Source organism: Diospyros lotus, chromosome 2 (genome assembly GCF_014633365.1).
Source record: "Diospyros lotus cultivar Yz01 chromosome 2, ASM1463336v1, whole genome shotgun sequence".
Lineage (NCBI taxonomy): Eukaryota > Viridiplantae > Streptophyta > Magnoliopsida > Ericales > Ebenaceae > Diospyros > Diospyros lotus.
Window position 1 is genome coordinate 33,309,193 of NC_068339.1, and position 72,089 is coordinate 33,381,281.

The window sequence follows — 72,089 nt, forward strand, 5'->3', positions numbered from 1 at the left end:
ATCAAGATTCCTCTGTTCTGGCACAACTAGGGTGGCCTGATGTGTGTTTGTCAATTCTCTACATATTATCTTGCCCGACAAAATTTACTATTATGAGATTACATGGCCTTGTCTTGATCTTTGCAAATAACTGTTCTTGGCCAAGAAATATTCATAATCTAGATTTTTTTCTCTAAAGTCTCCATTGTTTTTTATGCGACTTCATGTAGGTAAAGTTAAATTCAATGAGTCTCAATGTTTTAATTTTTAATAATTTTTGTCGTTAAAATATTTTTTTATTTTTTAATAAAATAATTATTTTAATTAATTATTTATTTTTTATATGTTTGAGCAACGAAAATTTTCGTCGCTAAATAATTTTTAATTTTTTTATTTTTTAATAAAATAATTATTTTAATTTTTTAATATGTTTTAGCAACGAAAATTTTTGCCGCTAAATTTAAAAAATAATTACAGTATCAGCGATAGAAATATTTCATCGTTAAATTTAAAAAAAAAATCATTTAGTGATGAGAATTTTTGCGTCACTACAAAAATTTAGTGACGAGCACTTCAGCGACGGATATGTTACGTCGCTAATCCATCGCTAAACTGATTTAATGACAGATTTTTGGGCTTTAGCAATGGAAATATTCCGTCGCTAAAACCTAAAATTCTTATAGTGAGATATCATCTATTCTTTCCATATTAAGGACAATTTTTAAATTATGAAACTAGTCAGGAAAATTAGGACCAATGAGCTTATTGGTTTCTAGAATACGTGATAACAAATTTAGTCCTGTTATTTTATCTGCAGAAAATAAATAAACATATTAGCTTGTATCTTGGTCAAACACCATTTATTAAGAACTTTAAGCAAATGGGTACACCCACTAAATATTTTGAATCCTGCACTTCCCAAGCAGAAAATGTGATCCCTATCCAGAATCCAATAGCGTGTGGTCAAATTCTCTTTCATAAAAATACCCCACATTATTGTTTTGTGGAATACTCTCATAATTGAGTAGGCAACACTTGTCACCATATCATATATGGAGCTCGACCTTTAACTTCTATGTAGTGCCTCGTTAGTATGTTATGGTTATATTATTATTCTAGGAATTTTCTATCATGTGAAATAACAATAACTTGGAGATTTAATTTGGTATGTGTAAGATGGTTAAAAGGCTAAGGAAGAATAAGAAGTCAAAGTAGAATTGTTGATAAGCCAAAGAGGGAGCAAACAAGAGGGTTGAATATTCAAAGTCAAGTGAGAAGAAAGCAAGTCAGCATAAGGGGCAAGTTTGGAATGTTGAAAGTAAGATAAAAGGCCACTAATAAAAGGGTAATTAAAGGATAAGGAGAGGGGATTACAGGGATTATGTGGGCTGGAAATAAAGGAATAAAACTAAATCAAAAGGTGGGAAACTATAAATAGGGCCAAAGTTGGAAAATGGAGCAAGATTGGAGGCGGTGGAGTTCTAGAGAAGCTTCTTCCAGCAGGTAGGGCTCTTCTCCTCTTCATTTCTCTTCTTCTTGAGGCAACTAGGGATTGCTTGGAAGGGTTACGAGGTAGGAAATCCATCTTTTATCTATTCTTTAGGCTAGAACTTTGTTTATCCTCTGTTTTGTGGATAAAAAGAGATGAAAATCTCTATGTATGGTAGCCTATTAGTGGTGTTGAGGGTAGAGAAAGACTAGGGATTGTCAAAGAAGGAAGATAAGGCAAGTTCTAATCCTTTTTCATGGTTATAAAACAAAGATTTCAACTTTTGAATTGGGTTTTGGTTAAATTCTCTGTTTTGAGAACCAAACCTCTATATGATTGTAAGATACTTACCTCTCTATGTCTAATCCTTTCTTTGATGCTTCCAAAGGGCTTTGTTCTCCCTATTCTTTCTTGGGAATGATGTTGTTTTTGATTGCCCATCAGGTGTTTTTGGGCTCTACTAGTCGACAAATTGGGAGCAATCTATCGATAGATTTCCATCTAAAGGGCAGTCTATCGACATATTGCCTTCTAATGGGCAATCTGTCGACTGATTATCCCCTGTTTGGCTCTAAAGCCTTTTGCAAGCTTAAATTACCCTTTTCTCCATCTTGGTTCATGTTTTCCTATTCTTAAATGTACTCCATGCATATTAACCACAATTATATGAGCATGTGTAGCCTTATGCATGTAAATTACAAGGGGTTGTGTGCATGGCTTTTGTATGAACATGATGTCCTTCTTATGAATGGCATGGTTGTAAAACTCAATGCATGCTATGGACGGGATCCGCTGGGATATTCGTATGGTAATAAACTGAAGCTCATGTGGGCCAAAAGGGTCGAACTCGTGTGGCACCTAGGTTCCCCTCTAAATGACTATGTAGGTGGTTATGTAGGAACATACATCCTGAGCTCTATGCATGATTATTGTGATTTGATGTCAGCTTAGCATGTATGCATGTGTTTTATGTTCACAACACTCATGGCTTGATTCCACCTCTTTCTTTGTTCATGAGAGGGGATATTTATTGTCATCTATGGTTGGGATTCATTACTCCATTGTCTTTATTTCTATATTACTTACTAAGCTTTGTAGCTCACTTATGCTTGCATTATTCCAGGTAGGGGCAAGACTAAAGTTGATAAGAAGCCTAACAATGTGGGATCCAGTTTTTAGATGTGTACAGAGTTGTCCTAGACAAAAGATCTTTAGGGTTTTGTTTTAGTGCTCGAGTTTATAGTTGTATAGCCTTTAAGGGTCATTTTTTGTCTTCTTTATAAAGCTTTAGGTTTATGGCCCATTGTATGTGATAGCATTTGATGCTTCATGTTATATATATATAGTTTTGTTGTTGATGACTAAGTGCTAGACTTTATGTTCTTTTGACTCTAGCAGGTACCATATCTTATTGGTGCTCCTCCCTAGGTGCCTCAGCCGGGGTTTCTAAGGGTAGGGCCGTCATATTCTGACCCACCATAAACCTCACATTATAGTTTTTTTGCCTGGTGGACTAGCTAGATTCCACCTTCTATCTGGCTAAGTGCAATGAGTTGAACATCACCCTCCCTCGCATTTTAGTTTTTGGTTAGGTGAGACCCATTGAAAACCTCCCTATCTCATGGTTAATAGGAGAAATCAAACAATCTTTAATGAAATACACCCTTACATTTTAGTTATTAGATACACCCAATCAGACTAATGAACCCCTATGACAATGGAAAGCCATGATGAATTAGATTCACCGTTTAGATCTAATATTGACGGAATGAGAGGATTTTTAGGCTTATATCTTAAAGGTCTCATCATACATCATTTATTCCATCATATAACTATTGCATAATATAAAATGAACAATAAATAAACCAAAATGATCATGGGCTTGTGCATAGAATAAACTTGAGCCTTAAGAGTTTAAACCATGCCACACATCAACTCCTTGACGGACTGCTTGTTTCACTACTTCTTGTTGCCATCAACTTTTTGAATCCATCTTGAAATTACAACTTTTGTAAAATAAAGACAAAAAGAAGCTAATTGAGGCTTATGCCTCAGTGGATACACAAATGATTAAACCATTACAAATTTAACTACACCCTTACATTTTAGTTATTAGATACACCCAATCAAACTAATGAACCCCTACGACAATGGAAAGCCATGATGAATCAGATTCACTGTTTAGATCTAATATTGACGGAATGAGAGGATTTTTGGGCTTATATCTTAAAGGTCTCATCATACATCATTTATTCCATCATACAACTATTGCATAATATAAAATGAACAATAAATAAACCAAAATGACCATGGGCTTGTGCATAGAATAAACTTGAGCCTTAAGAGTTTAAACCATGCCACACATCAACTCCTTGACAGACTGCTTGTTTCACTGTTTCTTGCTGCCATCAACTTTTTGAATCCATATTGAAATTACAACTTTTGTAAAATAAAGACAAAAAGAAGCTAATTGAGGCTTATGCCTCAGTGGATACATGAATGATTAAACCATTACAAATTTAACTAAATCAATCGAAGCCCTATAACATTCATTCAAACCAAGCCCATGCTCATCCTGAACATACATTTGCTTCCATTGCTGTTTCAAAACAATTTTGAAAACATGTATACCGCATATGTCAAATAATACAACCGAGCATCCAAACCCGCATATCTAAATCCCCATGTCGATGTCCAATGCGAATTACCACATAACCATCAACAATGAAGTAAATAGAATAAACTATCTAACTAGTAGAACCAGCAATATTTGACTCTTGCAGCACTGGAAGTTGACTTCTGGGCAACCCGAGAATTAACTCTTCAAAAATGGAGAGTTGCCTCTTGGAACCTAGAATCGCCATTTATGAACCCAGCACTATAGAAGCCTTTCAATTGCCTATTTAAATGCTATATTTAACACATGCAACTGCGTATATGCATTAAATACCAAACTGAGGCTCGATACCACTGAAGGAAATCTCATATGGTGGTATGGGTAAAATTAAAAATTTTACATATATCAGATACACACAGTGAAATTAATCATACACAAACTATACGTAGCTTGGGTATTTAAGTAACATGAATATTCATCTCATGAATATAAATAAACATGCACTTACAGTTTGATCTAGGGATGGAGTACAGAATTGGTTTTTGTAATGAGATTGTATCCAACTTAAGCTGTGGTGGGCCTAGTCTATCCACACCTAGTATGTTGTCCGGTACCATTTTTGTCACCTCTTCCCATGTTAGACACAGAGGTTCCTTGTATCACCCATACTTGCATCTCAATTTTCTATGCGACTCTCACGTGTGTTAATTTCACAGTGGCAGTAGAATTTACAGAGGAAGCAAAAACAGAAGGAGACAGCAGCATGAAGTAGTAAACACTGCTTCTTTAATTTTAATCTGCAGGAAATTAGCCACGTGGTGTTCAATTGGGCTAGTTAAGTGGCGTTAAGAGTCAACTCTTGCCTTGGTAAGAGTCAACTCTCGCTGCCCCTGAGAGTCGACTTTATTGGGAAAGAGTCAACTCACATGGCCTGCTGGTCAACTTTTGATCAACCAATCCCTGAGACTCCTTGGGCACATGATGTCAATACCAAATGCGACACTATAGGGTGTGTGACTTTCTAAGTTCACTATCTGCTAGCAATCAGATAGCATCGAAATCCCTTTCGATACCGGCCAACACCTTGACCTATCACCAAAAATCTCTCCATATTTCGATGATGATTAGAGAGTTCCTAAAAAGCGCCTAGCAGCGACTCAGGGCAGTATAAGTGGCAGTGAAGTCTCACTTCAAGTGAAGCTATTACAGTTGACGATTACCGTGTGCTATAATCCTTCCATCACCGACGTCCCAATTGAGCGAGAGTTATAGAGTGATAAACTCACAAACTCAGTAACTATGTATCTGAGATCATCAATGTGACTAGATGACACCTTAAGAAACCCTTTCCTAATAATCAATCTGCCTTGGCCAGGAATTGTCTTGTCACACTAATAGTAGATCACATAGGACGTTCACCCCATCAAATACCGACGAGGGCGATGGATCCTATCCCCAACACATGTCTCCATATATCAACAATATAGAAGCACATAAATGAACATTCCCACCTCCGAATTGGATGGTTCAGCTCATTAGCCAATCCTGCACACCAATACACTAAACAACCATGCTAGTTCAAATCCAAGGATCAACACACTTGTAATACTTAGAAATTTTGAGTTATTTTGGGAATAAGTATTTTGATAGAAATATGAAATTTTGTGGAAATTGGTATCAAAATAGCCTAGAAAAATGACCGAATCAACTACAGGGAGTCCCTAGAACTTAGATACCTACAAAGAAGGGTACATGGTTGATAAACATCTTGAGGAATGATTTTTAGCGTTGAAATAAATCAGATTAGAAACAGTTTTTGGTACAACTATGGTTTAGGTTAAAAAACCAAATTATCGTAATGGACTTCCAAAATGTCAACAGAACCTTGAATGGATTCAAGTTTTGCATAAGGAACAACCCTTAAGTGGTTTTAGGATGAAACAAGAGGGTTTTGTAATCAAATCATACGTTCGGGCCTAAGTGTAAATTCTTAATTTTGCCTGATGGAGGTTGAAAATACATTATTTCTAAATTTTTGGGGAGGAAATGAAGAGTTTAGAACTTGTGGGCCTTAATTAAATTATTGAAAAACTCAGGGGCTTCATGGAAAGGGCCAAAATGTAATTTTGAAGCTTGAGGAGGGCAAAAGTGTAATTTTCAAAAGACTGGCAATGTGAACACTACCAACCACCGAGCTCCTGTCCCATTGCTGATTTCGGCCAGTGGGGGTTTAAAGGGTTCAGGGTTAGAGGTAGCTTCATTGGGAGCTGTCCACGGCCAAGGATCGGCCACGTCAACGATCGATGAGATCGAAATTTTGGCCGTGTCTTGGCTAGAAAATTGAAGCTTTGAAAGTTTAGTTTGAGGGATAATGATGATCATTTTGGGTTGATCTGAGGCATGCTAGGGTATTAAAGACCTCGGATGGGATGGCCAAGGGCATTTCAGGGCTCGATTTCGAGTATAAATAAGGGTCGAAAGGCCGAGGGTGAATCGAGGGCTAAAGATAAAGGGCTTTTGTTCCTTGAATTTGGTAGAGTGTTTCTGGAGAGTTTGGTGAGCATTTGTATAGGTTTGAGTGGGTTTCGAGTGATCGCCAAAACCTAGACGGAAGCCTAGGTCGAGTTTTTAAATGGCTGGTTGGGCCACCTCCGGTGTTTGTTTCAAGCCAAAGTTGGTATCTTTGTGATTGACTAAGGGTGTAGAGTAAGGTGGGAGCAAAATCCAGCAATCACCGGTGGCCGAAGCTGGAGAAGACAATCACCGCATAAGGTGCATGCACCAATCCTCACTCGTAGTACATGCGTAAAGCGCGTAAGGGTGCATGGCCAATAGGTAATTTTTGGAATTTTTTTAAATATTTTTGAGAAATTATTTTATGAAATATGGTGTTGAAAAATTTAGAAAAATGTTTGAGGAGATATTTATTTTGGAATTATCGAGGTAAAAATTGGAAGAAAATAAGTGGAAATTATGGAGAAATTGGGAAAAATAGATATTTATATTTCCTTTGAATAAATATAATAGCTAGTGTATGTTGAGGCTCAAGGTTGAGAGATTGTGCAATTTTTTTGGGGCTGGGCACGAAAACTAAGGTCGGACACGATATTCAAGGCATTTTGTTTTTTTATTTAAGGTGAATGATTTTTCCCCAAAAACTTATACGTGTTATGTTTTGCCTATATTATGCATGATATTCACAAAGGTTGCTAAATCATATGTAATTTATGAACATTTTGTCATATCTATACATGTATTGTTGCATCGACAGTCGTGATTTTTTACATGACATGATATTGTTGGCATATTGATACTTATGAGTGGGATGGGATGTTGCCCTAATAGTGTAGCCATAATTCCCCAAGGGTATTGCTAGAACAACGTATAGGAGCATCCTATTGGCTTGTGTGCATGCCAGGAGGACTGCCTAAGATTCTATGTCAGGCTGGATTGCCAAGGAAGTTATACTAGGGTATCTGTTTATACATGTCCATGCATCATACATTCATGTTATTTTAACCCTCTCTTAGAAGATTCATCTTCTAATGTTGGACATTTGTCCTTGGAATATTCTACGTTTCAGGCGAGACGAGCGGACAGAAGGGAAAGGGGGTGATTAAGGCATGAACAAGGTGGAGGTTGTGATGGGTCCTAAGCCAAGGCTAGGACAAGATATCTAGTTAGATTGGTTTATTTTCATTTGTTATTGTAATGTTATGATGGATGAGCAATATGTGTGAACTTATTTATGTAATGATTTACGAGATTTCATAAGATTCTGATTCTACTTCTGCTTATGAATAAGGTTACTATTCCTTAGTTCTGTTTTGGGCAGATTATCCTTATATGAGTATGTTGAGGATTTTTGTATGAACTATGAATGTATGTGAAAAAAAAATCCTAGCATAATTAATTCCCTGAAAGGGTGGGGTGTTATTGAAACCTAACAACCTAACCATTATCCACCATGCCATGTGGTCAGTCATCGGCATCACATTCGGCTGGTTGTTCTCCAACAACCGCCCACAACATAGGTCTACTAGCAATATCCCCATGTCATATGGCGTGTGACACACCACCCTCCTACCAGTAACTCATATTGAACGAGGTAGTAACCCCTATGCTAGTTCATACTCGACTAATCGAAGTCCCCATCCAAAGAATCTAAGGATTAGGAATAGTTTAAGACATCATGTTACTAAAGAATCATGTCACATAGTCTCAACACCTTGAGAATAAAATCCTCAAATAGAATATCTAGGGACTCATTCATGTAGTAAACTGGAGAGCTCATGAATGAAGAAAACTTGCCCTTTATTAAGATATACAAAGACACAATAAATGTGTTTAGTTATAAGCCCACTAGGCGTCATCCAAATCTAGCATTAGGGCACACAACACTAACACTATATGCATCTCATGCAATGTCGCATGTGATTCATCACCTCATTACCATGAACATCTCATGCTAATAAATGGTAGTAGCCTATGTGCCGCTCTATAATCGATAAACCATAATCCCCTTCTAATAAATTTGAGGACCAAAAATTCCTTTAAGAAATCCTAAACTAAAGATCCTCATCACATTTTCTAACTCTTAAGAATAGGATCTCTACCAAGAAATCTATGGACTCGTTCATAAAGAAGAGTTGGAGAGAATAAATAAAGGTATGACCTTTTATTAATTATCAAGAATACATCATAAGTGCCACTAACTTACATATGATGTAGTGTAAATCTAGCATTCAAGGCACTATCACTAACATTCTTGTGTACTGGTGTTGAGGTTCTGCCGTTAAGCTGAACCATCCAAAGTGAGGTGGGGATGCTCTCTATGTGGTCTTTGTACAGTGGTGTACAGAGGTAAATGCTCGCTAATGGAATCCATTGACCTCCGGCATGGGGGTGAACATCCTATATGGCCATAGTTGGTTATGGTTAGAAAACCCTTAGCTAGGGTGCCCACGATCAGAAAAGAGTTTTCAATGTTAGAAGGAGTTCTGATGTGTCATCTCGATCACACCATACTAGATCTAAAAGTTACTGACTCTTATGAGTTTAATCAATCCATGGCTCTCAATTGGTCGGGATATTAGTTAGTGAAAAGATTATAATGCATGGTGATTGAAAGCCTTAATATGTTTACCAGAAGTATAGACTTCATTACCATTAGAATTGTCTTAAGTCCTGACTAGAGGATACTCAAGATCTTTCAAGATGCTTTGAGGAGATGAAGAAATCCTTTTGGTAGATCAAAATGTTTTATTAGCGTCAAAGTGGAGTGTCTTGATTGCTACATTGCTGTGAACCTAGAAAGTCACATGCATACTGAGTAACGCATTGAATTAGTGATCTATTATTGTCATTATTAAGGAGTTAAAGATGTTGAATGTTGTTAAGTGTTAACAAATTGATCAACAAGATTGGGAGATCGTTAAGACTTAATAGGCATGCCATTAAGAGTTAGCGAAGGCCTTGGTTCCATTAAATGTTAAAGTAAAGGATATTAAGAGTTAATAAGGGGTCCTAGATGCAAAAAGTTGAAAATAACAATTGGAGGCACAAAGGAGTTGACAATTGCTTTATGGGAAATTGATAGTTTTTCTTGAAAGAGCTAAAACAGTTGACCAAGCATATAAGCGGTCAACAGTTTTGTGAGCGGATTAATCCCATGCGCTTCCATCTTCTGTCGCTTTTGGCAACAAAGCATTAAATGTTGTGTTTCCATGCCATGCCATGCAATTATGCTCTTTGCTGAGCATTTATTATGGGATTCAATGAGGAGAGTAGGAGTGATTTAAAAGGGAAGGAAGAAAAGAAGAACTGAGAGAGTCTCTCATGCTAAGCAAGCTTTCATCCAATTTTGCTTCTTCTTCTCCTTCTTGTGCTTGCTCTAGTTTACTTCTTCTTCTTACTCCAAGAAGCCAACCTTGGTTTCCTCTTTGTCTTTTTTTTTTTCCTTCCATTTTGAGTTGATCCTTAGTCATGAGGCTACCATTTCTCATCCTTCTTGTGCTTGCTCTAGTTTACTTCTTCTTCTTACTCCAAGAAGCCAACCTTGGTTTCCTCTTTGTCTTTTTTTTTTTCCTTCCATTTTGAGTTGATCCTTAGTCATGAGGCTACCATTTCTCATCCTTAAGAACCACCGACAGCTTTAGCTCACCTTTGTTGAGATACCCTAGCATGAGTCTGACGAAGTGTTACTGTGTGGCTCAGGCATGGATGGACTAGGTCCCCTACACATACGAGGGTTGATCGGTCATCCAAGCTAGAAGGTTAAGGAGTAATTTGTAGTAGTATGTGGCAACTTGGAAAGAGATCAAAATCTTGGAGCTTTGGGTGCATTAGACAACTAGCTATAACTTCATCCACTTGAGGTATACAATACTTAACCCCCTATGCATGAATGGCTCTATATATGCATATGGATGTCTAATACTGAGTCATCCAAGAGTTTTGTTTGCTTCCACTGCTATTTTTCTTACAATTTTGAAAAGTTTCAAAAACCCAGTTTCCCTTGCATAGATCCACCAAATGTTGGCATGTTTTTTCATATTTCACCCTTGACCCTTCACGTGAAACTGTGGTGGTTACTTTGGTCTATGATTCCCATGCCAAATCATTTCCTCTATAAGACGTGTCATTAAGTTTCTTATCGTTACATCATGAGATATAACTAGGTTTGTCTTTTGTCTCATCACTATCATTTACCCTTTGGAACCCATGATTTTCTTACCTAGAACTGATTTGTCCCCTCTCGAAACCCACATTTTGGTTCCCTTTCTTTACTCATCTTGCCAAGCCTTTAAGGGAAAATCAAATCTTTATCTTGTAACCTATCAAATCTGATCCATTAGATTGAGAGGAGATGGGGGAGCAAGACTTGAGGACGAGAACTTATATCTTGGCATCTATGTCCAATGAGCTCCAGCATTGGCATGAGCATATGACTGACACTGCCAGCATGATTCAGAATCTACAGGAGCTCTATAAGGAACATAGTCGAACAGACATATATGAGATATCTAAGCAGCTGTTCAGGGCTAAGATGGTAGAGGACACAAATGTAGGAGACTGTGTCCTCAAGATGATCAATTGATTAGTCAGCTAGACATTCTGGAATTCTACATAGATGTTGAGCTGTAGATTAGCCTCATACTTTAGTTTCTTTTGAAATCATTTTCCCCCTTCATTCTTAATTTTAATATGAACAAGCATGAGTGCACGCTCCTGATTAATGGTTAAATATGTTAAATATTATCATATTTTCATCCCTTTCCTATCAATTAAATATAATTAATTGGAATTTATATTTGTTTTACGATGAATTATCTGAATTAGACATGATGCAGTCAAAATTTAGTTAAAAGTAAAGACATGTCTGAATGCATGAAGGAGCATCTGAATACAGAGAAACCACATCCAGATGTCTCTCAGCACATTTGGATAGAAGATTGTAGACCAAAGAAGTAGATCTGCATATCTCTCAGCACATCCAGATCCAAGAATAAAATCCAAAGAAGCCTCATCCGGATGCATCACTATAGCATCAGGACATAAGACTCAAGACCCGAGCGCCACATCTAGATGCATCTTAACCTATCTGGATACAAAAGAGAAATTAAGAACAACTGATCCAGATATCAACGAAGCCAAATCTGAATATCGCTTTACACATACACAAGAAATTATTCTAAGTAGATCACGAGTTCGCATGCCTCATAAAGCCATTTCAAGACAGCAAGCGGAGTTTTGCAGAGTACGGGCAGAAGTAATATGCAGAATGTTTTACAGAATTGTCAGGAGATTTGAATTGAAAGTTTTCGTTACCAGTGGATTATAAATAGACTAGAGCATCAAGAAGAAGAGGGATGAGAAAGCCCCCATTGGCTATTTTTATTCTAGAATAAGGGGGAGAGCAATACAAAGAGGCTGGGGCGCTGGGAATAAACACACAGCAAGGAGAGGAGCTCTCTGCCATAGCACACAGCAGGAACTCTCATTTCTTTTTCTTTACTGTTGACACCTTGTTTTTTTATTTCACGCACAACACTTTTAATTTTTATCCTTCCATTTGATTTCTGTTAAATTTCTAGCACTGTTCTTCTTTTAATTTTTGTTATTGTGTTTTGTTCTATGTTTAATTTCTTCTTCCATTCCATGTTATTTCAATTTTGTTTAATTTTCAATATTTAGACTCAGTAGTTTATTCTGTTAATTTAATTTTTGTTTACTTTAATTCTGCAAAATTTTAATTCTGTCTTTTAATTTTTGCAAATTAGTTTCAACACTTTAATTTCTGCTATTTAATTTCAATAATTTACCCATTTAAATTATGTTATTTAATTTCTGTTAATTAGTTTTTAAAAGAAGATGTGTGGCTAATAAATTCTCGAGCTAAGGCAAGGACAGTGTCCGATACCAAAATTTCCTGAGTTAGCTGAACTTCGTTGAAAGTTGAGGCGTTTAAATTAATTTTTAGATATATGCCTAATCTGGAACCTTCATGCCAACTTGGAAATATCATCATTCATCCCCAAGCTTAAGTGTACTATATACATTTCGGTTTATGGTGGTAGCTTAAGTTAGAGTCAACATGCCATGTATGTCGGTTACTAGAATTTGAACCATCATCATCCCGAAATATAATCAATAGCAAAGATCCTAAAATTAACTTAACCTGATGATACCTTTTTTTATGAGTCTTGGGAAATATTTGGATTAGTACTGAAATTGTCTTGATTCGAGGCATTTTATTTTCAGTCACACATTCAATTTTTTTTTTCTTTTCTAAAATCAATTGAATTGGTCTAACAAACCCATTCAACACATACAAATTTTCATTGCTTTTATTTTCGTCTTAATGAAGATCTCCCAGTGAATCGACCTAGACTCCCATCCAGTAAATAAATTTGTGCTACAACACACACTCGTACACTGGCAAGTATAAATGCTCTGTGATTGCATGTTTGATTTCTTTCTTTATTTGTTTGTGTGTTTGTTTAATTAATTGCACAGAGTTAAGCGCATTCAAAATTTTGGCGCCATTGCCTGGAAGATCGGTGATGGAATTATTGCTGCAAAAAGAAATATATTGTAACTTAGTTTATGTTGTTTTTGTTGATTGTTATTAGTAATACATGAGACATAGGTTAAGTAAGATTCATTGTTAGAATTCTTATCTACCTTTCAATTATCACGTTCACATTCAATTATGTCTAAGTATTTTGATTACACGTTTGTGCTTAGAAATGCTTTTGGCTATCACGATCCCATTGAACAAAATGTTTCCAGACCCTTTAAGGATTACCCGAACCTTCCTAGGCAACCAACTCCATCCTACACCACACTTTCTGTTGTTCATCATGATTTTAATGACAACCCTAATGTGACATTGGATTATTTAACCCGGAAGGTGGAGTGGTTGGAGTTTCAAAATTTTCAAAATTTAAGTGAGGTTAGATGCTCAGTGTGAAAATCTTCAAATCATCAAACAGATGATTGTCCTACCATACCTGTTCTCAAGAAATTTTTGAATAGGTAACCATCTGATTTTCGAACACACCACAGTGAGGAGAGGTTTTCTTTTAACCATTTGAATCATCCATGGAACAATGACTCTGTGTTCCAATCTCATGAACCTTTTCCTCCATCACCTCACCAATTTGAATTAGAGCAAGGGTTTACATCTAGTGAGTATCACCCTCAAGATGAGCATTTTTTAGAGGATACCCTTCAGGAATTTATGCAAGGTCAAATGAGCTTTAATGAGCAAGTGACCAAATTTCAAGACCAAACCTCTAAGGCCATAGGTGATATTCTAGATCAGTTGACCTTGTTAACCCAGACCTTGAGCATAAGGGAGCCTGGCTAGTTTCCAACCCAACCTAATCAAAACTCCATAGGTCAATGCCTTGGGGAGGAACTTTTGTCCAGTGATACCATTTTAGAAGAAAAAGCTTAGGAGGGAGAAACATGTAAAGATATTATAGATCTATCTAAATTTGGGCCTAAACTTCTGTCATTTAGGCTAGTCTATATAGGGGATCAAATTAAACTAGACATGTGTGAGGTGTTTATGCAAATTAATATGCCACATTCTAATGTAATAGATCCAACACCTCTGAATGACACATTTTCAAAAGATGGTTGTGCTTTTATAAGAAAAATCCAATTGCATCATTTTGAAAATAATGTTACAAGTGGTTTAAAGCATGTAATGATTGTTGTGATTCTAAGTGCAACCACTTATTTGATCCTTAACTGGAAGAAGAGGAAAAAGCAATAAAAAAAAATAATAAGAAGAATAAAAGGCTATTATTTATGCCTTCATATAGTTGTTTTAATTTTGAATGTGTGTTTTTTATAAGAGTTCTTTTGTAAGTTTGGCATTTCTCTTTAACGTTCACCAGTTTATGCTTCCTTTTTAGTTCAATTTTCAAAATCCACAATGAGCATATGGATATTTTCTACATTGAAGACACCAGGTACTCCTAATCTCAACTTTTTATTGTGTCTAAGGATATTTCACCATCTAGGTATTCCTAATTTTTACGTGTTATTATGTTTAAGGACAATACACAATTCAAGTTGGGAGGTGAGGTATAATTGATTCATGCTTAATTGTGGTTGTTTGTTTGATTTGTTTTTGAAAAAAAAAATGATATTCGAATAACATATTCGAATGACCTATGCAACATTCGAATGATCTCAGGCACATTCGAATGACCCATAAGTCCTTAGTGCGCATAACGCCAAAAACCATTCGAATGCCCTCAAAGAAATTCGAATGTCTGTGAAATTCATTTGAATGACATTACTGTTGCATTCGAATGCCCTGTGGAAAACCTTCGCTAAGTGGGTTACTATTTGAAATTCATTCGAATGAAGTGTTCGCTTGTTTAAAAAACCCTCAGCACACATTCGAATAGCCTTACGTTCATTCAAATCACCCATTGCATGTCTTTCTAAAACTCGAGCAGTCATTCAAATCACTTGGCCTTCATTCGAATCCATCTCAAGCATTCGAATGTGGCTTTGTTTGTTTGATTTGTTTTTTATATATATAAAAGAAAATAATTACTGATGTTTGATGTGTTTATTTTGCTTAGTATTATGTGGCTTTGTTAATTAGGCTTCAACAGTTCTAATATTTCAAAAAATATATATAATTATATATATTTAGGTTGTGCAATTCTAATGTATTTCTAAGTTCTAGAGCAAGCAGGAGCCTAATTCATTCGAATGATGCACTGTAGCATCCGAATGTCTTCACAAAATTTCATAAACTGAACCCCAACATCAAATTCATTCAGATGAATTTCTTCTCATTCGGATGTGTTTTGATTTGTTGTCATAATTCGAATTAGTAAGCTTCCATTTGAATAGCCTAAGTTCCAGTGTGTCATTTTCGCCTTGCGACCCAATTTCGACCATGATTCAGTCCGAATCTCTCAAAAGTCAAAACATGAAAGTTGTAGATATTTCTCTTATCCTTCTGTATCATCTTGAATCACCTCAATCGAAGCCTGGAAGAGAGAGTTATGCCTGGAATTCGAAAGGGTGTCGAATATGTCCAGAATCTACGTTTTTCATTAATTCTCTCCTATCCGAATATCTACAACTTCTGTTATGCATTCAAGCCAAGATACTCTGTTTTAAGTTTGGATTTGGTGAGTTGGGAGGAAGAATAGATTGTAAGAAGAAGTAGAGTGGGCTTGTGGTAATTTATGGAGGATAAGTGAAGAATGAGAAAGAGCTTTCACTGTGCACACCAACTGTTTGACAGAATTCCTAGCTTAAGTCTCCATTTTAGTTACAACCATTTGGCCATGGCATCAAAGACCAGATTTTAAAAATACCTAGGGGAAAGGTCTAAGAGACCAAGACCTCAACAAGAATCTCTTTTTTGTAATGAATTAACTCTGGTTTATTTACAGCTCCTTTTATTCATTCTCTTTTAATTATTGTAGAAATCTTGTTCTTATCCTTGCGTTCTAATGTTGTTCACAACCTGGAAAATGATTATATTAATTTTTTATTTATGCGTGAGTTGTGGAAATTAGTATTGTGCATGAAGATAGAAATTATGCTGGGTAAAAGTAGGATTCCATTATATGTTTAAACTTGCATGTTATCAGTCACACACTTGCATTTCACATCTAAAATTTCATTTCCAATGTTAAAGTTTGTGGACGAGCATATCCCAGGGATAGTTCTAATTGCTAAGGGACTAGCAATATTCAAGTTGGGGGGTGTGATTAATGGTAAAATATGTCAAATATTATCATATTTTCATCCCTTTCCTATCAATTAAATATGATTAATTGGCATTTATATTTGTTTTGCGAGGAATTATCTGAATTGGACGTGATGTAGTCAAAATTTAGTTAAAAGTGAAGACATATCCGAATGCATGAAGGAGCATCCGAATACAAAGAAGCCACATCTAGATGTCTCTCAACACATTTGGATAGAAGATTGAAGACCAAAGAAGCAAATCTGGATATCTCTCAGCACATCTACATCCAAGAATAAAATCCAAAGAAGCCTTATCCGAATGCATCACTGTAGCATCCGGATATAAGACTCAAGACCTGCGCGCCACATCTAGATGCGTCTCAGCCTATTCGGATACAAAAGAGAAATTAAGAACAACAGATTTAGATATCAATGAAGCCAAATTTGAATATTGCTTTACACATACATACGAAATTATTCTAAGTAGATCACGTGTTCACATGCCTCATAAAGCCATTTCAAGATAGCATACAGAGTTTTGCAGAGTACGGGCAGAAGTAATATGCAGAATTTTTCAGAGAATTATTGGGAGATTTGAATTGAAAGTTTTCGTTACCAGTGGATTATAAATAGACCATAGCATCAAGAAGAAGAGGGAGGAGAGAGTCCCCATCCGCCATTTAACTAGAATAAGGGTAAAATAACACTATTCATCGTCTTGTTCCTATGTTTTTTATTTTGTTTTGCTTCTTTTCTATTTTTTTCTTTAATTCTAGCAGTTTCATGTTCTTCATTTTGTTCCATCAATATAGTGTTCTTTATTTTTGTTATTTACATTCTACAATTTCCTTTCATGCTTGTTTACATTATGCAATTGTCATTAACTGTTCACCAACGTTTCTGTAATTTCAATTTCAGTATTTGCATTCCAGCACTTTAATTTCTATCTTTAAATTTTTTGTATGCGACAATGAAGATTTGTGGCTAATCTTGTATTTGGGCCAAGGCGAGGACAATGTCCAATGCCATAGATTTCTCAAGATAACCAAACTTCAAATGCATTACCAGAAATCTGATTTAATTTGAGTATTGTGTGCGTGCATTGAATCTTTGAATTTGGACTAGAGCATAAGTTTAACTTAAAGTCTCCATGCCATGTATGGAGGTTACTTAAACTGGAGATGTTATCATACCCAAATCCAAATGAGTTATCCGATTACTGCATATTAACTATGTTTTAATTTATGGTAGTTGCTTAACTTAGAATTTCTCATGCCATGTATAGACCAAGAACTATCATCATCTTGGGATGCATTTTAATAGAAAAACCTCAAATTAATTCAGATATATGTTTCTAGTACCTATCTATCTATTGGGAAGTTATGGGATTGGCACTGAAACTCAAGACTTCTTACAGTTACAGTTTACTTCATTCTTTCTCACTTAAAATCAAATGAATTGGCCTGACAACCCAATTTATACTGCGGCTTTATTTTCATTTTATTAACAATCTCCTAGTGAATCGACCTGGACTTTCCCAGAAAATTAAATTGTGCTGCAACGCACACTCGTTAACTGGCGAGTATGAACGCCTTGTGCCTGCATGCTTGTTTCTTCTTTGTTTATTTTGTATGTGTTTGTTTGAAATAAATGCACAAGGTTAAGCGCAACCAGGTCCTTGAGTTGTTAAACATGTTAACAACAACCCAAGCCCAAATCAAAGGGAAGATGCAAGACGGAGTTCTTGCAATTGCTTTATCATCTAAGAGGAAGAAAAGTTTTTCCAACAGGAAGAAAAAGCTTGGGCCAAAGAGGGGCATTTCCAAGCAAAAACAGAAGGAGAAGGGATCAAGAGAAAAGTGTTTCCATTTCCAAGTAGATGTGCATTAGAAAAGGAATTGTCCCGTGTATCTCGCCATCTTAAAAGTCAAGCATTCTGAGAACTAGGGTTCAAGTATATCTTATTTCTTTGTTATTGAGATGATCAGTGTGATTAGTCATTCTCCCATCTCATGGATACTTGATTCAAGTGCAACTTCTCATATATGTGTTTGCATACAGGACCTAGAGGGGAGTAGGCCACTTCATAAGTGAGAAGTTATCCTCAGAGTGGGAAATGGAGCCCTTGTTGAGCCATTAGCTATAAGGATAACTCATGTAACTCTCCATTCTAGGTATGTAATGACTTTAAAAGACTATTTGTATTATTCGAATGCTTTTAGGAATGTAAATGGATTGTGGATATCCATAACAGCCATCTTGGACAATAAATGGGACAATTGAGGTGCGGGCAATGGCTTGGTGAATAGATCTGCTAATTAATGAGGAGAACGTATAGGCAACAATTTGAAGACACCTACAGCCATCTTATCACGAACAAAATAGCAGTCCAACTCAATGTGTTTTGTCCGCTCATGGAAGACCGGGTTCGAGGCAATGTGAACAGCAACCTGGTTATCACAAAATAAAAGAGCAAGAGTGAGAGGAGGAACCTGAAAATCAACAAGAAGCTGATACAACCAAACGATCTCACTGGCTATAGCAGCAAGTGCCTGGTACTCAAGTAGTGTCTATTCTTAGACTTGTGAGGGATGGTTATGAACTATCTTTTGCTCATAATGCATGTCATATTCATTATCATAATGAGGTAGTTGGCATGGACATCATGGTGAATGGTCTTTACATATTAGAGTTGCACAAAAGTGTCAGATAAAGGGATGTAAAAGTTACATCTAGTAGTAGTGGGAAGGGTTCCTGTGGTGATGATGTTGACCTTAAATAGTGAAACCGGAAGGGTTCTCGTGGTGACAATATTGACCTTAAATAGTAATGGAATCATAGACTAGGCCATATAAATGAGAATAGGATTAACAAATTAACCAAAAGATGATTAATTGATACAGTAGGTTCTAAATCGAACCAACTTGTCAATCCTGCCTTCTCGATAAAATGACTAAGTTACCCTTTGTTGGACAAAGTGGGAGAGCCAATGAATTGTTAGGGTTAATCCACATAAATGTTTGTGGGTCATTCTCTATAATGGCAAGAGGTGGTTATAACTACTTCATAACCTTTACTAATGACTTGTCACGGTATGGTTATGTGTACTTAATGAAGCACAAGTCTGAAACCTTTGAAAAGTTCAAAGAGTTAAAGGCTAAAGTAGAGAATTAGACCAAAAAAGGTATTAAAATACTTCTATTGGATCGAGGTAGGGAATACTTGAGTACGGACTTTAATGATTACCTCAAGGCTAACGGCATTATATCCTAGTTATCTGCTCCTACTACTCCATAGTTGAATGGTGTTTCTGAGAGAAAAAACTATACCTTGTTAGACATGATATAATCAATGATCGCGTTCGCTGATCTACCATTATCATTGTAAGGCTATGCATTATGCACTGTGATTTATCTCCATAATAGGGCTCCAAGCAAATCTGTCGAGAAGACGCCATATGAGATATGGTATGGGAGCTCACCCAATCTTAAGCATGTTAAGGTCTAGGGTTATCCCTCTTTCATTAAAAAGCTAAAGACAAATAAGCTAGAGTTCAAGTTTGACAAAGGAAGATTTATAGGGTATCCTCTTCATTGCAAGGGATACTACTTCTACTTTCCTAGTGATCAAAAAGTGTTGGTCAACAAGGATGATATATCTTAGAGAAGAAGTTTCTTTAGGAATGAGGCATTAGAAAGAAAGTAAAGCTAGAAGAGGTGTCTTTTGAGCCCCAAATCATGCCTAGTTAGGGAGTTGATCCTGAGCTAGTAGGTCTGAGTAGTGTCATCCCACATGAGGCTTGTAGAACTAGTAGAGTATATCATCCTCCGAAATAGTATGGTTTTATCATGAAGGAGATACAGGAAGCGTTCCTATATGGAGATAGTGATCAAGATGTTGATCTTACTAATTACTAAAAGGCGATGCCAGATATCAACTTTAAGAAATGGAATCCATGTATTGCAACCATATATGGACTCTAGTGAATCCACATGAAGGAATAGCTCCTATTGGGTGTAAATGGATCTATAAGAGAAAGATTGGTCCTGATGGGAAGGTGCAGACCTTCAAAGCATGACTAGTGGCAAAATGATATTATCAGAAACATGGTATTGGCTATGAAAAGACATTTTTGCCGATCATTATGTTTAAATCCATCAGAATGATGCTAGCCATTGTCGCACACTATGATTATGAGACATTGCAAATGGATGTCAAGATAGCATTTTTGGATGGTTATTTTGAGGAAGATATATTCATGGAACAACCACATGGTTTTGAGTCTTCCAATGCCAATCAAGTGTGCAAACTTAAGAGATCCATTTATGGTCTTAAGCAAACCTCAAGATCTTGGAACATTTGTTTTGATAGTGAGATCAAAGAGTTTGATTTCATTAGAAATCTGAATGAACCTTGTATATACAGGAAAATTAGTGGGAGCGCACAAGCTTTCCTAATTGTTAGTCCCACAACCGATTTACCCAGCCAAAGACATAACCAAGAACCAAGCCAAGAAATCGGATCGAGAATGAATCAAACGCACCAAGAACACAACACAAACAGTACACACGATATACGTGTTCAGATCCGTAAATGGATCCTAATCACGGTAGAGGTTTTCGCCTCTAATCAATCCACTAAATCAATGATTACAAATCGATTACACCGATTCAATGAAAGAACAAACAGTTACAATATTGCATCAAGAAAACAAAATACAACTTGAGTACAAAACTTGCATCAAACCCTACAAAACCACCGTACTCACCCTATCCCTTACCGTTTCTCCCACGATGAAGTGATTTCAACCGGAGATCAAGCAATACAATGGAAGTTCTTATCGAACAAAGGATTCACAGGTTGTGTATCCTTCGAGTGCGCCGATTTAGGGTTTCTTGTTTACAGTAGGGAAAAAAGTGACGCTTGATGTTCTGATAGCAACCTTATATACCAAGGCAGACTGTTCGTAAACCACAAGATCAGTGTTTAAGATAAGATCAACAACTGATATAAGAGATGGCCAAATAATAGTGTAATGACATGTAAATGAAGATGAAATTAAAGCTGAATGACATTGACATAAAATGCAGATGAAATGCAGCAATTAACATGTAATTTTGAATCACATATTACAACAAATTCTACCTTGATTCAAGAATGGAATGATAATGGATTTGACTTTGAGATCTCTGTAACTCTCCCATAGCTACGTTGGGAGCACTTTGAGCTGGCCTAAAGCTTGCTCAAACTTGACTACAGGAACAGGCTTAGTTAGCATGTCTGCTGGGTTAATTTCAGTTGAGATTTTCTCTACCTTAATTTGTCCTTTAGATATAACATCCCTAAAAAATGAAGTCGCACATATATGTGCTTAATCCTCTCATGAAATGCACTACTTTTAGAGAGATGAATAGCACTTTGCAAATCTCAAAATACCCTAGGGACCTGCCTACCTAAACCTAATTCATTTGTTATTCCCTGTAACCAGATGGCTTCTTTCATAGCTTCTGTAAGAGCCACATATTTAGCCTCAATGGTTGATAAAGCCACTATGTGCTGAAGATTAGCTTTCCAACTAATTAAATTTTCACCTAAGGTGAAATCATATCCTGTTAAGGATCTTCTTTTATCCAAATCCACTGCAAAATCTGAATCACAATAACCTTCTATGCAGGCAGCTATCATTCATAGTGTTTGAACTAAATACTAAACCTTTATCTACAGTTCCTTTAAGATACCTAAGTATCCATTTAATAGATTTCCAATGTTCCTTAGATGGGTTACTCATAAACCTACTTACTAGGCTTACACCATAAGCAATATCAGGCCTAGTGCATATCATTGCATACATTAAACTTCCTACAGCATTGGAATATGGAATATTCTTCATGTACTCCTCTTCTACCTTAGGTAAACTACCTTTCATAGCACTTACCTTAAACTGAGGAGACACATGAATTGACACTGGTTTACATTCTTGCATTTGAAATAATTCTACCACTTTCTTTATATAACCAAACTGATTCAAGGTTAATATACCGTTCTCTCTATCCCTTTTAATGTCAATTCCAAGAATACGCTTTGCTGCACCTAGAGATTTCATTTCAAATTCAAATCTAAGGGATTGGGTCAGTTTACTTATTTCTTTCTTATCCTTACATGCTATTAGCATGTCATCCACATATATTAAGAGATATATATATATAGATTCCCCTTAAGTTGTTTAAAATAAATACAATAGTGAAAGTTACTCCTATTGTAATTTTCCCTGAGCATAAACTTATCAAACCTATTATACCATTGCCAAGGAGACTGCTTAAGGCCATATAATGACCTTTGCAGTAAACAGACCATATCTTTTTTCCCTTTTTCTACAAATCCTATAGGCAGATCCATATAAATCCTTAAGAGAGGGAAAAAGATGAGTGGTAGCAAAAGTCAAAAAGAAAGGAGAGATGAAACAAGTGAGTTTAAAATATGGGGTAGATTAGTCAATTCACCCAACATGTTAACAATGATGGGGTGTTTATCTTTTATATAAATGTCAAGATTGTCTTTCCTTTTTTGACACACTTTAAGAGTTGTGTGTTTAATTTAGGGAAATGATATACCCATAAATAAGGTTAATAAACAATTCTCACAAATTGATGTGACACATACAAATTCATGATAATCCTAGCCATGTCAATTTGTGAATTTGGATAGAATTATTTTTGTAAAATTTGTTATCAAATTTATTTCTGGGTATAGCATTTCCCTTTAGCTTACCAACAATTAGAATACTATGTAATAATTTTATTATAATAACCTAATCAAATTAAAAGGCAGTAAGAGGGTAATTCACACCAAAAGTGACAATTTTGGTGTCTTTTACAATGTGATCACTAAACTTCAATTGTTTGTAAAGTGATTACAAAATTTTGAAATATTTTTGTAATGTGATCACAGACTTTTTGGATGCCCTCATTGAAGTTATTGTCATTCCAATGATGTGGCGCTGATGTGTTGAAGACGTGGCAAACAGTCACAAGAGTGCTGACTGTACAAAAAAAATGTGCCACGTGTCAAAACCCCATAAAACCCATCTCATTTCCCCCCCCTCTCTCTCTCTCCTTATTTCTTCTCGCCCGAGACTGCTGCCCTCCCCTTCTAGTCTCCGATCACCGCCATTGCTCCCGCCGTCGATGCAACCGCTACCTCCATCGCCATTTTCCTCCTCCATTGAAGTCGTCGCCATCAACGCTTCTGTTTCTCCACCCGTTGCTTCGCTGCTGCCTCCTCCTCCGGTCAGTTGTTCCTTCGTTACTGCCTCCGGTTGCTTCAGTTAGTGCTACTTCACCTGTTGGCCACCCCATGCTTTGTTGTTGCCTCCGCCTCCGGTCACCATTGCTTCACTCGCCGTTGTTCAACAATAATATTTTAAGAAAATAATTTCACATACTAACAAAATTTTTATAATAGTGACAAAAAAAAAAAACATCATATTTGCATGAGAATGTGGCTTTAAAAAAATTAAACAAAATTATTTGTGTAAAAGATAAATTATTTTTCACGGAAAGAATTGGTTGTTCTTCAAATTTACTTATCCTGACAACTTTAACTTTTAGAGTAACTAATACTTAATTTTTTTTAAAATTTCATAAATAGATAAATACACATTTAATATTTAAAAATGATAAAAAAAATTTCTAATTTTACAACTCTCTCTCTCTCTTTTTACCTCATGAACTAATTAAAATTTGATTGTTTGTTAATAAAATAAAAGGATCGACAAATTGTCAAATTTTAACTAGTTTATTGGACAAGTAAGATAAAATATATATATATTTATAAAAAAAATTATATTAACAAGTTCAATTAAAATAAAAAATACAACTAGAATTATTAAAAAAATATTTCTTAAATATTAAACAGCCAAATAAAATTACTCTTTCTTGAATTCATATGCAAATGTACATTAGAACCAAAACCAGTAAAATTAGGTCTTCTTTCATCTAAGATTTAATTTTTTATTTAAATAAAACATTATAATTGTTGGCCTTATTAATAACCCCACCACCACTAGCGGGTGAAGCAGCAGTGATCGAAGTAGTCAGAGGCGACAATGAAGGAACGGGTGATTGGGGGCAGCAGCGAACCAACAGGTCATGGCATTGCACGACAATGGAGGCAGCGCATGATGATGGAGGCGGTGATAGGGTTAGAGGCGAACAACAACTGGAGCAATGGTAGCAATCAGCGACCAGAAGGGAATGTGAACAGTCTCAAGCGAGAAGAAAGAAACAGAGGGGCGAAAGGAGATGGGTTTTATGGGGATTTGGGGTTTTGACACATAGTGCATTTTTATTGATTATCTTTTTTGTACATTCAACATTCTTGTGACTGTTTATAACGTCATATACACATCAGCGCCACATCATTGGAATGACAGCAATTCTGACGAGGGCATGCCGAAAAGTCTCAAATATGATTATATTATAAAATATTTTAAAATTTTATGATCACTTTACAAGTAATTGAAGTTTAATGAACACATTATAAAAGGTACCAAAATTTTATGATTTTTGGTGTAAATCACCATTAAGATGTATTTCATATTAGGCAATTTTTTCTTGCTTGAAAAATTCAGTTAGGCCCACGCAGTGCAAGGATTTAACGCGCTTAGGAGAGTGAAAGATCGCTACGTGCGTGTCGCCGGCACTTAGCTTCCCTTGTGTGCGCCCTTTTTTTTTTATGATTATTTAATGAAGGTCACCGAGCGTATCTTCTTTCTACTTGGCTAAAAATTACAACTCAATGAATATAAATTTTTATTTAAATTACCGGTCATCTTCTCCGCTTCTCCATTTCCAGCTCTCTCTCTCTCTCTCTCTCTCTCTCTTCATTACAGCGCTCAAGTTTGGTCCTCGTTTCTTCTCGGAATGCTCGTCAATGGATGACGATGAAACGTACGGTCTCAGCTGCCCCGCCGCCGGTTACTCCGATCACAGCTCTCCATTACCTCTGCCGCCGGACCACCTCTTGTCACCGGCGAGTTACCTGCCGGCTCTCTGTGACGGTCCTCCATTGCTCGGATCGGAGCAAATGTTCGCCGCTACTGCGACGGAACCCGGTGATATTGGATGGGAAGAGGATGCTCCTGGTGCAATTCGAGCCAAAATCCAAGCTCATCCTCTATGCCCTAAGATGTTCCAAGCTTTCATCGATTGCCAGAAGGTCCTGAGCCGGAGGCCTTTCGCTCCCTCCTTGTTTCTTCGTCTAATTCTCTAATGAATCTGAGTCTGTCTTTCTCTCTTTCACTTGATGCGTGCATACATATATATATATATATAGACACACAATAATCATACACGTACGTGTGCCTGGATACGTCTCTGTCTGTGTCTGATATCTATATCCTGCGGTAGTAGTCGTTTTTCAGTCCTCACGCAAAAAAACTGGCCATCGATCTGCAGCAAAAACCAAAAGTAGAAGATATATCAGTCTTGTCGTCCTCTGAGCTCTGTTGAAAATATCCTACTCCGCTAGATAGAACGTATTAAATTTATTTTCTCTTCATTTCTCCTAAAAAGGTTGCAGGAAGCAAACTTAGTTTAGGGTTAACTGGCGTGGATCAACGTTTTAGCTTTTTATCTGCTTCGCTTATTCATATATTAGTTCGTATGCGATGCGCTTTGTGAATGATTTATGGTTTTTTCTTTTTTTCTTTTTTTTACGATACCCTCGAAGGTTCATAATATATGGACGATTGCTTTTTTAGGTGGGAGCCTCACCGGAGATTGCGAATCTGTTTGACGAATTGTACCGAGAAAACAATCCGTTTAGCGAATCAACCGCAGTTTCAACTTGTTTGGGTGATGATCCTGAACTTGACGAGTTCATGGTCTCTCTCTCTCTCTCTCGCTCGCTCGCTACGCTTCAGTTTTGAGTTTCTTCAAACGGCTTACTCTTTTCTTTGTCTTTTGTTGCTCCGAAGGGAACGTACTGCGACATACTGATGAAGTATAAGTCCGATCTGGAAAAGCATTTCAACGAAGCAACAACGTTCTTGAACAGTATCGAGTCGCAGCTGAGAAATCTCTCTGCGGGCGCTTCCAAAAGCTATGTTTCCGGTCTCTCTCTCTCTCTCTCTCCGACTTATATTTATTATGTACATATATCTGCAGATTTTTTTTTTTTTTTTTTGTAAGTATATCTGCATATACTTGAGCCAGACAAATTATATATATATGGTTTCATTTCTCAGTTTTTCTCGAGGTCTGTGCTCTCTGGGATTTTTTGTTTCCCCCAATCAATAGGCTGCCCTTATACTTTCCTGTTTCATTCTAATTACTTTCGTGCAAGATCTTCGTTACTCACGTGGAGGGATAGTGAACGCCCGTTCACACGCTAGGTCTTGACTCGATGCATTTTATCCTTGCAAACTCGCGCGTGTGTGTATATATATATAAACAAAAGTCGCTATTTCGTAGGCGTGACTCGTGAGTTGTTTTTTTCCTGTAGTTGGGCGAGTTCTATTAACATTCTATATAGAAGAACACTTGCGTCCACGGTCTTCAGAATTGGAATAACTGCACGAACCAGAAAAAGAACCCTAAATTTTGGGAAAACTCAATTGTTTGGAGTTTTTCTTTTATGTTTTTGTATTTTTTTTTTTGCCGGGGCGGGGGGGCGAACTTCTTTTTTATCTCCATACCCCCTGCCAATTTCCTATGCAAGATAGGGGTGTGCCAAAAAAAATTGATCTGTTGCAAAATTTGGTTAAACCAAATCACGCCAAATCAAATTGTGCGATTTTTAGGGATAAGTGGTTTAGAACAGTTTGAAAATTTCTAAAATTGTCGGTTTGCGATTTGAGGGTTGGACAGTTCGATTCAAAATCAAACTGCCCGACTAGTATTTTAATAATTAAAAATTAAAAATAAATTAAAATATAAAAGGGATAGGGTCAGGCAACTTGCAACTTCGTTTCTTTCTTGTTTTTCTCTCTATTTTGGCTCTTGACCTAGTGTCGACCTTCCTCTTCACCTTCGTCGTCAGTGAGTCACCTTCAATTTCAATAACTTTATATTTCGTTTATCTTTCATTTTGTGTTAATCGCTGAACATGTAAGATTTGGTCTGAAGTATCATTCGTTTCTTTCTTGTTCTTCGGTTATTCTTTTTTGTTTTGGCTCTCGACCCAACGTCGACCTTCCCCTTCACCTTTGCTTGGTTAATTCGTCGATTTTGTCCAAGATCTAGTCTATTGATCGTCACCGATGAGTCGCTTTTGAGTTCGATAACTTAATATTTTGTTTGTTTTTCATTTCGTGTTAATCGTCGAACAACTAAGATCTGGTTTGAAATTTGAAGCATCATTCATTTATTTCTTGTTCTTTGGTTCTTCCTCTCTATTCTAGCTCTAGACCCAATGCCAACCTTCCTCTTCACCTTCAGCAACCCACACCAACTTGCACATTCAGCAAACTGTGGAAAGCACACCGAATCGCATCACATTTTGCAGTGCGGTTTCTACGCACCAAATCAGACCATTCAATTTGGTTTTATAGAAAAATCGCATATGCAATTTGACGCACTAAATTGATCAAAAATTGGCCAAAAACTGGCCAAATTGAACCGTGCACACCGCTAGTGCAAGGAATAATGATTTTGTTTCAATGCACGACAATAATTTTGAAGACTACTAATCTTCTTCGTACCAAACAAATAAAAGAACAAAGAAAAACTGCTTGTCTTGTAGTAATGACAACTATATTTCTTCCCATTTGGTCAGGTTTTGTTTATTTGTGCGATTATTAATATTGGTAACTGATTGAGAATAGGAAAGCTTTCCTCAGTATGGAGGCATGATTCGATATCCCAACATGAGCTAGATTTCGGCAGGAATTCTGATGCAGAAGGCTTGGGTGGCCTGCTGCGACTCCTTGACCGAGACCTTTTGTTAAGTAACTAGATTGGTTCATGTTTGTATGATGAAATGCCTACGAGGTTCCAGTTAGTTAAATTTATCGGAATCTGATTGTATTAGAAGGTTTGCCGCATGTAAGAACATAGTCATAGGTCAAAGAATAATTAAAATATAACATTCCTAATCCATCCCATCATCAGCTAACAAATTCTACAACATTGACTTCCAACATTTTTGTTCCTTCGTGGTTCAAAGGGGTGGTCGGACGTGAGCTTGTAGCAGTTAGGGAATTGACTTAGGCAATCGACACGGTGGGGGGTTGTTGGCACCTACAAGCATTCTGACGCTCAAGTCAATAAAAGATTAAAGTGGTAGAGTATCGATAGAGTAAAAAATAACATACCTTGACTCTTAATAGAACTGGTTTATATAGAAGGATGAGAGATCTTCCGACACGCATGTTTACATCGGGCGTTGCAAGGTGATGAAACTGGATATCTAGTACCGATAAGGCTTCCTGACGATGGAATAATGTTAACGGAACCTTCATTAAATACAGATGAAATCTATTATTAGGATGATTTGGAGTGGGTGCAAAGTAGCCAGCATGTAGTAATAATGATGACTAGTGTAGATTGGCGCAAAATTAAGATTGGACAGAAGTTAGGTCATGGGCTGAGCTGTCTTTGAGCCTTTTGAACTGAAATAGTTTTGAATTGGACTAGGAGGGTACAATTTTAATCTCAATTGCAAATTAATTGGGTAATATCTTCACACATCCCATAACAGATATGTAGACATTTACAGCCGCCAAGCCTGACAGATGGTGGACTTGATTATATTTATTAGATCGAGTACGGGTGCATTTTGGTGTTTCATTTAGCAACCATATAAAACCAACTAAGATGATACAAAAGCTACTCTCCAGTGAAGAAAGAGAGAGGTGGGGGAGGAGAGAGAGATTTCCAGTGATGTTGTTTCTACTTTATTTCTTTTTCTTTTTTTTGATATTAGCTTACACCTCCTTAACTTTGTGAACTCAATTTTTAACTAATCATAAATTATAAAATTAGCTTACACCTCTTTAACTTTGTGAACTCAACAAAATTATTCCACAATATTCTTGTGTGTTAGTCCTCTTTAGCAAGTACTTGGTCTGTTTTGTTGAACATTTAACGTTGCGGCAATCCTCTTAATTCTGCTACTTGAAAAGTGTGTAAATGTTGAATAAAGTATGATTTAAAATGCATGCGCTGGGTGGGAGACCAAACACTATCATACCTTGGGGGAAGATTCTCGTTAATGGATCAACAGTGTCAGCCGAACTGGAAGAGGTAAAGGTCTGCTTTCATCTGAAAAGAAACTGGTAGGAAATTGTTGTTTATAGTTTCAAATGTATAAAGTTTCCATGAACTAAAAGCAAGTTCCTTTTCTCCACAATCACCCTCATCATCAACGAGATAGATTCCCAAACAAGTCTAATAACTAACACGTGCATAGATGAGTGGACACCATAGTTTTATTCTAAAATATTGTGTTTGCATGCATTGTGTTTGCAATGGGGTCATCCTTTGACATCCAATACTTAATTTTTTAATTTCTTGCTTGCTTACTGGCACAAGTACATACATAATAAAAATAATTTCAATCCATAACCAATTGTACTTGGTATACAGATGGAATATATTCATAAATCTTTAAGTAATAAAAAAAGTTTTTTAGGATACGAAATGTTTTGCTTTACAAAGTGTTTTTTATACATGATATTACTCTTGTCTAGTGAAGAAATTTCAAAACTCTCTCCAAAGTAATATAATATATATAGCTTACAGGATAGTTGGTAACAAATATAGCATGCTCCTTTAAGCATCACTTCAGAGAAAGTGCTTTCTCATGTGCTTTATATCATACTTGATAATTTTGTTTGAATGGCAACCTCCTAATTAAAGTGAACGGTTGGTTTATGCCATAAAGATCCAACTGAAAAAGACCATTCATGGTTGAGGCACTCACTCATCTTGCAGAAAACTAGATTGTGGAAGTTGTTAGGTTTAGACTGAAGAAAAGAAAAGAATAAGTTGGTGGTTTTGCAGATTAGAGAGTTGCTTTTTAGAATTTTTAGTTGATATTTCATTAATTAATATTGAATATTGAACCAAATGCATCTCTTTTATATTTGATGTCAGAAAATTCTAGAAAGGCATGCATTTGAGCTTCTTTATGCAGAATTAAAGAGTCATTCTTACTTTTTTCACAACATCTTTAATGCATCTAGAAAATCACAAATTACTTTTCCAACACCTCCTAGTAATTTGTAATTTTCAGTTGCTCCTTGAACCATTCAACTTTTTCTTTTGTTATAACTTTGGCGAGTACATCTATAAGTTGCTCATCTGTCTTGATAAACTGCAAGCAAATTTCTCCTTAGTTAACTGAATCACCAATAAAATGATGCCTATGTTCAATATGCTTATTTCTTGTGTGGAAAATAGGTTTTTTGTTTATTGCTATAGCTGACATATTATCACAAAAAATAGTAGTAGCATCTAAAACTTCCTATTGCAAATCAATCAAAAGTCTCCTAACCAAATAGCTTCACAAGTAGTTTCAATTCTTACTGAATATTCTGCTTCAGCAGATGATAGTGTAACAGTCCTCTACTTTCTTGAACTCTAAGAGATAATTTGCCCCCCAAACTAAAAATGTAACCCAATGTACTCTTTCAATCGTCCAAATTAACTTCCAGCCCAATCATTGTCGGTGTAACTAACTAACTTGCCACTTACTTCATATACATACTTAATGCCCATTTTTTTGTCCCCCTACAAATATCATAAAATCATCTTTGCTACTGCATAGTAAAGTTTGCTAGGATTACTCATAAATTTGGAAACAACACTCACAACTTGGATAATATCAGGCCTAGTATTAGTAAAATAGATAAGAGAACTAACTAAACTTTGATATATCTTTGCATCCACCTTTACATTTTGATATATTTGCATCCACCTTTTCTACTCCATCATCTTGCTGCAATTAATAGCCATGGGCGTGGATACAGACTTGCAATTTGTCGTAGGAAACTTCTTCAACACATCTTCAATACATTTCTTGAGATAAAAAAAAAAAAAAAAAGAATTCTCCCCTTTCAATTGCTTGACTTGAATTCCCAAGAAATATTTCATAACACCTAGATCAATGATCTCGAATTCTTTCATCATGGTCTTTTTAAAATCTTCAACCATCCTCCAATTTGTTCCCATATAAATCAGATCATCAACATACAAACTATAAGAAAATCTCCATTTTTTGCTTTTTTCACATAAAGAGATTGTCCGTTTGGGCCTTTTTAAAAGTTCATATAGTTGGAAATAAAAATCATTCTTGTTGTTGCTCTACATAAATTTATCTTCTTTTCCTTTCACTTCATAACCTTGTAGTTGCTCTACATAAATTTAATTTATTCCTTTAATTCTCCATTTAAAAATGCAGATTTCACATCAAGCTAATATACCTATATTTCCATTCGAGCCACCAAAGCAAGAATAGTCCTTATTTTTTTCATTCAAACAATAGGAAGAAAAGTTTCATTGAAATCCACTCCAAGCTGTTGTGCATATCCTTTAGCAACCATTCATGCCATTTGCTTTTGTATGTTGCCATCTGCATTAAACTTTGTCTTACACACTTATTGTAGACCGATTGTTTGCTTTTCCTTTTCGAAGTTCTACCAACTCCCAAGTATTGTTCTTCTTAATGCTCTCTATTTCTTCATTCATAACTTCTCTTCTCCAAACTTCCTCCTTTTTAGCCTTTTCAAAACTCTATGGTTCATAAGAAAAGAAAGACACATTAGCAATTTCATAAATTTATGCAAGTGAATGATACTTTCTTAGAGGAGTATCTGAATCAAAATTATCACTATGGGATTGGTTCTAGATGTGCTAGCTTCATGATTGCCTTCATTTGATAAAGATAACTTCAATGTGAATTTGTAGCTTTAAAAACGCAGTGGTTAAGTCTAGAGTAAAATCTTTCTTTCATTCCTATGCTGCATTTTTTTCATCAAATACAACGTCCTTTAAGAATAAAAGTTGTTGTCTATGGTTCATAAGGCCAATAGCCTTTAGACTCTTCACTATAGTCGATATAAATCAATTTCTCTTCTTTTGCATCAAATTTATCCCTTTTTTCAATAGTAACAAGAGCATAAGTGATGTAGCCAAAGACTTTTAAATGATTCACTACTAGTTTATGACCATTCCAAGCTTCGAATGGAGTCTTGTTGCGGACTACTTGAGTCGGAGAGCGATTGAGACTATAAATAGCTGTGTTCACAAAAAAACTTTTTGGAAGCCATTCGTCTTCTAACATGCTTCATGCCATCTCCACTATTGTTTGGTTCTTTCTTTCAACTGCTATTATTACATGACTACAACAATTAAATTTATTTTTCTTCGAAACAACTAAAGTAGAGCCCAGGAGAGAAGGCGAATGCCAGACATCATTGGATGAGACGGGCAACAAGGGGCTCAACCCGCTAGCGGGGGGAGCTGAGGAGCGGAGCATCTTAGGAGCAATAGGGTCTGCAAAACAAAAGACATTTAGAGGGCCCACAGGAGTTTCCCTCCTGCGAGCCCTCCGATGCCTAAGTAAGTACAAGTCAAGATGAAATAAAGATATAATATGATACAATGTGCTCAGTATATGAATGTATCATGTAGGTGGAATCCTCATGCATGTGATTAAAAAAATATGGTGATAGAGATGTATTGCCAAGATGGCATAACCGGGATGTGAGGTTAGCACATGGCACCCAGATGCAGAGAGCACAATTCCCCTACAACACCTAGTGGTTCCAAGGTTATGCATGCTTAGAGGGCATTGAGAAACCCCCCTTCCTGAGAATGGTCCAGAGAGGAAAGAGAACCTTCATGGGCTGACCTAGTTACTGTGAGATCTTTGGGGGCTTTCGAGTAACTTAGGAGGTCACTGAAGACTTGACCGAATACATGCGTAGATGCTCGAGAGGGTCGTCTATGCATACCTGTTAATAATAGGCTCATGTCACGGAGAAAAGCGCTGCACGAGGCTGCGTGGGGGAGGAGAGAATTGCATGGGTTGCTAGGGCACAATGTTGGCATGACGTAGGGCACATATAGGCATAATCGATGCAGTTAGGGCTGTGCATGGGGGCTATTGACACGCGGGGGTGCGCATAGGCCACATGTGGGTGCGGCATGGTGTCTGGAGGTTGGCTGGGTATGGTAGAGGCGTGGGTGGAGCACTGGGGCCCACACAGGGCCACACATGGACCTGCATGGCTGTGTAGGGTGTGACATGGGCGCATATGGAGCATGTTAAAGACCCTTTAGTGTTGGGTCCTCGAATGACTCGAATAGGTCTTTGGGACCCGAATAGATCTTAGGGTCGGGTTATTAGGTGACTCTAATGGGTCTTCAGGACCCAGGCATGGCCAAGGTAGGCACTAGGAGGCATCAGATGGGTCTTCGAGGCCTCGCATGGCCAAGGAAAGCACATTGATGGCTGAGTCTTCCAGGTTAGAAGTTGGAAGGCTTCAGGGTTATGCATGGGCAAGGCTTCAGGGCTGCGTGGGTTTTTGGGGCCACGCACGGCCAAGGCAGGCACTGAGAGGCATCAGGGTGTTTGGGAGAAGAGTTTCTCGGACGTCCGAATGACATGCGCGTGCAAGGCCAAGAAGGGGTTGCTGGAGCATAGCCGACCCCTTTTATAGGGCCAACCACCTTGCCATTTCTCTCTCCTCCTATATATATATATATGATATTGTTTTTGATATTTTTGGCTTTTTCCCTTGACTTCGAAGGGCGATACCCTGGAGAACAAATGTCCGGCCAAGGCACGCTTCTTGAGGACTACGTGCACACTTCCTGAGAACCATAGGCTTGCTTCCCAAGGACTTTTCCAGGGGGAACTGTCCTGGGCACTACCCCACAACAATCGCTCCACCCTATTGAGAGGTGTGTTTAGTTGTGAGTTGTTTCTAGACACCTTTTTCTTTACAATGATTAAGAAAAAGTTTGTAAATGTATTCTCTAGAATGACTAGTCTTGAGAGTTTCATTAAATAATCACTTTTGTCTTTCTGCAAAAGCTTTAAATTGCAAGAAAATGGGAAAAAAATCTTTTTTTTTTTATCAAGGACATAAAGCCAAATCATTCTTGTATAATCATCAAACATGAGCAAGAAATAGTGTTTTTTACTAAGAGAATGAGTTTGGAATGGATTGCAGATAGTTGAATGCATAACTTCAAGAGGTGCACAAGCTCTTCAAGCTATTTTTGAAAAAGGTAGCTGATGCATTTGACCATATATGCAACCTTCATAGGGTCCCTCATTTCTTTGAACCTAAGGAAGTCCAACCACCATCTTCTTTTGTGATAACAGTTGCAATCCTTGGTAATTTAAATGACCATATCTCAGATACCAAAGATATGAATCATCATGCTACACTTTTGAAAGTAACATCTACAAGACTACAACATGTTCAAGCTTAAAGGAAAAATGTTGTTTGGACTCATCTACACCACAACCACTTATTAATTATTTTGTCATAAATTTGACTTCGACCATCGTTAAAAACCAATTTAGAGCCTTTCTCCATCATCTCTCCAACACTAAGAAGAATCTTAGTGATACTAAGAGAGTACAAAATAATATATCATGAGCATGTTTTGTGTTACCTTCCTTTATTTGGACAACAATGACTCATTTGCCTTCAATCTTCACGTTCTTGCTATCTCTAAGCTCCACTTGAGAAGAAGAATTTTCATCAACCTCCACAAAACTTTACAATTTCCTATAACATGAATGATATAGCCATTATCCAAGAATCATGTTTTTTTTTTTTTTCAGCTTGTACTCCCGCATAAGATAACTGATCAACATCTTTTTCCTTTGAAAAATTTGTTGTATTTTTATCTCCACTACTTTCACCATAATCTTTAAACCAGAAATCTCTTTGACAATGATTAGGAATCTTGCATCAAGTGCATCTAAAATAACAATCTTTAGATTCATGACCAGATTTCCTACAAATGGCACAATAAGAATCAACTTCACCAGTTTTTTGTTTAGGTGAATACTCTTTTCTTTCTCTAGAATTTCCTCTGCCTTTGCCTTTGTATTGTGCTTGACCTCCATGTCCTCTCAAGTAAGATCCTTTTTAATGGAAGAAGCCACCTTTCTGACTTTGCTCCATCATTGGCATCTTTTTTTTCTACAAGACTCATCTTTATTTGAAATATCTACTTCAATGGATGGTTGTTGTACCTGCTCACTCTTTGTTCATGTGCTTCAAGAAAGCCCATTAGTTAATTCATTGAAAGTTTTAATAGATCTTTTGTCTCTTCAATCACTGTAACAACATGCTTAAATTTTTTAGGCAAGTTTCGAAGAATTTTCTTAACAATTTTCTTCTCAAGAATTTTGTCACCACAACTTGTTATTTGATTAACGATTGCAACAGCTCTTGTAGAAAAATCTATAACAAGCTCGTCATCCATCATTTTCAAATTGTCAAAATCTCTCCACAAGGTTTGCAACTTTATGGAGATTACTATACTGGACACTCGAAACTCATTCTTCAAAAGTTTTCATGTAGCTTTTGCCTTTTTTATGCCCAAAATTCTATGATAGATGAATTTACTCACTTCGGGTTGAATTATCCTTAATGTCATTGCATTCTTCTTTACATTTTCCTTGAAATGCTTGCTTTACTTTTGTAGTTGGTTTTTTGTTATATTATTCTTCAAAAACTTCCCACTGTGACGATGATGAAGGGGGGCTGGAGGCAATGGCCGATCTGGAAGCTAAAAGTGGTGATGGAAGCCGATTTGAAAGGAGAAAGAGAAAGCCCAGCGATTGTTGTCTTTGCCTTACCACGTGACAGTAGGCTTTTCTTATTTTTGATTTGGGCTTTCTTGTGCTCATGGCCACCTTACAAAAATTGACCGACAACCCTCTGCTCTTGCCGATCGATGAAGTCCTTTGTTAGTCGTTTCACCCTCACCATCGGTTGCTTAAGCTGGCCCCATCGACATCATCAACAATCAGCCATTAAGCTTCCAGATCGGTCATCACAATCCTCCTTCATTTTCGTTGTCATCGTCGTCCATCCTTACCCTTCTTTCTCTCTCTCTCTCTCTTTCTATATATATATATATATGTATATATAACATATCATTTTATTTTTTATTTTTTTACAAGTATACATGTGGGGCCTACTAAAATATTTTAAAATACCAGGTGACGTGCCGCGCCAACAAAGGCACACGCCTCTCCAATCGGATTCAGGTATTGAATAAAATTGCACTCAATTGATCAAATCGGGATACTATTGTCAAAATTAAAATGTTTGAATTAGATTGCAAAAACATGAAAAAAAATTGACTTTTTATTGCTATTAGCCCAATTTTATATCAGTTGCACTTTGATGACTACTCTCTTGTTTATCATATGATGATATTATTTGGCATGAATGTAATTTTAGAGCTTTCGAGGATATAAAGAGCCATTAATAGTTTTAATGCAAGCTCTCTTTCTCTCGGGAGGATGTGTCCTTTTCTGGACTACATTTCTTTCTACATGGTTGTTTATAGAAAAAGAGAAAAAAAAAAAAATGGCCGTCGTCTTCTGGTTTTATTATTGGGGGGCTTGGGGATTGTAACTTGTATCTTGTCCATTTGAGCTTTCTTTTGTTATGATAGTTTAATCTTGTTGGTCTCATGTTAGTCAGCCTTACAGCCCGTTTTGTGTCTTTATTTATTTATTTTTGGTCCACACACACACACACACATGCGCACAAGCCAGCAAATGATTAATTCATTTCTGGGAATGGATTTACTGTCATATAGTTTTTGCTCTGTTTGGCCACAAGTTTCATACTTCTTTTTTATTAGAACGACGCTATGCAGTCCGAGATTCCAAGTCGAAATAGAACATTTTTCATTTTTGTGGGGAATTTCCATTTCTGCCTTCAATCCTGTAGTCTCGGATTATATGACATTATTCTTTTGATTATACATTCTTTTGTCCTGGCCAACTGCTCTGGTCTGCAAGCAAGATACACTGCCATTGTTGATGTGAAATTTACTTAAATGACTGGAGTATAGTACCACTGAGACACTCCCTCCAGAACATTTGGGCTTACCTAGAATAAAACAAAACAAAACAAAAAAAAGTGACAGCTTTGATATTTGTGAATTTTGCATGTTTATGACAGTAATATGCTCTATATGTTATGGTGCATCAGATTTGATCCTTGCGTCATCAAAGATAATTCCATCTGGTATGATGTTTTACCAGATTATTCAATATGTTGGCTTTCATATGTTGCAATTTTGACCTGACTTGGCAGACATACTTATATGCTCGTCTGTGAGTGCATTTTTATTCGAGTTGTGCACTTTCTGGTTTGCAATGAGATTTATGGCAGTGTGGGACTTTAAGATAATACCACAATGATAAGAGACAAAATTAATATCAAGAGCTTAATAGAAAGTTACATTATGAATCTTATTTATAGGCCAAAAATTTAACTATAATATAATTAGTAATTTAAATTTACTATGATCCCAATTCAAATCTTATATACTTAGTTGCTTCCACATGTTATTGATAAGCATAAGTTTTTAAAGTATATTCAAGCCATTGTTTTTTGGTTAGGAGAAATTTTATAAATATGATCATTTGACAACTTCGAAGGCAGAAAATAATTTCTCCTCTTAGAGATGCATTCAACTTTCAGAATAGAGATGATAGAAGGTGTTTGTTGGGATTGTGTTATATAGACCTCAAGATGTAATAAATGTGAGAAGGCAATTCAATTAGTGTTAGTAAGAAGTTTATAGTTAGTGTTTGATGCCTTAAATAAGTTAATCTTTATTATAGGAATTGACTTCATTCTTACTTTGCTTCATAGCACATTGAAAGGTGATGTTACATGAGAAGCACTACACACATTTTTCAATATCTTGTTCTTGTTTTAGTTATGACTTTGAAGCTTTTCATATTTGTGTTCTCTTAGTTTATAGGTACTCATAATCTATAGAATTGATATTATTTGAGTTGTGTTGCTTGGATATTCCTTTGATATATGAAAGGATATTTATTGATTGTTATAATAAGAGTTTATTAATTCATGGGTAAGTAAGCTACAGATGGCCAAATAACTAAAATAAACTTAGTTTGTAGGGTGCCATGACTTGAAAGTCATCAAATTTATTTATGTCATAATTTGCTTGAGCACCTAATCTATTTGATATATAGAATGGAACAACATAAAATCAATATTTTTTGAAATTATGTACGCAAAAATGATTGAAAATGACAAAAGGTCTAGGCTAGAGGATAATTACCTACTTTCCTGTTGTTAAACAGAGTTTATATATTTTTGCACCTGATTTCCAAATACTCCAGTTAATGTTATTCATGCTGGTTATGCTCGACTTTGCTTTGTGATGGGGAAAATTTTCACTGGTATTTAATTCTATTTAATTTGATAACTAGCTAGTTAAATTTGGCAATGGAAGTTACATTTTCATGTTGGCGTTGTTATTAGACGAGGCCATGGAATCATCAGAGGATGACGTTGGTGTAGGACAGACCTCCCAAATAGGAGAAGATCGAGAACTCAAGGATAAGCTTTTTCACAGATATAGTGGTTGCGTAAGTTCCTTGATGAATGAATTTTTAAAGAGGAAGAAAAAAGGAAAGCTACCTAGAGAAGCAAAGCAAATTTTGCATGATTGGTGGACAACTCACTTCAAATGGCCATACCCAACGGTAGAATATCTTGCAAACATTTCATTGGTCTTTGACATTTTGAATTGCACCCTATATATAATTTTTCTTTTCATCTAGTTTTTTGCTTTTAGTAACTAGATGTAAGATTTGCATGAATACTGTGAACACATTAGGCCCTCCTTGTTATGATATCTTTTTTGTTTAAACTTAATGATCCACATGTGTATAATGTTCGGGCTAGCTCCATGTAGCTTTTATGGTGCGCTATGGGTACCCTTAAAAATCTAAAGTTTAGGGTGGTTATTTGTGTCTCTAAGTCCTCTTTAATCTATAACTGTATACTATAAGAAGATGAAACTATATTGCATAACTAGTATTATTTGGTTTTGCAATCATCAAGGCCAAGTTTCCATTTTGACAACTTATTACTTTCTACTGCTTGTGTTGGATGAAATTTTTTTTCCATGGCCAAATATCATCCATTCATACAGTAATTTTATTGGTAACGTAGGAAGCAGACAAAGTTGCTCTAGCAAGGTCGACAGGCTTAGACCAAAAACAGATAGACAATTGGTTCATAAACCAGAGAAAACGACATTGGAGACAATCGTCAGGGAACATGCAATTTGCTATTATGGATAGCCTTTATGGGTCATTTCACATTACTGATCATTGAGGTGGACTTTCTTTCGTTGCCTACTTTGTTCTTGTATGGACTCAAACATGGATTATTTCTCCTAGTGGTAATGAAAATTGTTATGACTCTCTTTTTCATTTTCTTTTCTTTTCTACTATATTCCTCAAACATTGATCATTTTTAGATTGTCCTATCAAGCCCCGTCTTGCCCATGTTCAGAAATCCGATGCTTGCGCCTTTAGGCGAACTCTGATTATGCTTAGAGCTAGAAATGTGTAATCTCCATAGATTTCTTGCTATCTCACGGCTTACAATGTTTCTATAAGGAACTCTTCAGATTTTAAAAACTTAACTTGGAGGTACACCTTGAGCTTTCTGAACTTACATATCAATGCGGACACTTGCATTATATCGGATTTCTTATATGCATCCCACTAGAAAGCTGGCATCTGTCTACACGTTAGCCCAGAGGTAGCGCATAGCCCCCAAAGATACTTCTACTCCTTATGTTAGCCCTCGTGGTTGTTATATTCCTCGGGAACACAGGAAAAAGGTAAGAATGTCCCTTAAAGCAATGTTTTAAAAATTGGACCGGACCGGTTTAATCGGGAACCGGTGGCCTATCCGATCCGGTTCAACTTAAAAAGTCAAATGCCTTTCAAATCGGTCAAAATCCAGTTGGGCCGGTGAACCGAAAACTGAATTGACCCCGATTTTTTCATCCCTCACTCACTTTTAAATTTTTAATTATTTATTAATTCTATAATAACATATATAACAATTATATATAAAATATTAGTTGTATATTAGTTAATAATAGCATTTCTCATAATAATATATACAATATTAGTATTTTAAATATATATTAAAATATACATCTAATATATATTATTTAATTATAAAATATATATGACATCATCCGGTCGGACTGTTCCGGTCTAACCGGTCGGGCCAACTAACGCGAGACCCAATTAATAGGTCGGTTTGCTCTCCGGTCCGATTTTTAAAACATTGCCTTAAAGTGACCGTATCTTGCACCAAAGCAGCTAAAAATCGCAGTACATCTTTGGATTGTGGACGTAGGCTAAACACCGACCTGTGAAAATAAAATACAGATATTCACTCTAAATGCGAATGTAGACGAAATGCTGAATTGTGAAAACAAAGTATTGGTATTCTCTCTTTAATTGTAGACATAGGTGTGACGCCCCGTTCTCACTTATGGGTCTCATTCGTGAATAATTACCCGAATTGTCTACCTTCCTAACCATTTGTGAATGGCGGACTATGTTTCAACACGAAACGCCCTTGGCGAGAACTAGACTCCGTCATTCCCTTCCTTTAACCCCAAGATTCACTAGCGGAATTGGGGTTTAACCACACTACACTTGGCAAAAAAATCTCATTAAGATGCTCAATCACCATTTTCTGATTTATTTTAATTTTTCTTCCTTCCAAGAATTTTACCGGGCTCCATAAGTTTACAATTTCAATCAACCCTTCAATTTATACCAATTTTGGAGGAAAAACTCATATAATTTAAACTTTCAAAATTTTTTGGCATTTTCTCCAAAATACCCAAAACTCCTTTATTTTTAAAAATTTCTCCGGGGCCCATAATCAACCAAGAATTGCCCCAAAATCCCCCAAATTTTTCAAATTTTTCTAGCAGGGCCCGCACGGGGCCCCGCGATGCACTAGCTGCGTGGGTTGCGAGCGCTTGCCGCGCTCCCGCATGGGGCCGCACGCCCGCACGGCTGTACGCCTACGCAGCCCAGTGCGCTCCTGCTGCCCGCTGTGGCCCCCTGCACGCCACACACGGGCCCCGATTGCTGCCACTTGCCAATCTTACTCATTTTTTTTTTTCTCTTGAGCCTTTCTAACCCAAAATTTTCAGATTTCTCACACTTCATACATGCATAAAAAATATCCATTTTTTTTATGATGCTTACAATAGAAAATACTCATTTCTTCTTCCACCAAGTTTACATCACATGCAAAAAAAGATTGCATTAACGTTTTAGACTTCAATCAAGCCATCAACTAACAAAATACATTTCTTGGGGCATTCTCCATGCATCTTCCATGCTCTCCATCCACAATCTCACTTTCCCCTTACTTGGCAACCTATATGTAAGGTAAAAACCTCATGAACTCAAAGCTCAATAAAGGTGCAACGCAAAGTAAATATGAATATAATAAGATTATATGATGCCAAATGCATGCAAGTGTGGCTAGGTCTCTTTGCCCTCACAACCCACCAAAATTAGAGGCATCAACCCACTATTCCCACCATGTTCCCATCTACCCTATGGCCATAGGTCTCATGTACACAATAGAACATGCAAAATGCAACATACACATTTATGAACCATACTTACAACACATTGCAAGGCCACCCTCCCGTGGGGCCATCCCTTACCTTGACTCCTTAAGATCTTCAATAAACTTTAATCTTCAAGACCTTTCTTTTAATTCCAACTCTCCACTTGAAAGAAACTAGAAAAGAAATGAAAAAGCTAAGGCACCATCAAGAGAAAAAGATCTATACTACAACGAGGTAAAAATCGTACCTTTCATCCTTTCTTTCTCATTTCCTTCTTCTTATCTTTTCTTTCTTCCATTATTTCTTTCCTTCATTTGAGAGATTTTTCCCTAAGTCTTGATATTCCAAACTCAAGAGCACATCCTAGCCCTTGATATTTCTTTTTGAGGCTCAATCTCAACCCTTGAAAGAAAACACAATCCATGCCATGGTCTCTTTAGATCTCAACCATTGGATCATTTTGCCTTTTCAAGACTTAATCTCTACCATTAATAGAAAGCACAATCCATGTGCCTATCCAAGAACTAACCTTAGCCATCCAAAATTAGTCTTTAATTTAATTTATTAATATGTTGGCAATTTTGGCCAACCTTCAAGACTAAATGGTGGCCCTTAGATCACTTTTCAAATCCAAGAATTAATCTCATCTCTTGAATTTTCATTTATTTCTCATTTAAATTTATGAGACTATTTTTCACTATTAATACATGACTAATTTCATTTCTTTTTAGATTTTCTTTTAATCCAACACCATCATGTCTCATTAAATGCTTGAAAGACTAATTTGCATTTCTTTTGCATTTATTTAAATCTCTCATTTCTCTTGGTCAAGAGCTTGCCAAGTGTCACTCCTTGACACCAAACTTGGCTTCCAAGCCTCCACCTTGGCCATCAATGTGGCTCCACCACATTTAATTCCCAATTTAGGGAAAAATAAATTACCTCTTAAATATTAACAGACTATAATTAATTTCCCTCTTTAAATAATAAAATTCCCTCATGGAATTATACTCTCAAAATTATCAAAATACCCTTTATTGAACTTTACTACCCAAATTATCAAAATGCCCCTCTCCTAAGGCACCCTTATTCTAAAAATCCATTACCTTCTCAAGGGCATTTTTGGAAGTTTCTCACTTCCTTTCTCATTCTCTTAACACCGGTAATATTAGGTGTTACAATAGGCGAAACCCTGAACTGCAAAAACAAAATATCAGTATTCTCTCTTTGATTGCCAACATAGGTGAAGCACCAAACTGCCCAAACAAAATATTGATATTCGTTTGTTGCAAATGTAGGCGAAGCAATGAATAACCCAAAAGAAATATTGATATTCTTTTGTTACGGATGTAGGCAAAGCACCAAACTGCTCAAACAAAATAGAGTGCTATAATGCATGCCCCATGTAACTAGGTAGGGACTACATTCTTCCACCTAGTCAAATATTACTCACATACAGGTCGTCGGGCATGCTCCCACAATAACTAGTTTAATTTGTCATTGAACGCAAAGACCGAGAGTGGCAACCTCTCCTAATTTCTGTTCTCCTGCCCTATATATATAAGTGGAAGGAGCAGGGAATAGGGAACGACTCGCATGTGCCAGCGTGGCCATGACCAGTTGGGCACAATGTTATCATTTCTTCCATGCATGTTTATCGGTACTCACTCCTTACACTGTACTAGGGTGCCTCATAGGCATGTCTACACTTCTTTACAGTTAGACCTTTCTCAAGGAGACTCTATGGGTTTCGGTGTGCACGCAATAGATAGGTAAATTGCCAAGCTCCTAGCGATGAAAAGATCGGGGCATGTGGCAACAACCGTCAAGCCCCAACAAGATCTACGAGTCTAAGGGGACTCGAGAGGTCAAGACATGACTCATCCCACTAGTCGTGGTGAAGGCAATGATACCCCCCGTTGGCCTCATGCTCTGGTTGCTTAACGAGACTCTCTATATTTCATAGTACCTTGGTAGGTACATTGTTATTCATCCAATCATTTCCTATTTTCATAATTTTTGTAAGTTTACATATAAAACTACTTTACCCCCCAAAAGTTGGGGAAAACCAGCATCCTCGAGACAATTACACTAGGGAGCCGGGTTTTCTTCTTGTATATATATGGGCAAGTAGTACTCACAAAACATACAGGTCCCTTTTGAGGTAATCAAGTCCTGCACTCAATTTTCGGTAATTAGTTATTGCCTTTTAAGTGTTCAATTACTTTACATAATCTACTATGCCTTTTTACCTTTATACATATATGCATACATACTAAGCATGCACAAATAGTCCTTAGAGTGCTCATCCTTCCCAAAAAATAATCATTTCATTGATATATATGAAGCTCAGAGTATAATAGTCAAAATGAGTTACAAAATTGATCTAAAAGCATCAAAAAGTAAAATAAACTTATCCTAAGGCTGAGCGTGTGAGGGATCATCCTCAAAAGGGACAATTGAGGTCCCTGCTTGCCCTTCCTCCAAGATGTCCAGACCTTGTTATGTCGACATACACCAAAGCATCAATTGCCTATAACGTCTCTCCCGTAGTAGAATCTGGTGGCATTTGGAGTCTCGAAGCTAATTTCGGCATGAGCGGACTACACTAACTAATAAAATTAAACAAATCGTCCTCTTAACCAGCCCTTAGTAATCCGCTGACACACTCAGCTTTGGGTCGCCGAGCTCTCGCCAATTAGGGATGCTGAAGTGTAACACCCCTAGCATGAAAACCAGTTCCAAAAAGATCTCCTTGGGACACCTCATCTCCATGTGCCCCCAGGAAAAGTAAAATCCAGACTTCATGAAGCTCGAGGCATACTCCTCCTTCCTCGCGTAGCATTCCCAAGAGAGTTTGTACTCCTTAATCGTCGTCACTTGGATGGTGTGGATGAAAGTAAAGCAAGATCGCTATGGGGCAAGCAGCGTAGTTCAAAATTTTTGAACCTTACCCCGATCTCGGCGATTGGATCAACGTCGAAATCAAACAATCATATACATAATAAAGTAAATCTAACCTTTAGATTTTTAAGTCGTTTGCGGATTCAAGTCGTCCAAGTGTCCGACCTCTAACTTGTGATACGCGGCACGCGTCCGTTGGTGAGGAGAGCGGAATAGGAGTGCTAGCTCCTTCTCCTAACAAGGCTTATGAATGGACGGGAAAAGAATCGATTTTCAACTCTTGTAAAACAACAAAATCAAATAGCTTTTTTTGGGCATCCATAATGGGCTATTTATAGAGAGGTAACCTCCTAGGGTTTTCCAAACCCTAATGGACATGAAATTGGGCTAGCCCATTAATCCTAGTCCAACTAGAAATTAAAGTGGCCCAAATCCATTTATAAAATATTTGACCCAAATCTAATTCAAGCCCAAATATTTAATATTTAATATTTGGCTCAAATCTAATTTAGCCCAAATATAATATTTATTATTTAATATTTGACCCAAATCTAATTTAGCCCAAATATTTAATTTAATTTAATATTTGGCCCAAATACTTTATCTAGCCTAAGTATTAAATTAAGCCCAAATTATTAAATTCAAAACTTCTTTCTAATTTAATCAATTGTTATTTTAGGAAACTTTTTCCTTTATGACGACCCCTCGTCATATCAACGTCATTACGTCTGTTTGTTCTTTTCCCGTGAGAACCTACAACGGCACAACTTCTTGCCGAAGTGTCCCACTTAACCATACGTCCGCTTTCCTGGTTTAAGCCAAGGACCGTGCCTATTGCGTATGACTCATTAGGCTCCCGAATATGTTAGCAATGTGTCAGTACGAACACATAAAACAAGATTGGCCTCTAGCAAGGCATCATGCCTACCCAATTATTCAGAAGGATTCATAATCCGCAAATAACCTTTCACGAGCATGGTTACCGTGTAATTCGATCATCTCGTCAATGTATCCTATGTGATCTCAAGTTGGCAATGTGTTGCTTGATTATGATCACATAAGTCTTTCTTCGATTATTCGGATATCTTCACTTAATAGAAAGTGAATCAATAACTTCTTATTGATCTCTTTTACTATGGCCATGGATTTAAAGTAAATATCCACCAAAAGCGCCTTAGATACATCATCCTCTATCAAGGGATAAACAAGTCCTATCTTAGTTATGCACCCATCTCCATAAGCCTCACGATATGCCCAACGATCGCCCACGTGTAGCCTTTATCTAGGTCCATCGAAACGATATCAAAGCATATCGGTCTTCTTATGAGATGACCGTGATAACCTCAGGTCCAAGGATTAGTTACACCCATCTCGTATGAGAATTCCATCAACATATAATCAAAATGGATCCTCATGGCGAGTCATGTCCAGTAGCATGTTCTCCAACATTGGTCACCTATGTACTTGTCTAGGCATCCCCATGTCTATGGATGTGAGACCCCCATTGCTATCACATAGCAAAAACATAGCACATACAAGTCTTACCGCAATTCTCAATGTCCATTCTTGACATTGCTACGACTTGGGACATTTAATGATGTCGAGAAACTGTGATGCATCATCTCACATCTTTATAGATTAATCACAGTACACATCATATGGACTTCTATCTAGTTTAATCCGATCATTACATTAATAACAAGAAACTAATAGAATGACTTCTTGTAGAATTAAATAACTCTTTATTCAATATGAAATATGATTACAAATGTTAGTGTATAATTTGCCTAATCTAATTGGGTCTAGAGCACCTACACTAACAGTGGATGTCCATTTCCGTCAACTGGCAGGTAGCTTCTTCAGCTTTCCCTTTTACTTCTTAGAGCTGGACATGCAAGTTCTTCGTCCCCTCCATCATGCGTGCATATCTAAGCCAACTTGCGTCCCATTCTTCAGGACATCGGGCATCCAGAGGCATTATACTCTTCCCTTTTACCTTGTATCAAAAGGAAAGAGTGAGAAGCCATTGTTGTGGGGGTGCCCAAGAAAAATCAAAACAAATTCCAAAAAGCACCTAGAAGTATCCAAGAAGCTGAAGACTTAGATGACCTCGAAGAGTCTTCCGAGCAAGAGTCTCTCAAAGACTCCAAAGAGTCTTCGAGCCAGCCATACCTTTAAGCTCATCAAACCAAAGCCCAAGACTCATCTAAAAAGTCTTCTAGTCCCAAGTCTCTCAATGACTCAGAGTCTTCGGAGAGACCTCATCCGAAGGATTCTCTTTCGAGGCATCTCGTCCCTGATGGTACCTTCAAGCCCTCTGGCCTTATTCGCAACATTTTTTCCCCAAAGAGTCAGGTCACGCATGCATGCCATGTGTCATGTGGCCCCCAAGAGGAGACCCGGATCTAGGACCTGAAGACTCAGACCTAAGTCTAGCACTTCAAACCCATCTGAAGACTCTCATCCAAAGACACTCATCTGCAACCTCGCACAACATACATCTCATTCTAAGAGGGTACCATCTTACTTAGGCATTGGAGGGCCTATGTGGGAGAGCTCCCCGTGTGCCTTCTGACTGTGCTTATGTTGCAAACCCATCTAAAGACTAGCAAGTCGAAGACCCAAGTCTTTGTAGCTAAAGTCTCCCGAAAACCTGATTGGCATCTTAAGACTCAGGGTGACTTTTCTGCTTTCCTCGATAACGGATCAAGCTTCTCCTTAAGAATCTTGCTTTTCCGGATAGCGAATCGAGCCATCCTCCATATAGATGCCAGTTGACACCCCTTGTCAGCATAAACTTTACTCCTCACCTCCTTACTGAGCTCTACCATGTTGTCTCCTAGGACATATAAATTTAATTGTTGTGTTCCAACAACAACATTCATCTCAATGTGCATCACATCAACATTATATGGCAATAGATGTATTTTCCAATATGGAAACTCCCTAAATGTAATTTGTTTTGTCCAGTTGTGATCAACCCCATATCCAAACAAACGTGCACCTTGAGACTCAAATATTGTAGGTATACATCTAACCCTTTACCACATTTCTTCACTAGTTAACAGATGAGGAGATAATGTGAACTCAATACAATTTCTTTTAAATGCTCTCTTGTTCTATTTGTAGGGATGTTCCATGGGAAAAAATTGTTGATGACAATAAAAAAAATGAAACTTTCCTGCTATATTGAAGTATGAAAGCCTTAGACCCCTCCATATAATATGGGCAAGCAATTTTCCCAATAGTCATTCAACTAGAAAACATCTCATAAGTAGGAAAGTCATTCACAGTTCACATTAAAGATGTCCTCATCATAAAGTTTTGTCTTAGAAACACATCATAAGTTGGAGAACCTTCATTCCACAACAATTTTAAGTCATTGATTAGTGGTTGCAAATACACATCAATCTTATTTTTGGGATTAGATGAACTAGGAATAATAATGGTTAGGAACATTACTTCTCTTTTCATGCACATCAGAGGAAGATTGTAAGGAGTAATAATGATAGGCCAACAAGTATAAGCGTGCCCAGATAAGCCGTATGGAGAAAAACCATCAACACATAAACCTAATCTCATATTTCGAGGGTCGGCAACAAAATCAAAATAGGTTTTATCAAAATGTTTCCTCACCTCTCTATCCGATGAATGAGATAAAACATTGGACTCTCTTGAATTCTCACGATGACATCTCACGTGACTTGTTGTAGCCAGTGAAGAATAAAGTCTTTGTAGCTTAGGCACAAGTGGGAAATACCATATCTTCTTCCCCTTCTAGTGGTTTGTTTAAAATGCTCATGCCCACACAATTTACAACTTCTTTCATACTCATCATCTTTATATACAACATGCAACCATTAGGGAAATAATCAATCTTTGTACACCCTAACCCTAATTTTTTATTAATTTTTTTGCATGGAATAAATTAGTGGGCATACTGATATCATTAGGCAACGCATCACCCATCATTTGCACCAAGTGATTAAAGCAGCCCTAAGGCTATAATCATTCTTGAGACTTAAACTCTCAATTGTCATGCATAACTCAAAATAATTTTCATATCCATCCTGCAATTGAGCTTGTGCATTTGACAACATCTCAAAAAATTTGTTGTGCATCTGGATTAGGATATTTTGTGGCGTTATATTCATACCCAAAGCCCTGTTGCTCAATATGTTGACCCATATTAGGTCTTGTAGCATCCATAACCATCTGTTAATACAGATTGAATTATTCTCTTTGTCAACCATGACCATAGTATGTATTTTCCCAGACTACTAGTGTAAATAGGGGCATCGATTCTCCATGATTAGTCCAATAATAATAATTTCCCATAAACCCTATCCTACATAATTCTTTATTTTCCTTGTTAACCAATTTAAATTTCTTACATTTGCATTTCTTTCAAGGACATCTCAACCTTTCTACCCTCTGAAATTGATCTTGAACACATAAGAAGTCTATAAACTCTCTAACCCCCTCAAAAAATTCATTAGGAAAATGTCAATTAGCATTTAACCTATTATCCATCCATCTTCGATGCTCAAGGATTTCCATTATATTTGATTCTAGACAACCATAAAAAAAAAAAAAATGTGATCAACAACCATAGTGGTCAATTTAAATATCCATTATGGCCAACCATAGTGTTGTAATTGCACATGGTTAACTAAACAAGAGTGATGTGTCTAAATGCCAACTTAATAAGATAAATTCAAATGCTAGTGGATAAGATATTTTAAATTGAATCCTCAATGCATTTATATATACACATATAATACACTAAGATATGTAATTAATACTACTAAGAGAATAGTTTAAACAATTGGGATATATTAATAGTTACAATTTTTTTTTTATTTAAGTAATAGTGACCAAACATAGTTATCATTTCAGGCACTGTATTTTCTAGATTATACCTCCTAAGCGTTTGATATTTTAGATAGTTCAAAATTCAATTATTCATATTGATAGACCTTGCAAACAAGGAAAGGTTCATAGAATATTGAATGGCAGGATCATAAATAAGTATCCAAGTGGTAGAAAGGAAACAATCAAGAAGGCACGGAACAAGCACCCACCCACTCACTCGGTCAAATGACCAAGTGGGTGGGAGCTCCTCGGCCACATGGTCATTTGACCGAGTGGATAGACACCTCACGACCGCAAAATTCTTGGGACGAGCAGCGAGACTCTCAGGATGGGCCACGCCTCCGACCTCAAGTACGCTTTCTCTAGCACTTTGAATACACTCTTGCGCTCCCACTCTTGAGAACTGACTTAAGCATTGGAGAGTTTGCGCGAGGACACCCACCTATGCCCTTAATTGTGAATTCATCTTGCAGGTCTCTCGGTCATCTAGACTCTCTCGACCATCAAGGGTCACTTGGTCATCAGAAAGCCTCCCGTCAGATCCAAATGAGTCTCTTCTTCATTAGGTCTCCCATTTAAAAGATCCCAAGAGTCTCCTGTCACTCAGCATACACGAGACTCTTAGGACCTCCGAGACTCATAAGACTCTATGTTAGGAAACCGACCACCGTGTTGCTTTGATTCTGCCCGGTTATGATTCGTAGAGTCGCAAGCGCAAACTCCTCCAAGTCAGTCCACACGATCGACCCTTTCCACAAACGCCTCTAGTAGTGCTAGCAACCCTAGGTGCCTCTTAAGAGAGATCCAAATTTCTTCGTATTTTTTCAGCTTCTTAAGTGGCATATTTATAGAGTTAAAAACCCTAATTGTGCCATTGGAAAACCCCTAAACGAGTTAGGCCTGGCCCTTAATCACATTGGGCCAAATCTTTCTTTTAAATTGTGGAACGGGATCGACCTAAGTGTGTGACCCTTTAGGTCCACCATTGGGCTAGATGTAGGGCCATCATTATTGGGTTATATGAAGGCCCAACTCATTAGATTAATTAAACTCTTTAATTAAACTTATGGGCTTCTTAATTAGCATATCTCATGGGCTTCTTAATTAAACTCTTTAACTAATAGTTTTAGAATCAATCAAATTAATTCTAAAACCCTACATATCATGGTTAACATCTAGCAACATGCCATGAATACCTAACCAATGATGAAAAACACGGACATTTTCAATTACAATTACGGTACAGTAAAATCCTTTCATCAATCTATGTCCCGATTGAATTTAGTGTATGGTTTTATGATGAAACCTTAATCATTCAATAACTATGTATCCATTCCAGATTTATGACTTGATAGGTGAAATCAAAATACCTTTTGATTTTCACCTCACCTTGGCCAAGAATTTTTTCAGTCATGAAATCATCGGAATACATAGGACACACTACAAGAAACAAGATTTTTAGTAGAGGCCAAGACCGTCACTAAAAGCATAAAAACTCGTCACTAAAAGTTTTAGTGGCCGCCAAATTGGTCGTCACAACTTGTCACTAAAAAGTCTGTCACAAATAGTATTAGTGGTGATTATTTGCTGGCCGTTACTAAAAATACTATTGTGGCGGCCGGATGTGACAGTCACAAAAAATTTTTTAGTGATAACCACAACCCTTTGCCACTAATGTCATTTTTTGTGACGGTCATGGCCGTCACAAATAATGACTCTTCAATGACGGCCACCATTGTCACAAGTAATGAATTTTTTGTGGCAGCTTTGCTGGTTGTCACAAATGGTAAGATTTTAGTGATAGTGTTGGCCGCCACAAAATGAACATTTTTTAGTGATCACATTATATTGGTTGCCACAAAAAATGTTTGATAGATACTTTTAGTGAGAGTCATGGCTTCCACAAAAGAAGACATTTTTAGTGACCACTTTTTATTGGTCGCCACAAAAAGTGATTTTCATAAAATTTTCCCACAACCCACTGCTTGTTTTTCTATATTTTAAACCATATTAATTTAATACATTGTATCCAAAATAAACACTATTCTAATCATCAAGAAACTTTAGAAAACAACTCTAGTCAATTAATAATTAACTAGCACTTTACATTTACATTGTCATCAAAAAAAGATATCTAGCAATTTACAATCACATTGTCATCAAAAAAAGACATCTAGCACTTTACATAAAAAAAAAGATATCAAACAATTAAGTCTAGTTAATTGTTATTTCTAATCCATCTTGCCCTAACATCTTCCGTAAAAGCTTCAAAAATTGATTGTCTTTCTTTGACTGGGTCCAATTCTATTGACAATGCTTCATTTTTATCTTTCAAAAGTTGTATTTCATTTTTCAAACTATTATTATGTTGTCGCATTTGTTCTAGTTCTGTAACAAGCTCATGACGAGATGGAATCTTTCCAAGGACAGAAGGAGTTGGTCCGAATCCATACCCATGAACACGTCCATGTCTTTCTCTTCTCATTACTTCAGAAAAAATTTCATTTTCATCAATCGCTTGAGAAGGTTCTTCCTCAACTCTTTGGGTTACTAAAGATTGAATTTTGTCCTGAAATTTGATAATAAATAAAATATATATGTTATAACATAATACTAAAATATATATCACAATAACAACATAAACTGTTTAAAATAAAATTTACCATTATTTCTTTTGATGTGGAATCAACCATTGACCCGTCTTTTTTCTTGTGTGTTACCTTGAACATTTCCCATGCAGACGGTTTGTGTCCTAATATTTCAGCATGTATTAAATAGACAAGTTAATCAACAACAAAAAAAAAAAAAAATTGTTAATGAGAAAGATGTATAAATGATTTAAATTATACCTGTTCAGCTCTAACTTGAGCAAAACTTCTAGTACTTGTAGTTTTAATCATTGTTTGCTTTGACTAATTAGACTTATTACGAGCACAAGAAACCTATATGTAAGACCAAATACAATAATCATGTTTTAAATAATTAAAGTGACTTGTACATAAAAAAAGTAAAAGGTATAAAATACCTGAAACTCATGTGAGCTCAACCAACTGACAAATTGTCTCCATTGTCCTTGGTTGACTATTGTTGGAGCAAACTTAATTCGATCATCATCATTGTCATATGCATCATAATAGTCAGCCTTCAACTTATATCTATGGTTTGCAAAAGCCCTTCCCAACTTTCTAAAGATCCAATTTTTTCTTACTTCGTTTTCTTCAAATTCAAATTTCTCCTACACAAGTTAAAAGAAAAAGTTGTTTGAAACGTTATAAGTCATGAAGAACGATTTAATAAAATATCATATAAGTATAATATAGAATAATTATTAATCTTACCAATACATAAGAATACATTTTATTCTTATTGTCTTGTGAAACATCTTCCCAACGCTTGCAAGAAATTGGTGCATCTTCACATACTTTAACAATCTTGCCAATATGACTTGCAAACACATTAGCATTTGATCTAATGACTTGACCATAATTATTGAATTCCAATGGCAATTTTTGACCAGGAGCCAAAGATGTTAGTATTTTATTCCTTTTTTTCCCTCGACCTCTTTTTCTTGCATTAGATGATGATGATCCTATACAATAAATATATGATAAATAAAAACTAATAATTATTTTATCATTTTACGGATGAAAAAACCAAACTATTAAAATGTAGATAATTATTTCTTACTAGCGCAACTTTGTCTTGTAGATGGATCAAAATTAGGTTGTGTGATGAGAGTTTGTTCGTTGGTTTCAGCTATACCCTCCATTGGTAACAACATAGACTTATATATAGAAAGTGACTAAAGAAAAAAGAAACACTGAAATACACTAAGCTTTAGAAAAATAGAGGAAAAAAAAAAAAGAAACATATCAAAACTAAGCAAGCAAGACATATACAATCAATCATCAGCACTTAAAACTGGTTTTTGTTTCTTTCTTCCTCTAGTATTTCTCTTTCCCTTAACTGAAGGATACATTTTTTCCTTCGTTGTCTTGATGTTCCTTTTTCAAATGCAATCTCTAGCGGAATGTCACTTCTATGGCATGAAAACTCACAGTCATTTAGATCAGCATCTTGGGTTGAACATTGGCCAATGTTTGAAAGATCATTTTGTTGAAATTGTTCATCACTAGTGGCTTCATAGGCATCCATATCATAAAAGTTTCGAGGTTGTGATCGTTGAACAACATACCAATTAGATTCCCCCATTTCCCTTATATAAAACACCTGTTCAGCTTAGCAAAGAAGTATAAATGGTTCATTAGTTTGCAATGATCTATCAAAATTTAAGGAAGTGAACCCGTAATTATCTGTCTTGATTCCTCTTCCTTTATTGCATACATCTCTCCAATCACACTTGAATAGTACTACTCATAAACCACCAAGATATTCAATTCGATAATATTCATTAACACGCCATAGTAATCCACATTACCAAGGGTTGGGTTACCATCTCTCGCAGTTGCAAAACTATTAGTTTCCCCTCTCACGAAAACTTCACTATTTTGAGTTTTCAATTCTTTCTCTCGATCTCGGGTGCGGAACCGAAAACCATTAACAATGTAGCCTTTGTATGACAATGCACTATGATTTGGCCCTCGAGCAAGTGATAACAAATGATTGGTGACTTTGTCATTTTTTGAATTATACATTTGTGTCACCTATCCATTTAAAGGGAAATGGGTTAAATAACAATATAGTTCAAATGGATGGCATTGAACATCTAACCACAAAACATTTAAATGATACATATTGGATCTTAATATACTTACTTGATGCTCAAACCAACTTGAAAATTCTCTATTGTGAATGTTTTATACATTTCTGGGATGGGAATGGGCTTGAGATTGGACCACCAATTGTTTGTGTTCTCTATTTTAAATTATACACAAAAAGCAGTAAGAGAAATTCCATGAAAAAATAATTGTTATAAATTAATTGGTATAGAATATGTCAAAATTATCACTTACTCTATGAATGATTGGATTTCATCACAATTTTTAAGGACATATAATCGAGCTTGGGACCATTCCTCTCTTCCAAGCTCACATTGAGTCATTTTTCCTAAAGCACGACCTGTTTGAGTAAACATAGATAATCCACCAATTGTTTTCACAGCATCCCCGTCAGCGTTTCTTTCAACGCGATTGAATTTCGTTTCACATCCTTTTAGGTATCTAGAACAAAAATTTAGGCATTCTTCTATAAGATATCCCTCTGTAGTTGAACCCTCTAAACGACTCTTATTACGGACATAAGATTTCAATGTGCATAAATACTTGTCAAAGAAATTGATAACTTTTCTTAAACTCCTTAATAAGGGAGTAAACTTTTTTTTTTTCCAACAAAACTAGTATGAATAAGAACATGTACAAACCTTTCAATTGGATACATCCAATGATACTGGGGGCCGGCAATCTTAGCTTCACTAGGTAAGTGAATAGGTAAGTGTTCCATAATGTTGAAAAAGTTGGAAGGAAGATTCGCTCTAATTTGCAAAGAGTTTTAGCAATTGGAGCTCAAGTTCATTTAACCTTTCAAACCTCAATACTTTGGAACAAATCTCTCAAAAAAAAGTTGCTCAATTCAATCAATGCACCAAAAACATCATTAGGGAGAAGGCCCCGTATAGCAAGAGGGAGTAATCGTTGCATAAGAATATGGCAATCATGACTCTTTAAAGACAAGATTTTGTGCTCTTTGATATTAACACACCTTGAGATATTCGACGAATAACCATCTAGTACTTTAACTTCTTTCAAAAATTCACACAACATCAATTTTTCTTTTGAATACAACATGTAACATGCAAGAGGTATTTTATCATCTTTACCGAGTAGGTGGAGTGTCTCTCTAATGCCCATCTCTTTCAAGTCCATGCGAGCTTTCTTACCATATGTTGATTTTCCTTGAATATGCATGATCGTTCCAATGACATTATCACATACATTTTTTTCAATGTGCATAACATCTAGATTGTGACGTAACAAAAGTTCTTTCCAATAAGGCAACTCAAAGAAGATACTTTTTTTCTTCCAATGTTTTAGCCAAGTATCATTAGAATCATCCCATTTTCCTTTTTCAACAGTGCATAATTGTTCAAACACATCATATCCGGACAGTTGTGGAGGTCAGTCCCTTCGTTCCACCTTCCCATTGAAATGAACTTTGTTATTACGCCATTTATGGTTCCTAGGTAAAAATCGACGGTGGCCCATATAGCAAAATTTTTTCCCATAACTTAGCCAATGAGACTCGGTGTGTTTGTTGCAACAAGGACAAACCCACTTTCCCTTTGTACTATATCCAGACAAATTTGCATAGGCAAGAAAGTCATTAATAGTCCATAAAATAGTTGCATGCATTTGAAAATTTTGTTTCTTTGAGGCATCATACGTTTGAACACCAGCCTCCCATAATTCCTTCAATTCTTCAATCAAAGGTTGCAAATAAACATCAATGTGGTTTCCAGAGGCTTTTGGACTAGGAATAAGTAAGATTAATATGAGATAAGGTTGTTTCATGCACATCCAAGGGGGCAAATTATATGGAACTACAATCACAGGCCATGTACTATGAGTAATGCTCATTGAGCCAAATGGATTAAATCCATCACTTGCCAATCCAAGTCTAACATTACGAGATTCAATTGAAAACGAAGGATAATACTCATCTAACTTTTTTCAAGCTTCAGAATTAGCTGGATGACGTAATAACCCATCCTTAACACGTTTATCTTCATGCCATCGCATATCTGAAGTTGTTTTGGATGACATATATAGCCTTTGAAGCCTTGGGGTCAATGGAAAATACCTCAGGGTTTTTGTAGGTACCTTTTTCCCAGTTACATCTTTTTTCCTGCCACTGACTTCCACCTAGGAGCACCACATTCATGACAATTTACATATTCTTTTCGAAAAAAGTATGCAATCATTTGGGCATGCATCTATCTTTTCATAATCGAGTCCTAAAGCTCGGATGAATTTCCTAGCTTCATAATAAGAAGAAGGGACAGTTTCACTCACTGGAAATGTAGATCTTATTATCTCAAGTAACATGTTGAATGAATTGTTACTCCACCCACTTAAACATTTCAAATGCAACAGTTTCACAAGAAATGAAAACTTTGACACATGGGTGCATCCCGGAAATAGAGGTTGTTCGGCATCATGCAATAATTCATAAAAAAATTTGCACTCGAGTTCAGCTCATTCTCGTTAGATGAATCATGACCCATCTCAATATTAACACGTGGCATCTCAAAGGCTTCTTCCAAAATAGGACGCATACCGTCATTATTATTGTTATCATACTCATCACTAATCTCTACCTCAACCAATACCTCTTCCCCATGGTAGTACCAATTAACGTAATTCTTAACTATTCCATACCTAACTAGATGAAACTTAACATCATCTTGATAAAAAAAATATGTATTGTTGTATTGCACACAAGGATACTGAATTTTTCCATCTATGCGTGAGTTTCTGAACGCAAATTCAAGGAAATCATTAACTCTATTCAAGTATTGGTCACAAAGTCTGTCATCCAATTGCATCCAACTCCTATCCATCACACTAATTAAAAATAAGTATTAATAAAAAATAAATAAAATTCCTATTCAAAAAACTAATAAAGGAAACTACAACAAATGTAAGGTATAAGTTGTTAAACATCCATTAGACAATCTAAACATAACGAACAAATAAACACATAAATTAGGGTGATCTCCCACCACCCGGAGAGAGTGATAAAATCCCTATCACTCACGGGGTATGTACATACACAATGTCAATGTACATATATATATATTCATTATTCCATACTTATAAATTAGGGTGATCTCCCACCACCCGGAGGGAGTGATAAAATCCCCATCACTCACGGGATATGTACATATATATATTCACTATTTCATACTTATAAATTGGGGTGATCTTCCACCACCCGGAGGGAGTGATAAAATTCTCATCACTCACGGGGTATGTACATATATATATTCACTATTCCATACTTATAAATTAGGGTGATCTCCCACCACCCGAAGGGAGTGATAAAATCCCCATCACTCACGGGATACATACCTCTTACGATGTAAATACAATCCCAAATAATGCAACGATTTGAAAACAAACTAACACTGCAAGGGAAATAAGAATGGTGACAATATTAGTAGCCCCAAAGTTTATAGCAATAAGAATTTTTCTTGAAATTAGCCTGAAATTAAGAATCCTCGAAATGAAAAACAATCCTTCTTTGACTCAACTACTTTTCTTTATAAAAAATTAGGCTCATCTGCAAACCTCTAAATTGTAATAGTGATTTTGCCATAGCTTGATTTTTCCATATATAGCTTGCTTTATATGGAAGTGCTCTATGTTTTCACGAGTGATAGTGCATAATGATTTATCTCTTATATATTTAAAATGACTAAAATTTAATACTTAATAAAAACATATGGATCTCATGACTGTCCTTTTGATGATTCTTGATAAGGTTAAAATAGATCCATTGTAGATATGTTATCTCCCTATGGATCTCACCCTCTTGTTTGGGTATATGTTTCAAATCAAATTATTCATAGCCAGAAGTAAAGGAGATGCATGTCGTGAGAATGTATTCCACATAGATCTTGAGGCTGGTGGTATTAAAGAGAGAAAGATGAACAACAGTGGGCATGAATGACTAGAAATTAACTTCAAACCAACTGATAAGTATTTATAGCTTTGGAGAAGATGGGACATTGATTATGGGGATTGGAAAGGAGAATCAGACTCTTGGGGAAGTCCTAAGGATTAGAGGATTCTTGATAAGATCCAGGAGAAGGTTTATTTATGCCCACAAATTTTATTTCCTCATCTTTCAATTTTATGAATTAGATTAGCATTTAAGCTTCTATGCTTTTATTTCTCCAAGTGTTCAATTCTATCCATTGATTTGAGCAAGAACAGTCTAAAAACTTCTAAATCCATGGATGGAATTTAAAACTTCGCAAAAGAAGAAAATTGCAGAAACATTGAGCATAGAAGTTGCAAATGCTAATCCAATTTAAAAAATTTGAAGAGGAGGAAATAAAATCTATGAAGATAATTGAACCTTTTTTTTTATTTTTTTTGGTCCACTAAGTGTAGTTTCAAAACCAATTTTGCGTTTATTGTTCAATATGCTCAATGTTGACATTACGCTCCAACAAGAGCCTGGAAGCAATTTGTGTGTGTTTGTGTCATTGTATGGGCATATATTAATTATATATGGGGGATGAATAAAATGTAGAGCTTCATTTATTTTATGAATGTTTCTTGGAGGATAATTTACTATGTTGTTGGGCCAGGCAACTCTAGTCTTTTTTTACAGAGCTGGTCAGAAGATTACTTCATCCATGTCGTTATTGCGTTCTCTGTCGATTCGAGCATTGTATAAAAAAAAAAAAACTAACGGAGAAATATATATAGAGGGATTTGTGATATTCTTTATAGCATTGGTGACTTCATCTACATCTGAGTGACAATATAAAAGTAAATGTTATGAAGTAATCTTCATGGAAACAAAGATGATCTATCATGATTATTTTGTGTGGAATTTATTACCAAGTTCAACAATTAGTCATATTGAATCTTTTCTTCTTATAAAATTCACAAGTTTAAGCATTTGCTAATTGTTGAACTTGGTAGGTAGCAAGTATTGTTAGTCAGTCTCTTCCTAAATTCTAGGTTTTTCTTCTTCCTAGTTAATGCTATCGCCATGTCTTTCTTTTTTTTTCTTTACTTTACTTTAATAATGATGAAGAAAAACTTAAGAGGGGAGACCCTCAAACATTACATTCCTACTACTTGAATATCATTCTCGTGGGCCCTGTAGGCATTTGAGCAAATAAGACTGGAAATATTTAGCCAAACACCCTACTAGTCTTACTGATCAAATTCATGCCAACCTAACCTCACCCAACTTCACACTCAATCCAACTAAACTAAATGTGGCAAAACCCATAATATTTACAAATACTAAAATTATACTAAACTTACAAACAAAAAAATGATTGTAAAGAGAAATAGTTAAGAGTAATTAGTAAAAGACTTACTTATTTCCGGTATTTAGATGGGAAAAAAAAATAATGTAAACTATTTTTCAAGCAAAAACATTTTACATCAAAATATAAAATCACTTCCCTAAAAATTTTGGTAAACAATAATAAAATATTACTAATGTGACGAGAAACCACACCTACATAGACAAAATATAGTCATTTTTCTAAACAATATGTTGAATATATTGTTTCGACGTAAACATTTTACATACAAATGCAAAACTATCATTTATATGAATTGGAGGCTTTTTTTTTTTGAAGTTTTTCAAAATGCAAGCAAAAACCCAAGCAAAAAGAAGCTATAAGAGAATGCACAGAGGAACATTTTAAGAATCTATAAGAGAATGCACAAATAAGAACTAGCATTCTAGTATTACCACAAGCAAAAACAAGGATAAGCAAAAGAAAGTATATGATGCATATCATAAAATGATCAAATTAAGCAACATTCCACGGAACAAGGACATCATCTCAAAATTTATAAAGCTGATGTCTTCTCGGAGAGTATTTTGACACAATCAAGTTCCCAAGCGCTTATGGTATTTAACTCCCTCTAGCTAAAGGACATGTCACTTAGTCCTCTCAAAACTTAAATTAGTGATGCTCAACCCTATCAAGCTCCTGTTGGAAAATCTTAAAATATAACGGCCACAGAATGAAGAAAAAATCTACAGTATGCAAATCTCATAATTAAGAAGTCAACATTTCAGTAACTTCTTTGGAACAAATCACCATTTTGCCAATGAAATTAACCATCTCCGAAAAGCATTGGGCCATTAATTATTAAACCAATTTGGATGGATATGATGTCAATATATAAATTTCTTTAACAAAACAAACACCAGTTTGGATATCAATCAAAAAATTAAAAAAAAAAAATTGAAAACTATGCGTAACTAAAGTTAGCAATAGAACATTAAAAGGTCGTAGAAAGTACCTCAGTTCAGTTTTGAAATGCACAACATCAGTTTGAATTGAGGCATGCGGGATTGTAATTAACTGGCTCTCATCTATACTGTAAATCGCATGACCACATATACATCCGATTTGCTGACTTTTTGTCACCAAAATGAGGTAATACGACTCCAAAAATTTAATACAACCTACAAGATTAATGAAACCTCAAAATTATGGGCCAAAAGAAGAAGACCCCAAACTAACGCAGGAAGTCAAATTATAAGCAGCATTAATTATCACCAATTAATCTTGGGATAAAATTTATAATCCAGTCAGTATTGTCCTAATAATATGGGGATCAAACATTCTACTATTGGAGACATGTAAAGTAAAGATGAGGCAGGATAGGGAGAGTTTGATTCAAAACACACCTTGATTAATTCTTCTTGGTCTATTTATAGCAATTCTAAGCGTGTTTGGCTGCTTCTACACACTTCAACCTCTCTGATTTATTATTTTTTATTAATTTTATTTTCCAAATGAGTTCTTCTAACAAGTATTGTAACACCCCCACTTCTAGAACTGCCCGAGAAGATGTGCTACGGGGAAAATAAAATAAACTATCTGATAAACTGAAATCTGATACCATATCAGAACATCTCAGTCAACTGGAATAAAAACTCTGAGTCAATACAGACTGAAAAGCACAAACTCTATCTAAGGGACAATCTTTCAAGTGAAATATAAAATAGATCTAAACTGAGGAAATACTATAAAACTCAACGGACTCCCAGACATCTTTTTTCTTGAGCGACTCTACGTACACACACTACTGAATACTACTGCTAGGCCCCACATCTGATACTCCCCTGCTAGAACCTGGAGGGGTGAAGAGTACAAGGTGAGTTACAAAAGTTCAGCAAGTAATAAGCTGGAAAAAATACTGAAGCTGAATCGAAGAATATCGATATTGATAAATAACTCGCTGAACTTGTACTGTATAATCACTGTCTGTTTGGATTAATAAAAATGTAATGCACATAAACTGTAAATTAAATGCAGGTATGCAACTCTGGCTCATAGGCCCACATAATCTGATAATACATACTTGTCTGATCTAAAACCTGCATATATAAAAATTGTAAGCACATACTGTGGGCAAAGCCCCTAGCCCCCTGATTGCCACCAAGCGAGCAACTCATAAACTGAGCTGAAACTGAAACTGATGGGATCCCCGCGGACTAAGCCGCCTAGCGCGCATAATGCAATGCAATGCTCACATAAATGCTGGCATGCGATATGTAGTGCTCCATATAAAATCATGCTCAATGCTCATACCAAAATGTATGCACATAATCTCACAAAATAATGCTGATCATGTTATAATAATGCTGAACATGATATGATCTTCATCTATATGTTAGAATACAAAGATTCAATGAACTATGATTCAGGGTATGGGTATGATTAACTTGTCATGTTCTGGCTTATGAATTTAATGTTGGAAGGTATTGAATACATTAATTGAATTAAACTTGAATTAGAACTCACTGGAAGCTAAATTGGATTTCTAGAAATGTCATCCGAATATCAGGAAGGATATCCGGATATGATGAAAGACATTCGGATATGAAGAAGGCTCATCCGGATACACTAACATTCAAAGCAGAAGCTATTCGGATATGAACTAGGACATCTGGATATGATTCTGGTCATTCGGATATCTCATTAATGCATTCGGATATAATTGGGGACTATTCGAATAAAAAATTCAACTTTTGAGGGAGGCATCCAGATATCAGGCGAGACATCCGGATATTATCTTGACCTTTCCGGATGTATAAACAAACCATCCGGATATCATACTCGAAGAACTTTAGATACATTCGGATATGATACAAGGTATCCAGATATTAGAACTTAGAGTAATAGAACTTGCAATCCAAAATGGATAAGGATTAATGGAACTTGTAATCCAAAATGGATAAGGATTAATGGAACTTGAAATCCAAAATGGATGAGGATTAATGGAACTTGAAATCCAAAATGGATGAGGATTAATGGAACTTGCAATCCAAAATGGATAAGGATTACTGGAACTTGCTTATAACTTCACTGTTACACACACACACACACACACACATATATATATGTCTCTGCTTACTGATATAAATCTGAAAACTACGATGAAGAACTGGAATAATCTGAAATCAAAACTGATATGAACTTGTAATGGAAGGGATTACAGGAAGAATACTTGCCTGATAGAACTCTCTGATCGAACCCTGGAGCGATCCTGAAGACTCTAGCAAGCCTCTGCTATCTATTAGCCTCTTGGTTCTTCACATGGCGTGAAGAAAAGCTAAGCTAATGGGCTCTATATATAGACATAAAGCCCTAGATCACACTTTTTCTACAACTTGGATTCCTTCTCCAAATCTAACTAGGAGACTCTCAATCCAAATCCATCTCATACATGGATTCTTATTCTCCTTTAAATACATAATCTCACTTGATTAATAATAATACAAAAATTATTATTAACACTCTCAATTAAAAATAAAACTCCAAAATTACCTTCATGCCCTTGCATTTAATATCCACAAAATAAATTCCATTTAAATGCTATTTAAATACTATTCTCTCAATTAAAAATCTAAATTGCCACCTTGGCAAATTCCTTTAACTCCAACATTAAAAAGAAATAAATGCTATTCTTTTCCTTCAAAATCTCTAAATTGCCACATTAAATAATTAATTGGCAAAATCTCTTAATCAATACTTCAATAATTAATTAAATAATTCCTGAATAAATACTGGGCCCTCTAATGGGTTGTTACAAGTATATTGTTTCTGCTGGAGAAGGAGATTCAAAACTGATTTATTATTACAAGTATATTGTTTATGTGCAATCAACAGAGAAGAGAGATACTTGCTGGAGATGGAGACGCGACAGCGTTAAGGCAGCGGAGGCGGCAACAGCGACAGCGTTGAGGCTGTGACAGAGCCAAAGCCGAAGACAAGGAGAGGGAAATGGAGATGGTGACGAAGACGAAGATGGAGACGGTTGCAGCAGTCAGGCGACGGAGGAGGAGATGGGGCAGGAGAGATGAGGGAGAGAGGGAGGGAGGGAGATGGAGGGAAATGAAAAGGAGGCGGGAGAGAGACGAGGGAGGGAGATGAAAGGAAAAGAAAATTGGTTTTAATTATTAATTATATTTATATTTTAAGAATATAGAAGTATATTTTTTAAAAATAAGTATATTATTAATTATTAATTATAAAAGTATATTGGAAGAAAAATGTTATTAAGAATGAAAATATTTTTTATTAATTATTAATTATATATTTTATATTTTATGTCACATTTTATGCCACAAATAAGTGTATATTCCAATTTAGATAGAAGCTTTTGGTGGCTGCCATGTTTGATTGCCACAAATAAGTATATTTTTAGTGGTCGCCAGCTTTGGTCATCACAGATAATGTGCTTTTAGTTGGCAAACCATATCTCAAGCTTTTAGTGGTCGCCATGACTTGCCCGTCACAAATAGTTATCCTTTAGTAGCCACCTCGCTGACCCTCACAAATAAGCATAAAAGCCCACCCATTTTTAGTGGCCGCCACAACCAACTGTCATAAATAGACATTGTGTGGAGCACCTTTAGTGGCGGCCACTATTGGCCGTCACAGCTAATCATGTTCTATTATGCACACCATCCCAACGTTTTATTTGTGGCCGCCATGGCTGTTTGTCACAAATAATTTATCTTTAGTGGCCGCCACTCGTGCTTGTCACAAATAGTTATCTTTTAGTAATACACCAGTACCGACGGTTATAAATAATGGTTGTGTGGAGCACCTTTAGTGGTGGCCACCATTGGCCTTCACAAATAATCATGTTCTATTACTAAGTACATCTCTTTATTACATCTCTTTATTAGTGCCGCCATAAATAATCCACTTTTAGTGGCAGCCAGTGATGGCCGTCACAAATAACCATCTTTTAGTGACCACAACATGTGGCTGACACAAATAAAGGGCTTTTAGTGGCCAATTTTTTCGACCGCTACTAAAGATGTCTTTCTAGTGACAAACGACACCAGCCCCCACTAATAGTTTTATTTGTGACGAATTTTTTCTAGCCGCCACTAAAAGTCACTTTTCTTGTAGTGGCTGTTGAGCCAAGTTGTTCCAATCAACCTATTGTGTATTTTGATGTTAAACAAAACATAATTTTAGTAAAACTATTTTTAGTATGTTTAAAACCCCTAATGGATTTTTGGATACTTGTTAAGTATTATAGTATTTTGTGTATCAAAACGAACCAAGAAATGCTATTTGATTCTAAGTAGAATATTAGCACTCTATAAAGGAACATATAAGAAAATGTTTTCCTTTTGGAAAACTAACTCTCGGTATTTTCATAGCTAGTATTCATTATTGTGAAAATGATTTTTAGTGAATTTTTCAAGTAATGGAAAGTATGTTTTTGGAAGTGCTAAAATCGTCAAAACTAGATTTTGTTCTAAAACCCAAAATCTACTTTCTTATCTATTTGGATTTTGATTTTTTAGATATTTTTATTGAATCCAAATGGGGGGTACTTTGTTATTTACATTTATGTATTAAAGTAAATGGAAGATAAAATATAAATAAAAAAAAATGTGGACATTTACTTTGTAAATATCTTGTAATGAATTTATGCTATGTATTGTATTATCAAAGCAAATCTTATTTTTCTGAAATCTGGACTGAGAGTCAACTCCCGGTGAGGGACAGTCGACTGTAAGACAATGGCAGTCGATTGTGTATGTGTATCAGTCGATATAGCCGAGCCTTGTTTATGCAGAGTCGAGGTAGCCGAGAGTGGGTTTTGGCCAGTCGACTGTCGAGTCGACTGTAGGCCAATGAAAGTCGACTATCTGTGAGAAAGTCGACTATAGGAAGTGAGAGTCGACTGTGGGTGTCGCGGAGTCGACTATCAATTTGAGTCGTCGACTGCCAGACTCCAACGGTCGGATTTTTGGAGCCGTTACAGGTCGTTTTGGGAGCCCCATTATAAATATCAAAGGGAGAAATCTTGAGAAGGCTAATGCTCTACCATTTCCTATCTTCCTAAAGCACACCCAAGCTCTCAAGCACTCAATCAAAGCAATCCAAGGCCCAAGGAGGTTCAAAGATCTATCCATTAGAGCCTCAAGGCAAAGAAGAAGTTTTCTTCTTATTGGTAACTTGTATAATTTTATTTTATCTTGTATATTGTTCTTGTATTGATATCCATTGTAGTCCAAGTGTGTTGGACATATGATTGATTTATTTGTATTAGATTGTGGATTGTGAGTGGCATCCTAGAGCCCAAGTAATCTAGGTGTATTATTGTGTTGTATTAGTTTCCGAGGTGAGCTAAGGGGAAACCTCGGGGTGTACAAGTTTGCTAGATGATCTTGTGTGGAAATCTAGTGGTGGTTTTAGTAGAACCTCAAGTGTCGGTTTGACCTTGAGAGAGTGGAGTAGGTGTTGGATACACGGAACCACTATATATCTTGTGTTTATATTGTAGTTGTTTGTGTATTTGTATTGCTATCATTTCCAAACAACATATATATTTATAACAAGTGTATTTTGTGTATAAGAAAATCTCAAGAGTTTTAAAAGGGAAAGAATCGATTCAATAAGTTTTAATCACTCAATTCACCCCATCTTGAGTGGCCATTGTGTGTGTCAAGGGACCAACAGTGGCATCTTCTCATCTTATTGATAAGTGATGAATCCTATTTCGACATTCACAAGCCTTCATATGTGATAAGGTTACGCCTAGTGATAATTTGTTAATGACTCCAATAGAATCCAAAAAGAACCAAAGTGTAACCAGTCAAATATAAGACTACCATGATGTTTCAAGTCTAAGGATCAATCTTCACTATTGCAACACAGAAATTCCAATTTGACATTAAAAAAAACCATTAGGAATTCTGTAGTGGGTCAGTTCAGTGTACTTATTCTTATAATAAGCACCCATATATATGCACTAGTGTCCCCACACCAATGTCCATGAAACGAGACATTCTCTTAATTGAGCATGCATCATATGTGCTAGTCTATCCGAATTATCAGTGTCCAATCCTAATAACTCTATGACTAGGAACATTTAAGATCAAGGCTTATAAGGAATATGTTTCATGATCGTCATCTCTATGCACGACCATATTCCATGAGCCTATTTGATCTATGGACTTTGTCAAGAATGGATTACAATAAATAATGATGACAATCATCAATGACAAATAAAAAGATAATGCCTTGCAATAACAACTGATTGAAGATAAAGAATCAAAATGTAAAGTATGGTCAATTACATGTAAATATAATTGACTTGTGGGGCATAACTCTAACACTCTACACTCTCAAGATTCTCGTGATCAACTACACACATTGCATTCTCTCATGTTAAAAATCAATTATTGTATTTTGACAATAACAATTGGCACCATCTGTGGGAAGAAGAACAAAAAGTCAACTTAAAATATGGAAAACACCCGTGGACATCGACAAATTCTCTCTTAAGGCGTAGAAACACGCCTACCTCCACGGGACTCCAGCAACAGGGAGCATACCCACCTCCACGAGACTCTCAGCCACAAGGAGCACCTTCACCTCCTCTAGACTCTCAGCCATAGGGAGGTGCTCGCTCTACTCCCCTAAATCCACAGGTGGGGTACCAGCCAGCCTTGCCTCCACTTAACATCGACTCATAGGCACACCCCACGAATTAAGCTAGGACTTCATAGTAGTTACCGCCTATGGTCTCGTGGGATGAGTACGAAGGCTTAAGAAAGCAACATGTTGAGGATATGCAGGCACTTCGAGACATGGCTAGGATACTCCAAAGCATGATTCCTGGACGGACATTGCCCGATACCTTGAGGAGTTTCAGCCTGACTTGGAAGTCGATTCCTATCAAGAAGCCACTTCCAACTCTCATTCTTGGTCCTTTCCTTGCCAAAAGAATAGGCCAAGATCACCACCACTAGGGAAGAATCCCCAAGTTATTCCCAAAAGAAATGATAATTCGCAAATAGAGGATAGGGCGAGGATCCCACAAAAGAGGATACACCATGAAACTGTGGTCGGTACACCAACGGGAGAAGATAAGATAACCAAACAATAGCAAGTATACAGGAAGATATGGAAAGAGTGGTTGAAAAGGTACTTGAACAAAGGAAGTTAATCTCGGCCACAGAAGAGCAACAACATAGAAAATTTCCCTTTATTGTGGATATATTAGAGAAGCCACTATCGAAGAAATTCAAGATACCCCAGGTCCCCCCTATTCCGGCAAGAATGATTTATATGATCACATTCAAAACTACGAGTTGTTGATGCTATTGCGAGGATGGGATGATGACATAATGTGCTAGGCCTTCTCCCTAACTCTATCAGGGCACGCCCGAACATGGTTTAATGGCTTACCTGAGGCCTCTATCTCTTCATTTGGATAGCTTGGAATAGAATTCATTAAGGCCTTTGTAATTAACAGTCAGAGGAAGAAGGACGTTGCATACTTACTCAGTACTCGGCAAGGGAATAAAGAAACTTTGCGTCAGTACATGGATAGATTTCGTAACACTACTCTTGAAATTAGTGATTTACCAGTTGAAATGACAGTGTCTACTATGTTACAAGGAACATGCCTAACTTCCTTACAAGAATCATTATCTTTGGACCCACCAACATCCCTGACATATTTGTTTGCTGGAGCAAATAAATACATGCTCTATACAAAAGCTATGAGAGCTGTAGGAAGGAATGAGGATAGAGAGAGAAAAAGGAAAGAACGCAATGTTGATGAAGACTTTGGTCAGGTTAAAGGATCAGATGTACCTCGGCCCCAATTCCACCATTACACCAAACTCCTCCAACCTCGATCGGCCATACTTGTAGCCATCGAGGGGTCAGTTCTCATTAGACTCCCAAAAAAGTTTGACCATCCTATGGGGAAGAATAGGGAATAATATTGCAATTATCACAGGATTAGAGGCCATCCCACTGACTGGTGCCTAGAGTTGAGAGATCAGATTAAGATGCTAGTTCATGAAGGACATCTTTGAAGGTATGTACAAGGGAGAGACAGAGAGCCTCATAAAGGAGAAAAGAGACAAGAAGAGTAGGAGAGATCAAATCAGAGATAGTAAGAGAAAGGAAGGGATTACGGAGAAAATCCTCCTCTGGACAATGAACTAGTTCATCAGCCCATACATGTTATCTTGGGTGGCGAAACTATGGTAGGGGACTTCTCATCTTCTCGAAAAGCTTACGCCCATCAAGCATACTAGGTTAACTCAATAATGGAAGTTAGGGAAAATGAAAAGCCTATTACGTTCATTCCGGCTGATAGAGGAGACATAATCATTCCGCACGACAACCCACTGGTAATTTTAACTGTTATTGCAAAGCATCCTATCAGCAGAATACTGGTTGACAATGGTAGTTCAGTCAATCTTATTTATGGGAATTATTTTGAACAAATGAATATCTCTCATGATTAATTGAAAAAGGTTTCTTCCCCTCTATACAACTTCATTGGAGAAGCTATCCCCGTGATGGGAGCTATTCAATTGCCAGTTACACTAGGCTCAAAACCTCAAACCGTAACATGACAAGCCAATTTCATGGTAGTTAAGACCTCATCACCGGTATACAATATAATTTTGGGTCGTCCTTTGCTCAATGATGTGGGAATGGTGGTTTCTTCTTGTTATCTGTTAATGAAATTTCCTACACTCGTGGGAGTAGGACAAGTTCAAGGGGATCAGTGAAAAGCATGCACCTGTTATGTGGCATCTACAAAAGGGAAAAAGAATAAAAAGACTTTATCCATTGCTAAAACAAACCACGAAAGGACATACCCTTAGAAGAAGACACCCAGCTATCATTAACACCCTCAAAGAGAAAACTAGGAGCAAACTTCAAACACATTCAAGAGGGACCATGTAAAAGATCGAGAAACTAAACTGTTTGAAATTGTGCGTGACCTGTGTATCTTATGATTAGTGGCAGTGATAAGACCCCAAAATAAAATAGTGGATGTACTCACTTATTTGCTAAACCATGCAAAACATGTTAGCATTCTCATTACTTGCACATTGTCTTATGAAAGTGTGTTTGTTATGTTTTACTTTCAGGAGATAAAAACAAATTCAAGCTTGTTGCCCCATTTACAGCTCAGCTAATAAGGGAAAAACAAATTCAAGCCCATTGCCCCGCTTACAGCTTGGCAACGAGGGAAAAACAAATTCAAGCTTGTTGCCCCGCTTAGAGCCCAGCAACGAGGGGAAAATAAATTCAAGTTTGTTGCCCTGCTTATAGCCTGACAACGAGGGGAAAACAAATTCAAGTTCATTGCCCCACTTACAGTTCATCAATGAAGGAAAAATAAATTCAAGACCGTTGCCTCGCTTACAGCCCGACAACGAGAAAAATAAATTCAAGCTCGTTACCCCGCTTACAACCCAACAATGAGGGAAAAATAAATTCAAACCCGTTATCCTACTTATAGTTCGATAATAAGGGGAAAACAAATTCAAGCATGTTGCCCCGCTTACAACCCGACAATGAGGAAAAAATAAATTCAGGCCCATTGCCCCACTTACAGCCCAACAACAAGGGAAAAACAAATTCAAGCTCGTTGCCCCGCTTATAGTCCGATAATGAAGGGAAAACAAATTTAAGCCTGTTGCTCCGCTTGTAGCCTGGTAATGAGGGAAAAACAAACTCAAGCTCGTTGTCTCGCTTATAGCTTAACAATGAGGGAAAGAAATGAACATGGGCTCATTGTCTCGCTCATAGCCCAATAATTGGGGGAAAAATCCAAACTCATTGCTCCACGCATGACCCGATAATGAGGGATAAATCCTAACCCATTGTCCTGCTCACGGCCCAACAACTAGAAAGAAATCCAAACTGATTATCTCATACACGGCTTGACAATGAAGGGTAAATCCAAAATCCATTATCTTGCTCAAGGGCTAGCAATGAAGGAAAAATGAACTAAAGCCTGTTGCCCTGCTCGTAGCTCGACAATAAGGGAAAAATAAATGCAAGCCTATTGCCCTACGCATAACATGATAACTGGGAACAGAATCAAGTCCATTATACGGCACACTGCCCGTCAACAAGTAAAATCAAACGCATTGTCCGGTACATAGCTCGACATCTATGGAAAGCAAACTTTATGTGTACCTCCATAAGGGAATTGGAAAGCATGAGAGTCTAGAAATTCAAATGCACGATGCGCGAATAGATTCGAAAGAACATGCAAAAGATGAAATAACTCAAGAAAACAAATATCCAAAAGTTTGCAGGACAAGGTACTCTTTTGCTTGAGTTTCTTAGCCAAAAAAGTATGGAACAATTGATATGCCTTGCAAATGAGGAAAGGTTTATAGAATACTGAGTGGAAGGATCGTAAATAAGTATCCAAGTGGTATAAAGGAAGCAATGAAGAAGGCATGGAACAAGCACCCACCCACCCACTTAGTCAAATGATAGAGTAGGTACTTACTCGGTCATTTAACCGAGTAGGTGGGACCTTCTCGGCCACATAGTCATTTGACTGAGTGGATAGAACCTCACGATCATGAAACTCTTGGGATGGGCCGCGAGATTCTCGGGATGGCCTCCACGTGCCCCCCTTTCCCTCCTTTATAAATAAGAGGCCACGCCTCTTGTAGTGACCCGTTATAGGGCCTAGAAATTTTAATTAAAATAATTATTTTGAGAATGAAATTTTTGGGAATTAATTGGAGATAAATTAATAAGTTGGAATTTTGAGGTATTTAAAATATGGAAAAAGGTTTTAAAGGAAGTTTTGAGATTTTAAGAAATTGAGTTTTGTGGAGATTTTGAGTTAATTAAATTAAGGGTAGTTTTGGAAGAAATTAACTAAGCATTTAATTAAAGAGAAAATTGAAAGTTATATTGGGAGAGGGAGTCACGTAGGGTTGAAGGGGCAATGTTATATATATATATATGTGTGTGTGTGTGTGATTTGAGGCTTGAAGATCTCACGCCGTTGGGAATAAAACAAAGAAGGGAGGAGAAGCAGAGAGAGATTGAGAGAAGGAGAAATAGAGTGGAGGAGATTTACAGAGAGGTCATTGATTATCAAGGCAAGTTCTCTCTTTTTCTTCTCTTCTGTTCTCATTATGTGGATTTAAACCTCTTCAATCAATGATTTTCTTGAAGTTCTTCACGCAAATAACCTTCCCATTGGCTCTCTGTTCAAGTTCCCCCATCTACATGTACATATATACATAAATATTTGTATAACATTATCACAAC

The 72,089-nt window shown here is 36.5% G+C and overlaps 1 protein-coding gene across 2 annotated transcripts; it reads left to right on the plus strand.

Moving 5' to 3' along the window:
• The first annotated feature begins 25,214 nt into the window (after positions 1–25,214).
• Positions 25,215–39,752, plus strand: LOC127795505 (homeobox protein knotted-1-like 6). Of its 2 annotated transcripts, XM_052327232.1 has the most exons (6): positions 25,215–25,541; positions 26,086–26,208; positions 26,302–26,437; positions 36,522–36,569; positions 38,836–39,059; positions 39,532–39,752. In XM_052327232.1, exons 1-6 carry the CDS (start codon positions 25,257–25,259, stop codon positions 39,694–39,696), a joined length of 981 nt encoding a protein of 326 aa, XP_052183192.1. In that variant the 5' UTR covers positions 25,215–25,256; the 3' UTR covers positions 39,697–39,752. The 2 variants fall into 2 exon arrangements, with proteins under 2 accessions (XP_052183192.1, XP_052183194.1); XM_052327234.1 differs by lacking the exon at positions 36,522–36,569.
• Positions 39,753–72,089: the final 32,337 nt, after the last annotated feature.

What these genes read in the sequence shown, in the direction of transcription:
- LOC127795505 (XM_052327232.1), top strand. Translation starts at nt 25,257, where the DNA reads ATGGATGACGATGAAACGTACGGTCTCAGCTGCCCCGCCGCCGGTTAC. An exon ending in CTTTCATCGATTGCCAGAAG is followed by an intron (nt 25,542 to 26,085) that starts GTCCTGAGCCGG and finishes TTGCTTTTTTAG; the next exon opens with GTGGGAGCCTCACCGGAGAT. An exon ending in TTCCAAAAGCTATGTTTCCG is followed by an intron (nt 26,438 to 36,521) that starts GTCTCTCTCTCT and finishes TTAAAATACCAG; the next exon opens with GTGACGTGCCGCGCCAACAA.